The sequence below is a fragment of the Canis lupus genome, chromosome 24 (genome assembly GCF_011100685.1).
Source record: "Canis lupus familiaris isolate Mischka breed German Shepherd chromosome 24, alternate assembly UU_Cfam_GSD_1.0, whole genome shotgun sequence".
NCBI lineage: Eukaryota > Metazoa > Chordata > Mammalia > Carnivora > Canidae > Canis > Canis lupus.
The window spans coordinates 36,379,168-36,435,982 of record NC_049245.1 but is presented as its reverse complement, the minus strand read 5'-3'; the positions used below and the strand labels follow the sequence as shown (position 1 = coordinate 36,435,982).

Sequence of the window (56,815 nt, the reverse complement as noted above, 5' to 3'; positions counted from 1 at the left end):
GGTGACAAACTCTTTGGCTATTTTGGAAGGATGTCCTTGGATGTTCTTAGGTTGTAAGCTCTCACCCCCTGCCGCCGTCTTCTGCTGCAGAGGGCTCCTCGGCAGGCTTGGACAGAGCTGCCCGGGAAGGGAGTCTGCACTCCCTTCTCTGCCCATTTGTGCTCTCAGACTTACAAGAACCTTAGAGCCAAAACAAGGTGCTTCTGCCCCAGGGACAGTACGTGGCAGTCCTGGTTTCCAGACTGCAGGCAGGAAAGGAGACAGGGAGGTGCCTAAGAGGCAGGTCTAAAGTAATCAGAGGTACTAGAGGTCAGGCCACAAGACTACTGTGGGTCTTAGGATTTGTGGATCCTCAGAGGGGAGAGGCTCTCGTGGTCCTTGGGACAGACAGGGTTGGGCCCCGATCACCCACAGGGAGTGCGCAGGTGTTATAGCAGGACTGTAAAGTTCTTCTTCTCCTTGGGGGATTTTAATGAGTAAAGACAATTTCCCCAGAGCTGGCTGTTTTATTGGTTTTAAAAGGCCTTCTTGGGCCACAGGAATGTGACCTACAGCTCTTAGAAAAAAGGTCACTTCTGACACTAGGTTTCCTTTCCCTGTTCACCGACCAGACAGGCGTAGCTTTGCGGGGTGAATGCCCAGTGACAGCCGCCTTGGCCTGGATCCCAGGGTCTGTTAGGGGGACTGGCACGGCCACTACCATCTCTGGTTTAAGGTGTGTGCCCTTAAAAAGAGACAAAAATTTACTTGAAATTTCCAAATCCATAAATAGATTTTCTAAGTACTTGAGCATTGCTGGATTGGTGGGGAGAAATTAGCCCAATTTTCTTCAATAGGTTTTTAAAAGAAATGTGGAGGCTTCTAAGAGGCAATGGCTAACTCGAGAGATGAGGGCAAAGGTTTCGATGCATAAAAGCAGCACCAGTGTTTTCTTGGAATTTCTTGTCCCTACACTTGCACTGCTGTATTTGATGGATACAGTGTATACGTAGAATATACACCTGAAAGTGAACGTGAGGGCATCTGGGTGGCTTGGTTGGGTGTCTGCCTTCGGCTGAGGTGGTGATCCTGGGATCAAGCCCCATGTGTCAGGCTCCCTGTTCCATGGGGGGGCCTGCTTCTCCCTCTCCCTGCTGTTCTCCCTGCTTTGGGCGCATGCGCTGTGTCAATTAAATCTTTTTTTAAAAAAACCATTAAATGGGGCAGCCCGGGTGGCTCAGTGTTTTGGCACCTGCCTTCGGCCCAGGGCGTGATCCTGGAGACCCGGGATCGGGATCGAGTTCTGCGTCGGGCTTCCTGCATGGAGCCTGCTTCTCCCTCTGCTTGTGTCTCTGTCTCTCTATTTCTGTGTCTCTCATGAATAAATAAAATCTTAAAAAATAAAAATAAAAACCCATAAATGTGAAAGCACCTTATTCTAATTATAATTAGACTTCTTTGTAATTTAAATAGAATCCATGTTTTATTAGCAAAATTATATACAATTTAGGAAATTTGTACTGCTTTGCTTAGTATGTGCTTAATAGCCCAAGTGTAATTTTTTTAAGATTTATTTTAGAGTGCACACACGCAGAGACATAGGGAGAGAATCTTCAAGCAGACTTCCCGCTGAGCACAGAGCCCAACACGGAGCTTGATCTCACAACACTGAGATCGTGACCTGAGCCGAAATCAAGAGTTGGCCACTTAACCCACTGGGCCACCCATGTGTCCCCCAAGTTTAGTTTTTAAAATAGATTTCCTTTGCGGGTACCTGGCTGGCTCAGTCAGCAGAGATTGTGACTCTTGATCTCAGATTTGAGTTCAAGTGCCATGTTGGGTGTAGAGATTACTTAAAAATCTTTCAAATAGGGATCCCTGGGTGGCTCAGCAGTTTGGCGCTTGCCTTTGGCCCAGGGCGTGGTCCTGGAGTCCCGGGATCAAGTCCCGCGTCGGGCTCCCGACATGGAGCCTGCTTCTCCCTCTGCCTGTGTCTCTGCCAGTCCCTCTCTCTCTCTCATGAATAAGTAAATAAAATCTTTTTTTAAAAAGATCTTTCAAATAAAAAAGGATATTATTTCCTTTGTAGTGTTCCCAAAAATAATTCAAAACCTACTTTGACGGACAAACCCTCTAGGCCTACAATGACAATGTAGTCTTTAGTGGTTTTTTTGATGATTTTAAATTTAAAAGTAAATTAGAAAATTTGAAAGTTCCCCCAAAACCCTCCATCTTATTTTTTCTATCCCCTTTCACACATGGTTCTTTTCACGATACGTGTGCAGTGCACATGAAATGGTGCGGTTACATAGTTGAGCAGGGCCAGAAGCCGGCAGCGTCTGATAGGCCAGTGCCCGCCCCGCCGTATCCTGAGGGCTCTGGTCGCTTCAGCTCATCAGGACATCCTTCCTTCTTAGGTGGCAGCAGAAGCAGCAGTGAATCGGTCTCTGACCTCTAATGGTGCTGAGCGTGGATAGATTAGTGAGCAGACCTAATTAGAGGACCTATCCAAATCCGGTCATTGAGACCGTGTTCGGTATCTGCCTTTTTAATCATGTATTTTCCTCTGGCTGCCAAAAAGGCTGCCCCAAGAAATGGCTGGCGATTTTCTAGGGTTTGGAAGCAAGCCTCGTAGGCCTTTGCTCTTCTGCACAAATACCCGCTGGAGAACTGTGGCTGGTGTGTCCTGTATGCCAAGCCTGTGCCCACTGGTTTGGGAGGACGTGCCTGAAAGTTCTCTGGGCCCTAATGTGACATCCGTGTTTGCTTGGCTTGTTGGACCCAAGGACAAGAACAGTGTCAATACAGTTGAAGGGTGAGTCAGACCCCACCTAAGGAAACCAGAAAGGTGCAGACCTCCCCTAACGTGGGCGGGGGGGGGGGGGGGGGGGGGGGGAGCGGGACATGCTAGCTTGTGGCTGAGTCTGAGGAGTTAGGGCCTGGAGATTTTGGCGACAGTCCATCCCCTTAAAGCCCCAAAGTCTGAGTGGCTCTAGACCCGGCCCAACTCTTTCTGAGATGGTTTGACAACTTTTGTCATTGCTTGTCTTGGCCAGGTAACATTTTCCCAATGGCCTGCATGAGGGAGCAGCATGGCAAAGGGCAGACGTCCAAGTAGACGAGGCTTCTGTGCTGTGAAGCGCTCACCCCATGAAGAACCAGGGTGCCTAGTGTAGGTGGACAGACATTTGCATGTGGCAGAGGAACTGGGCAGGGGCCTTCTCAGAGGGCAGGGCTGTGTGCTGAACTAGACAGCTGCTGGCCAGTGCATCCACCCTGGCCCTCTTTGCTGAGACTTCCAATTATTTCACCTCTGTGCCTGTTTCTCGATTTGTAAATTAGAAAATCACTTCTCTCACAGTTAAGACCATACATGGCAATAGCTTCTCTGAGCATCTGGTTCTAGTAGTTTTTTTTTTTTAAGATTTTATTTATTTTATTCATTGAGACACACACACACACACACACACACACACAGAGAGGCAGAGACACAGGCAGTGGGAGAAGCAGGCTCCATGCAGAGAGCCTGACGTGGGACTCGATCCGGGGTCTTCAGGATCACGCCCTAGGCTGCAGGCGGCGCTAAACCACTGCGCCACCAGGACTGCCCGGTTCTAGAAGTTATTTGTAAATACCTTCTGTGGTTCTTATTACTGCCAGACACTAGCTGGCCGCTCCTGGTCTACCACCCAGGGTAGCTGATGCAGAGAAATTTGCCAGATTCAATGCTAGAAATAGTCCTAATCTTGCTCATTCTGTCCTATCTTCCCACGGGGATGTAGGCAAGGCCCCAGCCCCCTAGAAGTCTCCCAAGAAAATGTATAGTGACAGATTCCATGAGAGCAAGAATTTGCATCTGTCTCAACTGGAATTGTAGGGAATGGATGAGTTTTGTAAGAGGTCCACTGAGGCCCGCAGCTCCCAGTAGGACCTACCTTTCTTTCTCCCTTTGTGCAAAACCAGAGTGGTTAATTTCACATCTTTAAATATGTTATTTTTGAGGCCATGAAGCTTCAGACCCTTTCCAGCAGGGTGCACAGCTTTTACCATGTCCATGTGTCTTTTTGATTGATTCGCTTTTACTTGGCTTTATCCTAAGTCCCTGAGCATCAGGTGGAGGGCTAGTAAAAGGCTGCTGGGTCCCATTCCAGAATTTCTAGTGTAGGAGGTCTGGGACTCAGAAAAAGAATGTCAATTTCTAACGAGGTCCTAGGTGATGCTGTGGTACCCGGAGAATCACTGTTCTATGCAATGACATTGGTAGTGGTTTTTTCCTAACACAAAATAGCTGTAAATGGCAGCCGTTCTTCCTATAGCCCCCGTTCTTCCTATAGCACCACAAAAGCTGCTTTTGAACAGGACACGCCCTGCCCCGGCTCTGGAGACTTGCTAGTGCTAGTGGGTCTAGCCTTGGTTCTGAAGGGCATGTCCTACACAGCCTGTTTAGGACACTGGCGGCGGGGGGGGGGGGGAAGGGGGGGCGGCCAAGTGTCTTGTGGCAGAGTCAGGGCCCAGGGCGAGGTGTTCACGTGGCTGGGGCAACCCGTGGCATTCAGCTCGTTCACTGCCCCCACCCTCCTTGGATGCCCCTCGTTCACTGCCCCTCCTTGGGAGGGTCTTGCAGCCTCTCTGATCAGGATGCTCAGCAGGCCACAGTAGCGACTTCCTCCCTCCACTTGGGTCCATAATGGTAGGGGGCTGTCCCGCCTTCCCAGGACACTAAGCCTGCTCTGTGAGTGGCAGGACCTGGTGGGTGCTGGGCTCTACTTCTTCCCTTTGCCGTGTGGACTCGCCTGGGAGACAGATCAGGAGGTCTTCCTCTGCTGATGTTTGCTGCAGAAACCCAGGTACCTGGGAGCAGTAATCATCTCCCCACTAGGCTCAGAAAGGGGGACCCTAACTTAATGGTTCACAGTAAATACGCTGCTTTTCTCCTAATTGTTCCCACTTCCCATTAAATGGTCTCCCTTCAGCACTGGTCTGCCTATTGCGGCTCTTTGTTCACATGGGCAACGCTTCCCTGTTGCTACGTTTTTCTCGCACATCGTCTGAGAAGGGAGGAAACCCAGAAATACGTAACTCCGTAGAATTTATGACTGCATTTTCCAGCCACATGTGAGCGTTTCAAAAACAGCCTTTAACACATACCACGCAGAAGGGTGGGTGGATAAGGGGAGCTGTCCATGGGCAGTGGGCTGTAACCAGGACTTCTTAGCTCTTCTAGGGAATCCACCAGAAATTACCATTACCGTAAGTCATTTTCAATGGCCCATGAAGCTCCTTTGCCCTACAAAAGAGCAGTCCCTAGGAATAGCCCAGGGTGGCCCCAAGGGCAAGTCTGGCCTTGCAGTCACACATCTGGGCCACCCGGTTTCTCCAAGGAACAAAAGGTCACGTTGAACAGAATACCTCACCATCATCCCCTTATTAATTACTTGTTTCTAACTTTCGGGAAGCCCTGTGCTCAGGAGGCTATGCTGCCTGGGGGTGAATCACAGTTCCATCCAGCTGTGTGACCTGGGAACGTCCTGTGCCTCCCATGATTCAGGATTGTGGACCTGTCAGATTCTCAACCAAAAGCTCATGTCCCGTTCTGTTTCCAAGGAACAGGAACACTGGAAGTGGCAGGTTTGCCAGGGAGCTCTAGCAATCTGGGAAGTTACCCTGGCCCCCAAGAGCAGTGTGCGGTAAAAAGAGAACCTCAGAGAAGAGCTTGAAGGGATACCATGCGACCCTCAGGATGAAAAAGCAAACTAGCAACTCCAGGAAAAAAAGCACAAGCCAGGATCCAATTACAATACAAGGTAAAATAAGATGTGGCTTTTAGCCACCGAGAGGAGCATGATAAAAAGCAGCAGCAAGTCCATTTGATCTTGACTCTGAGAACATTCTCTTTTGAGGAATGCAGAAGTCCAGACACTGGACCCAGGAAAGAAGAAATGGAACCTTTATGCACTGCCAAGCCCAGCACTCAGCCCTACTTCTGCCGTCGTTAACTCAAGTATGGTTTCTCACTTTTCTCCCTTTAAAAGAGACCTACAGATAAAGCCCAGGGGACAAAGGACTACACACAACGAGGCATCCTCTCGTGTGACAGCGTGACAGTGAAGGGAGAGCAAGCACATCGGAGCAACCTTATCATCAATATGGAGTCCTCAAGAGACAGTGGCCAGTTGAAGATAAAAGAATCAAAAAAATGTTACTTGAAAACAACCTTAAAAGAAAAAAAAAACTAAACAAAAAAAAACCCCGCTTAGGAGGCTACAAGGATTCTTAATTTTCATAGCAGGGAGGGGGTGATCCATCAATCAAGGAGATGAGGAAGAAAAAAGGCCCCAGCACTGCAAGCTGTTGCCTCTAAGAGCGGAAGGTGGAAGCCTGGCGCTCAGTTACCACGGTGTGCAACAGCTGGATCAAAGCCAAATTGGTTAGGGCGCACACAAGACAAAACGCACAGTGTGGGGCAGGCTGTGCTGCAGGAACTAGCATGAACCTTTCCACAGGATAACTGCTAATTCCATAATCAGGAAACATACAAAGACTGACACATAAGGAAGGAGTTTATAATTTCCAACAGTGATAAATGATATTTACCAAGTAATTATTATTAAATATTTAAGCTTTTCAAAAAGTATGTAAAATTATAAATGATCTCCACTTTGGTATGGGGTAGAGGAAGAAAACCAAAATATTTGAAGGTAGGAATACAAATGATTTTTAAATATTTTTCTGTATTTACCAAGTTTCCAACAAAATACATTTATAATCAGAAATGTATTTTTTAAAAATCAGTCTGCTAAAAAGGGAGATAATGCTCAAACAGCAGAAATAATCCATGGGCCCAGGAGGAGGCCCTCAGGAGGAACTTTGCAGTTTAGATACATTTCCCCCTAAAACTACCCTGGAAGTCAGGTGCCTTACCTGGGCCAGGACTCCTCTGGAAAGCCTTTCCAACACCGCCTCCCACCACCACCCTGGCTCCCCCACCCCAGCTTCTACACTACTGGTAAGATAGAGCAGTGTTTTGCACTGCTAACAAACACTTCTACCCAGCCAAAACCCCTGCGTGCCCCCAAGCCCACCCTAAACAATCAAATAGCTTTTGTATATGTTGTTTAAAGTATGACATTTTACATCTTAGCTGTCCTGAAGGTGACTGATTTCTTCTGAAAAATGAGAATAATAAAGTGAAGAAGCTGAGTCATTTACTCAAGGTCACACATATCAGTCACAGAGTAATTCAAACCCAGGTTAGCCCGATCTCAAAGTATGACCCCAACTCTCTATACCGACAAAGAAATGGTAATCACATCATCACTGAGGAAGTCACTAAGACCTGTCAAAAACTTACTATATACCATCTCTTAAAACCTTTAAAAGCTGGGACACCTGGGTGGCTCAGAGGTTGAGAATCTGCCTTTGGTCCAGGGCGGGGTCCCAGAGTCCCAGGATTGAGTCCCAGGTCGGGCTCCCTGCATGGAGCCTGCTTCTCCCTCTGCCTCTCTCTGTGTGTCTCTCATGAATAAATAACTAAAATCTTTTTTTTAAATCATTTTTAAACAGAATTACTGACTTGTGCCAGAGTTAAGATACCAGTTTTTCTGTTCAGAAAAGGCACATTTACAAAACAAACCATCTTCTCAGTCATCTGAAGAAAAAAATTCACAACCTGCTCAGTCCTCCAAGTTAAGATACTGAAGCAAGGGTTCTGTGAAACAGGATGTGCTGTACATTTACTTAACTGTTCACCAAGAGCTTGACCCAAATGGGTGCTCTCAGAGCTTATATAGGCAACAAATATAAGCCATCCCCACCAGCTGTTTTCCATTCCAGACTTTTTACCTGTATGAAATTGTTTCTACTTCAAAAGTAGATTCCAGTACTGTCTCAATATTCTTCTGCCACTGACCACGTAAATAGTAAATATATGACTTAATACTTCCATTACTATCTCAAGACAAAAACGAGTAGATTGGTACAAGAACACTTAAGATTAAGCCGGACAGTTTCTCAAGCAACACTACAAAAAACATGTGAAGGGTACCTGGGTGGCTCAGTTAACCAATTCGGTGTCTGCCTTCAGCTCATGTCATGATCACAGGGTCTGGGGATAGCCCCATGTCATGCTCAGTACAGAGTGTGTTTTTCACTCTCTTGCCCCTCCCCTGCTCATGCTCACTCACTCGCGCTCTCAAAATCTTTTAAAAAAACAAACAGAAACAACATGTGTAGAAAAAAGCATTTAAGGTGCCCTAATTTTAAAAGAAATCACTGATGTGTACAGAATGAGATTCTAGTTTAATCTCCATTGAACAGATAATTCCAGAAGTAATTTAGCACCTATCAATTAAGATGGTCTAAACCTCAGTGGTTTAGCACCTGCCTTTGGCCCAGGGCAGGATCCTGGAGTCCCGGGATTCAGTCCCACATTGGGCTCCCTGCATGGAGCCTGCTTCTCTCCCTCTGCCTCTGTGTGTGCGTGTCTCTCTCTCATAAGTAAATAAAATCTTTAAAAAAAAAAAAAAAAAGGGACTGTCCCAGAACCTACCCAGGGCAGCCTTGTTGGCTAGTGTATACCCACTTCTGTGGCTCATCCAGACCTCAGGTTCTAAGATGCTATACTTTGAAAAGTTCCAAGTAACCACCAATCTGCAAATAAGACAGACACTCAAAAAAGGGTAAATGTCTATGCTGTCTAAAGTACTCTACAGCTTTGTGAAGCCAGGCAGGGCATTTCTCTTCGATCCATAGAAGGAACCATCTGGCCCAGAGTTCATGCTGCCGCCTAGAAATGGGTCCCGGAAAGTTCTGATAGACCCAAGCCAAAATGTTCCCTTTTCCCTGGTAAGGAAAGACTAAGTTTGAATTTCAATTTTTTAAAAGAAGTCATTCATTGTAACAGTATTAGCACCAAAAACTTATCCTTAAGATGTTCTTAGATACATATTTGAGGGCTCTTTTTTTTTATTGCTGATTAGATTTAAAACTATGAAATATGCATTTCTTGGCAACAGCAGTGATGCTTTACTTATTCACATTTCCAATAAAAGCTTAAGGAAACAAAAATACAAAGGATGAGAGAAACACAAATGGTGATGCCTCAAAACAAAAGATTTTAGTAACAAAAGTTTCCACACTCTGCGTCCGTCAAAATTTCAAAGTTATCCAAACAGTGCAGATGCTCAACTCATGATCATGTACTGAACTTGCTCAACTCATGATCATATACTGGGCTACTAATACTTGTCCCTTGAAGCTGCACACTGGAAAGTCACCCACTTCTATTTATGATCACACAAACCACCTAATTTGCTCAAGGTTCAGCTTAAAGCAACATTTAATATTCTTTACAAGATGGAATTTGTGACAAGTTCAAAAGGAAAACTTGCTTTAATGCAGCTGTGCTCAGATATCTATGTGATTTCCTCAGAAACCATCGTGGGCTTAGCCAATCTGGAAAGTGCTGTTCAAAGCAGTGTCACACTGGCTGCCTGAAGGTATCCTTGGAGATACTGGAGCGCTTCTGCATTGAGGCTGGTGCTCACCATTGATGGAACCTACGAGAGATGGGAAACATGCTGGTTGTTCAAGAGCCTAACAAACCAGGACCCCCACATTCTCTAGCAGAATTGCCACAGCATGGGAAGGGCAGTCTGTCACCAATGACTCTTCCAGGGATCCCAAGGATCTCAACTGCTTTATGCCTTCAGAACTGAATAGGTCTAAAAAGCAAATCTGCAAGGAATTACTGCTGTTCAGTGGGGTAGTGGCATTGGAGGGATTTGCCAAAAATAAAACAAAAAAAAAAAAAATCCTATTGGTTAGTGATGCGTAATTAAGTGCATATGGGTGAAATGACATGATGTCCAAGAAGAAACAAATATAACAAGATTGGTAGGATACTGGTAATTTGTGAAGTTCACTATAGTGTTTCTATGTGTTTGATGTTTTCTATAATAAAACATTGAAAATGGGGCGCCTGGGCAGCCCGAGTGGCTCAGTGGTTTAGCGCTGCCTTCAGCCCAGGGTGTGATCCTGGAGACCCAGGATCGAGTCCCACGTTGGGCTCCTTGCATGGAGCCTGCTTCTCCCTCTGCCTATGTCTCCGCCTCTCTTTCTGTGTCTCTCATGAATAAGTAAAATCAAGAAAAGAAAAGAAAGAAAAGAAAAGAGAAAAAAGAAAAGAAAAATAAAGTAAAATAATAAAAAAGTAAAATAAAATAAAATAAAGTAAAATAAAAAATAAAATAAAGTAAAATAAAAAATAAAATAAAATAAAGTAAAATAAAAAATAAAGTAAAATAAAAAATAAAATAAAATAAAGTAAAATAAAAAATAAAATAAAATAAAAAAAATAAAATAAAGTAAAATAAAAAATAAAGTAAAATAAAAAATAAAATAAAATAAAATAAAATAAAATAAGGTGCCTGGGTGGTTTAGTTGGTTAAGCGTCTGCCTCTGGCTTAGGTCATGATTCCGGGGTTCTGGAATCAGGCCCTAAGCTGGGCTCCCTGCTCAGCGGGGAGTCTACTTCTTCCTCTCCCTCTGTCTCTTACCCAACTTGTGCACACACCCTTGCTCTAATAAATAAAATCTCTTTAAAAAACTGAAAACTCTAGAAGATCTTATAAAAATTGCTGGGTAATCCAACTTCACAGCCGTTATTAGGATTACTCTATGATCCATTATTTGCATATGTTGCAGTCAAAAAAAAAAAAAAAAAAAGCTTAGAAATAAATACATTTCTATTCAAAAGGTTTTAGAGTACCTAGCTGGCTCAGTCAGAAAAGCATGAGACTCTTGCTCTTGGGAGTCATGAGTTCAAGCTTCAACTTAAAGGGGGGGGGGGGGGGGGACACGGGGGATGTTGAGGGGATTTATCTTCAGCTTTGTCTTTATTCCAGAAACCGTATGCTTTAAAAAAAAAAAAATCTATTTATAGCATATCATTCTAACTAAAGAAAATTAAAGCCTAACTGTAATTCAGTGGGATGTTTGATCATGCTGACCAATGAAATAGGCACCAGAATAACTACTATCTTCTTGCCTTCCCAGAAAGGTGTCCATTAATCAGAGTGATTTGACAATACAGTCACTTACCCTTCCTGGACAGGCAGTAGATAGTTTGTGAAGTGACTGCGCCAGGTGAATTTTGGGGTTGTTCACCATTTGACCCACAGGATCATGCTCTTTTTTCCCAGCAAATGCCAATTGTGAGAAGGCAGTCTGATACCCTGGTGTATCTTCTATGTCAATAAAATGTTCTTCATCAGGAATGGTATCATCTTCAGGTAACTCAAAAAGGCCAATCAAAGACTGTAATAAAGGAGTCCTGGATTTGAAGGAAACAAGGAGACAAAAGTTTAAGTGAATACTTCTGAAGATCTAAACAAAAAGCAATTCTTCAGGGACACAAATTATAGAGGCAGTCTCAAGAGCTACAAGGGACCTTTGAAATAGAAGATAGACATCAGATCTTGCACCTATCCTCTGAAACCATTCTTCACCTCTTTTGGCCACAACAGCCCAATTTCCTTTATGGAAACTACACCATTCCCAGAGCTGTCCAGCTGGCTGTGACTGAAGCCTTCTTCACTGCTGCTAGAAGTTAGTTAGAAGATAGGCCTTGAATCGTCAGATCACTTTCTGGAAGAGAGTGCCTGAGTAAACCCAAAATGAGAAAAGGTTCTCACAAGAGGTGGAGAAAAGCCAGGAATACCAGTCTGAGCACAAGCACATAAGATACTCTTTAGTCTATTCAGTTTCTCCTCTTAAAGATTTAAGCGAATTTAGTTGGGTATCTGTCATAAACATTCCTAGAGATCACGGAGACCAGAAGCTTTCACCAGATTCTCAGAGGGGCACATGAACCCCCTCCGATAAAGTTAAGAATCAGGAAACAAGATCTTTCTAGGCCCAGAAGGACCCGTATTGTCCTGTCTTGGTTGATGGTTGCTAGTGGAGAACCTAAGATGAAAACCCAATTCTCAGCCCTCAAGAGTATAAGCTTAATTCTGCAGCCATAAGGGAAGAAAATTGTAATTTCCAAAAGGTCTGGAGTACTTACCACAGCTTGGTATACTCTGTGTCCATCATTGGAGGACATTCTGTTAGTAATTTGGTTATGCCAACCGCACAAATCTTTTTCTCTACATTTCCAGATACTTTCTGAATTTCAGGAATAATGATTTTTTCCAAAACCATTCCAAACATTCTATTAAAGTAAAGTATTAGACCATCACTATAATTGAACTGAGAAATGTTTAGATGTTATTTATACTGACTCCTTAGGAATATAATAAAATCCAAAAAAACTAGGCTATTATTTTAGGTCAACTGAATGGCATAGACATAGAGATGACAAGACAGTGAAACCTCAAACCCAGTGGCCAAGTGCTACCAACAACTTCTGTGAAATATCATTGTCTATGCTCAAGTGGAATCTTCACAGCTACTTTTCTGTCTCCTGTGTTTTTCTTACTCAAAAAATCTCTGAAAAATCAGGCAAGAGAAAAAAAATAAAGAACTGCCCATCACCCACCATCCAGCAGTAACTAATTTTAACATTACTAGATCATGAACTTTTCAACTCCCTATGCTTACATACCTGTACAGATGTAAATGTTAATGGCTATATTAAAAAAGTTATTTGGCCAACAATTCCAATGTTATTGGAAACATCCTAAGAGCAAAGTTTTTCATGACACTTAATGATGTAACATCCTCAGTATTCTACTTCACTAAAATTACCAGAAGTGGAAATAGTGGGTATCAAAGATACTGGACATTTTAATACTCTAAGTAAAAAGTGCCTCCTTTTTGCTCCACAGAAAGATTACTCACTATAAGTGCACGAAACTGATTTCCCCACAAATCTCTACAGGTGGAAAGCATATTTTCTGGTACTACTTTTCAGACGAATTCATTTTTTACATTCCAGTCAATTTGGAATTTTTTTGACATAATACCAAAATGGAGGTCTTACAAGTTCTTTTCTCTAAATTGTTCTCTATCATTTCCTTCTATCCTTCCTTTCCCCATGAAATAGGAAATACTACCTAACTATATTCTTTATATATATACTAAGTGAAAAGCAAAGACCTTTATCTGAAAAATCACACTACTAGCCATAACAAAGGCAGCCTCCTGGAGAGAATCCCAACCATCCAGAATCACACAGAACACAGATGGTGTCGAGGCAGGGCTGGGAGTTAGAAAAATGTTTGCAGAGATTTTCTCCTTTGCAACTCAACAGTTCTAAGAATATTTTGAAAACCACAAAGATGGGCAGCCCAGATAGCTCAGCGGTTTAGCGCCACTGCCTTCAGCCCAGGGTGTGATCCTGGAGTCCCGGGATCGAGTCCCACATTGGGCTCCCTGCATGGAGCCTGCTTCTCCCTCTGCCTATGTCTCTGCCTCTCTCTCTCTCTCTCTCTCTCACTCTGTCTCTCATGAATAAATAAAATCTTAAAAAAAAAAAAAAAAAAAACACGAAGATAATAGAGATACTGGTTTCTGCTAAAAGAGGTCAATTTTTTGCTTTAAAAAATACAGTAAATAATAAAAACAAAACTTACTTTGGTTGTATACCATCAAATATTTCTTGCAGTGCCAGTGCCCCATATTTTATGCAATACAAATTAATAAAGACTAAGAAGCCTGTTGAAAGGAGATGCAGAGTATCAGTACACAGGCCTCACTGCTGAACAAGCATTTCAGCACAAGTCTCCCAGTGAAATACTTATAATCATTAAAATGGCTAACTCTGACATCAATATTTGCCTTTATTAAAAAAAAATTTGCCTTTAATTATACAATTAACATACAGTATAAACAAAAAAATGTTTTGATATCTAAACTTAGAAACTAACCTTTGGAATACAATATATTTAAAAGTTACAATATTTGGAGAATACAGAAATAGCTTATAACTGATAAATCATTTATATGTAATTATAAAGGCTAAGGGTTTTAGCTACTTTCCCTCATCATTTCTGTAAAAATAGCCAAATGATTTTACTTACTCTTGATAAACTTTGTTGTTTTGGAATTCTGAAGTCTTTGGAATAGTAGAATGAAGATTTGCTTCCTGTACTGATCAACTGACTCACTAAAGAATTGAATAAAAGCAACAGTGTATTAAGTCAGCATATTCTAAGTACCTCATAGTCCTTGAGTAATCATACAATGAGGGTTATATTCATACTCACGGAGGCATGTGCTCTATTATACTGTTTAGAAGATAAAAACCTTGGTGGTCATTGGCTTTGGATGCAATTAGCTTCTGGAAGACACCTAATAACCCAGGCTACAACAAATTAGATCAAATAATACTCAGTTAAAGAGGCAAGGATTAACTGTTCCAAAAGTTAGACCTTAAGCAGGTGATATCTTGGAAAAGGGTGCATACTCTAATAGTTAAGCGTTTTTGCTTTTGTTCTCACTTTGAAGTGTAGATAGAAAATATCCTATCATAATAAGCCTTAAAGTCAAGTTCTTGAAATTAACCTACTTGGCTCTATTTTTTAATTTTCTACCATGGAGATAATTAAAGGCTACCTAATTGTGGGCAGCCCGGGTGGCTCAGCGGTTTAGCGCCACCTTCAGCCCAGGGCATGATCCTGGAGACCCGGGATCGAGTCCCACATCAGACTGCTTGCAGGGAGCCTGCTTCTCCCTCTGCCTGTGTCTCTGCTGCGTGCGCGCTAGCTCGCTCTCTAATAAAATAAATAAAATGTTAAAACAAAAAAAAGAAAGTAAAGGCTACCTAATTATAATAAAATACACAATATTTTCTACTACTTCCCTGTTACATTTATTTTAAATGAAGTATTTTTATAAATTTGCCATCCTCAGTTTCTTTCAGCTACCTTATAAAATGAGTTACATCACAATAAATCTCACTCACAATTTTGTCAGCTGCAGCACTTGCTATTGTGTTTGAACCACGTTCTAAGAATGCTTGGAGAAGCCTCACTAGAGCAGGGATGTTTCCTGTTCTTTCCCAAAGCACTGGCTGAAGGAGATGAGGAAATAAGGCCATATAAGACGACGGGATATCATTTTTGTGTGTTTCCAGAAGCAAAGACATCACTTGAAAGACGTATGGAATAAATTCTGTTGATAAAAGTAAAAACAGAGATGTCAGTTTCATAACTAATGGCTCCCACAACAAGGCACGTACCTCTCAGGCAGGCTCCATTTTATTAGCCACTATAATAGTTTTATTAAGAAAGAAAGAAAATAACTTCATTTAACTTACCTTGTACATCATTTTGTAAAATTTCAGTAAACACCAGAAACAAAGCCTCCTCAAAATTTACAACAGCAGCAGGGTTAGCTTTGCAAGTTATTCTTATGGACAAACATATTGCTTCAAACATGTAGTGATTAAAGTGAGGTTTGCTTGGGTTCTGAAATTAAAAACAGAAAACTTACCATTTTCCAATAATCCAAGTGACTATGTTAAATACCTAAAATAAAATACCTACCCTTGCTAAAATACATTAAGAGAGACTATCTTTTTAAAAAATCAGTATTAAAGACACATCAATTACACTTGCCTATATATATGTTAAAGTCTTATATGGACATTAAAATTCAGAAAACAATACTCACTAATGCCTGCTTCTTTGGGGATTTAATGGGCTAAAGTCCACTATGAAAAATAACTCAGGAGTCATAGGGAGACAACTCCACAAGCTTCAGCTCCCAGTGCTATAAGGAACTTGTCTTAAACCCATGTGCTCTCCTAGACCCGTCACTGTAAACAGTTGTGGAAGAAACGAGCAGGGACATGTAAGTCCTGGCTCTGTCCCTAGCCTTGTATGGGACCTTGGGTAAGCCTTAACCTCTACGGGTCTTAATGTATCTGCAGAGTGACAATCTTTTCTATCAGTGGTTTTCAAACTTTTAAAGCAACATAACCCTATTTTCCTTCAAATGGAATCCCTGGAAGGCTACCATATGAAGTTGATGAACTCAAAAGATGGTGGGGGAAGGGGGGCAGGGGAGAACCTGACATCTCTCTCAATTCCTCAAGGACCAAAAGCAGTTCAACACCCTTACTCAGAACTCAGTGGGAAAATGATCACTGTCCTCCAAAGTCCCTGTCATACTTCTATAAATTTATGTCCTTTCCACAGACTAATTAGGAATAGGCATCTCAATTTTGACAGCATTAAGCTTTTATTTTCTAAATCTTAGAATTAATAAGAATCAAAATATCTGTAACATTTTTTTTTAAAGATTTTATTTATTTATTCACGAGAGACACAGAGAGAGGCAGAGACACAGGCAGAGGGAGAGGCAGGCTCCATGCAGGGAGCCCGACATGGGACTCGACCCTGGGTCTCCAGGATCACACCCTGGGCTGAAGGCGGTGCCAAACCGCTGAGCCACCCTATCTGTAACATTTCTGTTCAAAAGGAATGGACTTTACTTGGGGGAAATAAGAGCAAAGGAGACCAGACACAAAGGACTGCACCATATTATAAAAATCTGAGTAGCATTTTTTGTGTCCACTTGTACAAAGCCTGCTTTCTTCTTTCCGCCACTTAAAATCACTTCGGATCAATTTTTGATTCAATGAAACATGTTACTTTTTAAAATGAGAATAATTCAAATGAAACATTTTCAATTTCTGGGCCTGCACTTATAAAGGTAACTGCTGCCAAGTCTCCAATCTAAGACCTCCCCATACTTTTTAAAAGCCACTTAACTACTGGTCAGGAGGAATCCAGAGTTTTCCGATGCCTGAACCACTGCCAGAGAGTTCTGAGGCTCACACAATTTGGAGTGTAAGTTAAACAGCAACTATACTTTAGAACTGGTCTTGTTACCTTACTAACAGCTAATAGCTTCTGTGTAAGCTGAGAGATGAGTGTGGGGATGTAAGGGATTATGGCTTCTTGTAGGAGGGAAAAGCTTCTCATAATAGCTGTAAAATATAAAAACAGCAAGAACAAATAGTTAAACTTCTGAACAAAGTAGTGATTAGGGAAAGAATAAAAAAACAGTCCACTGATTCATCACCAAAATTTTAAGACCCTTAAACAACCCCCAGATAGCTCTATTTAAAAACAATCCTTTCCTTTCAATATTACACCAAGGCCTGAAAACAGTTTGGCTACTTTCAGAAGGCCTAAGGCTTAAAAGAAAAGGGGGACAATTAGAAATAATAAGTGAAGAAGCAGACACGAAGCAGGAGGAAGTGGTAAAATGACGGGGGGTGGGGGTGGGTGGGAGAGGTGGCTGTTCAGCCGTTGGAAGAGCAGTTTCCAGTCTCTCTCACTTAGAAATCAGGGGCAGTTTAGCCCTAGCCTAACGGACACATTGCAGTCTACCAAAAACAGAGAGAAACCACCTGCACATCTCCCTCCAAAGAGAGAGATTAGGAGCCCCCCCCCCCATAAATCTAAAAATACATATAAAGCTGCAGAAGGTCCACACCACAAGAATGCTGCTCATTAACAGATGCCAAAAATCATGTGGCATGGAAGATATATCATTATTAAGCTAAAAATATACATAACTGTTTCTGCACAAGTAGAATAGATGCTTACTAAGTACAGCAGCTACATGTCAGGCACAGATATCCTCTCTTGCCTCCTAAACTTTGTGTCTACCTGAGGCAGATTCACCTTCCATCTAGCTAACCACTACAGACCCCGTACTCTCTAGAGAAAGTGTTTCTTGAGCTGGGTCAAGGGGTTAGAGGAAGGACCAGTGCCCCGCTCTGGGCTGGCGGAGTCTATTCACTCACTCATCCAATAGTACTTATTGAGAAGATATCACATCTATGTGCTCTCGCATATCCCAAAAACACAGTAATGAGACTATACGCCAATTAACCTCACAGGAACGGACATTAAACAATAGTAGTCACGCATCACCGTAGGGAGAAGTATGGTGCTGAAAACACACAAATACACACCTAGATACAGTCTTATCCACACATATGAACACACATACACACACATACACAACATACCCTACCCCAGGGGACCTGACCTGCCATCAGGGACAGTTTATTTGCAAAGCATTTCGTATGAGTGAGACACAGCTAGGCTCTTGGAGTGCAACAGTGACTAACACTGCCCCTCAAGTCGGAACTGTCACCACGACACTCTCCTGATGGAGAGTGGGCAGGAGTGGGCAGGTGCTTACAGCTGCTCATATTCTTGGCAGTAGCTCCATGGAGGCAGGATATGTGTGGAGCCTAGAAAGTGTACCCAGGTTTCACACCAAGACCTAGTCTAACATGCCATCAAGAAATGTCTCAGCTGATCTTTGCCTTCAAGAAATTCAATCCAGGTAAAGAAAAAGGGAGCCTGTTACTTTTTCTTTAACAAGAGTAACTCTACATCAAACTAGGGTTAAATTTTTTCTGAAAACAGTTAGCAGTAAACAAAATGTTTTCCATTTAAAAATATCTAAGCCTACCTAATTCTTAACCAACAGTATCTGGTCCATAGACTATGTAACCTGAAGCACAACTCAGAGCATTCACCCCTGTAAATCAGAGACGGGATTCTTACAGTCTGTATACCAGGGAAACGGCCTACCTTTCATAATATATTCATTTTCTGAAGAGCCAGGAAGTGTGAGAGCTTTGAAAAGGTTTGTTAGCAGAATCTCAACAAACGGTGCGATTTCTGCGGCTGTAAAGCTATAGATGAGAAAACAGCTTCAGTCACTGCCAACGCTTGAGCCGGCCACGCTGGAGCACCCTCAGCAACCACTGAATCACACTTCTTGGCATAATAGCGAGCTGTCTCCCACCACCAAGATCAACAGACAGCTTAAGAAAGTAGCTGTTTACATGTGTTAATGTTAAGTTCCTAAAAAGGCACATGTGGGATCAAACACAAACCAAAAACCAGGCAAACCCGACGTCATCTACAGCTGCACAGGGCACCCTGGCTTCACACCCATCACTATCGAGAACAGAGCTCAGACTCAGAGTCTCAGTCATCTGCTTTTCTGGACGTGGAGCAGCTGCATGAATTCGGCCTGAATTCCAGGCCTGAAGACAGTTACTGATTTGACTCACCTCAAAGGATGTTCTTTCAACCCTTAATTGACCACTGAGAATACCTCAACTTCAAGTTCTTATGAAGAAAAGAACCTAGAATGGTTTTCCATCTCTTACCCAAAGCTCAGTTTCAATAAATAACACTGTTGAAGAATGGCCTGAAAGACATGCAGACCGTCCATTCCTCTACATTTTCTCCTCGGCTCAGGCCAGAAGAGCTACTCTCTGGGACCCTAGAGAATTACTTCTACTCAGTTGTGTCCTATCTTCGCACAGAGTAATCATACAAAAACAGCCAGGGAAAAAAACAACTGTCACATGATGTTGCTAAGACACTCTCTTAATGAAGGCCCATTTCTGAGCTGCCTTCTGAGTAACTGTTTATACTCTCAAGGACACTGAAAACGTTAACTCTCCAGTCGCCCTCTTCCCCTCGGCTGCAAAAAGACAGCACATAAATTTCAGGAGTTTCCTGAACTCCTCTATGGGATCCTTGGACGCACGTTTCTTTTTAGCAATCTCACCCTGTGATTTTGCTTTGCTCCAATTTCCTATTTAACTTTATGTCATATTTATTTTTAGCATATCGCCTCATCCTTTTGGACTGAGACACAGAATAATTAAATGAGAGAAAAGTACACATTGTCAAACTACTGACATTATGAATATAGTCAGAGATCTTTGACCAGCACAGAACAGTTCCCGCCCTAAGCTGAAAAAATTAAAATTGCTTAGAATCAAATACTTACAGAGTGGCGTTGTTAGGCCCTCTCATGGTAAACAGCCTCTCAAGAGCATGTGCTGCGTAAGTATGGACAACAATACTTTCAGCTTGAAGATGATTAATCAACAGAGGAATAGAGACCAAAAGATGTTCTTTTGGTACCTGAAAAACACAGTAATATGCATGCTTTCACTCACTGATGCTGAGAGTAAAAGACAACTGGAAGAGAAGGGATTGCAGATTCTGGAGAATGTGGTTTTTAACTGTTACAATGGAAGATGACACGGCTAAGAAATCAAAACTTATACCTCCACGTGCCAGCTCAAAAATTCACATTCACTTTTCCAATTCTTTCTCTGAGCATTAAACTATGGTTAGAGGAAAATCTTGTAGGTAAAAGAACACACCATAAAATAATAATATTATGGACAAGCAAACTAAGATTTCATTGTTATTAAGAACTATATACTTTTCACTAGCAGGTAGTTCTTAGAAAAGTCATTCAAACTCTCTGTACCTCATTTTCTCTTCTAAAAAAAAGAGGTGGGAGCAAAAATAAGAATACTAATCTTCATTAGAAACCCCTAGGGGCATCCAGGTGACTTAGTTGCTTGAGCGCGCAACTCATCATCTCTGCTCAGGTCTGGTTCCCTGGGTCCTGAGGTTCTAGCCCCGTGTTAGGCTCCATGCTGGGTACTGGGAGGGGAGAAAGTAAGGGAAATAGGAAGGAATGGTGGGAGGAAGGAAGAGAGGGAGGAACGGAGGAACCTCTAAAAATTTAGAATAGCAGTTCATTATTCTTTAAAATAGAACTGCTTCAGGGTGCCTGGGTTGAGTATCTGACTCTTGATTTCAGCTCAAGTGGTGATCTCAGGGTTATAAAAATCAAGCCCCATTTTGGGCTCTGCATTTGGTACAAAGTCTGCTTGAGACTCTCTTACCCTATCCCTCCCCAATGCCACCATGTGCTCTATCTCGAAAATAAATCCTTTAAAAATAAAATAAAATAGAACAGCTTTAGAAGGTTGCATGTAACCCTGGTAAACTTGCCAAAGATATGAAAATCATAAATCAAGAAATTATACAATCATCCACAGAAAATAAACTGTGGGGATGCCTGGGTGGCTCAGTGGTTGAGCATCTGCCTTTGGCTCAGGTAGTGATCCCAGGATCCTGGGGTCAAGTCCCACATTGGGCTCCCCATAGGGAGCCTGCTTCTCCCTCTGCCTATGACTCTGTCTTTCTGTGTTTCTCATGAATGAATGAATAAAATATAAAAAAAAAAAAAAAAAAAAAAAAAAAGGATGGGACACCAGGGTGAATCAGAGGTTGAGCACCTTCCCTGCATGGAGCCTGCTTCTCCCTCTGCCTATGTCTCTGCCTCTCTCTGTCTAATGAATACATAAAATCTTTAAAAAAATAAAAATTTAAAAAAAAGGACATAAGCAGCTAAAAGTGAAACATGAGAAACTCTACAACATAAATGAGTGCTTTCTCCAACAAATAACAGGCATAAGAAAGGGGAAGGAGGACCTCTTTGTCATAATATAAGAGACAAGACACAGGGGTGCCTGAGTGGCTTGGTAGGTTAAGCATCTGCCTTTAAGCTCAGGTCATGATCCCAGGGTCCTGGGATCAAGCCCCACATCAGTTTCCCACTTAGAAGGGAGGGATTCTGCTTCTCTCTCTGCCCCTACCCTCTACTTGTGTGAGCTCACGCATGTTGTCTCAAAATCTTAAAAGAAAAAAGGGAGACAAGACACATAATCAACCATAAGCAATGTGAGTCCCTTGTTTGGATCCCAATTTTTATAAAAATCACTGTATAAAGATATGTTTGAAACAAAGGAAAAAATTAAGCATGGTCTGGAATCCTAAATTTTTAAGAAGTTATTATTAATTGTTAGGTATGGATTTCAAGCAGGATTGCACAGAAGGGAAGAGAAGCTGTTATACAATAAAATTCTTAAGAGATTAAGTGGCATATGATATATAAATCAAAAGCTACTTACTTGATTCCTAAAAATCATAATGTATTTGATACCATCAGCTTTAAGGACAGGGAATTCATTCACTATTAAAAAAAATAAAACCATAGTTATTTAAGTGCTAAGGACTATTACTACCAGATTGGTGATTTTATCAGATTTTTGAAACGTAGTCAAGTAATTGGAGCTTAATTAATTATTTAAATATCTACTATGTTGCTATTAGTTCTGGTAAGATTATGAATAATTTTATTTTTTCTCCTTGTTTCACTACAAATGAACATGCATTACTTATATTAACTGAATAAATATGATTTAGATCATAAACTAATGACCATATAATCATCTTTTTCCTAGAAGTGAAGCTATATTGAAACAGGAGCATGTCTCTCTGGCTGAGATTTGCTTTAATATATATGCTGCCAAAGTGAGCAATGGCTAGGATTTCCTTTAAACTGTTTTAATGGGAAATTAATGAAAAAGAGAATATTGGTCAGTTATTTTAAATTATTAAAGCTAGATGACAGTAAAACACGATTGTTCATTACAATAGTCTCCCTTTTAGTGTACTTAAAATTTCCACACAGAAAGCTTCCTTTTTGTGTTTTTAGGATAGGCCCCACACCCAAGCATGGAGCCTAACTTGGGGCTTGAACTCACAAACCTAAGATCAAGACCTGAGCTGAGATCAAGAACTGGACACTTTACTGACTGAGCCACCCAGGTGCCTCACATACAAAAAGTTTTTTAAAAGGGAATATATAATGTATCTTGATCAATATACTTTCATAATCATAGGAAATTATCCTTAATTATCAGTTTGAAGTACTTTAAATTTATTTCAACTTTTAATATTTCATTTTTCAAATGAGAAGGGCAAGAAAACAAGTATAATTCCTAGATTATGCGTCAGCGTAACAAAGCTGAGCTACAGTTCCATCTTAGTTGTTTCTATTTTCCTTCTACACAAGCAATATCATTAGAGAAAGTTGATTTCAACTAGGCAAGATCTGGGGAAAGCATCTGAGATTTTATTCAATAAAAGAAATAACTGCAACAAGGGTAGAGGCCAATTTTCTGAGTATCCTGATGATGTACAGTCCCCATTATGACTTTTGCCATAATGTTACTTATTTTGTAGTCTAAAATAACAGTGCAGGGGCACCTGGCTGGCTCAGTCAGTAGAGTATGTGAATCTTGATGTTCAGGGTTGTGAGTCTGAGCCCCACGTTGGGTGCAAAAATTACTTAAAAACAAAAACCCTCAAGTAAAAATTGTTGTACATAGCATAAAAATTTTTTCACAAACTTACCATTAGCAGATTTTAAATCAGGAAGAATATGATTCACAAAGAACTCAGTCAGGTTTACAAGTTCATTTGCTTGTGTAATTCCATGCTGAAAAACAAATTTTTAATAGGGTAAGATAACATGAATACCTGTACACATCTATCACATAAGAAATTTAGGCAATTTTTAAAAAATAGGTTACAGAGGTGCCTGGGTGGCTCAGTCAGTTCAGTGTCTGACTCTTGATTTCACCTCAAGGTATGGTCTTGGGAAGGTGAGGTCTGGAGCCTGCTTAAGTGTCTCTCCATCCCTCTCCCCCATCCCCAAAACAAACAGGTTATAAACGGAGATGAACACTTCAAATCACAAACTGCTTAAAAAAAAGACTATTTTAATAAAAAATAAATACACCTCCCTAAATTAAAGAACAACTATATTTAAATTTTGCACATTTTATACACCGGGTCTCAGCTAAGAGAACAAGTGTAGTATCCATCAGTTTTCTGTCCATGAGAAAATTAAGTACTTACTATAGCAACGTAAAGTCATCTTGGTAGACTATCAGAACTAAATAGGTTATCTAGGAGAGTGAGCTGTATCATTAGAAACGTATAATTCTTTCCGATTTCTGTGTTTACCACCCCAAGTCTATTTTAGAAACAAAACTATATTTAAAAGATTCACCTTCTGTGTTTGGGCTTTTGATGCTAAAGATGTCACTAGGTAAATGGCTGCATCTTTGTGTTTCCAGTTGACAGATGGGTTTTTTGCATATTCCTGCAGCATGGAATTAACATAACCAGAGAAGATTCCCGTCACAGGTCCCTCAAAAAACTTGCACAATCCTCGAACTAGATCACAAGCAGCCCTGCGTCTAGTATCAATATCTATAAAATCAAAGGGAAAGACATCATAGGAGAAAGAAACCACCAACCAACTGATCGAGATTATAAGACAACAAATTGTCATCTGATTGCTCTTAAATTAACATCAATAATAAGAACATTCTTTTGTTCATAAGAAAAATGAAATGCGAACGTAACTAAAGAGATTATAGTAATAAACACTAAGCACATAAAAAAGAGAAAGGCAGATGATCCAATGTTGGATACTATACCCAGGCTCAGACAGGAGCCTGCTCTTTACTGTGTACAAGTCAGAGCAGGAAAGGTGGTTGAGACAATAAACATGCCCTCTCATTCCTCCTGACCAGAAAGAGCCACTTCAACAGTGCCTTGCCATCAGACGAAGTTAAAAACCAAAATACATACCAGATCCTTCCAAATCTCTTCTTATGTACTCCTCAGAATTGTCTTCAAAGGCTTCTTCATCAGCAGCTACAAAGAGAGACGGCACTTCAACTAACTCCTCAAAAGACACGACAAGTCATTATACTTTCACAGTTGAGTATGCAGAAGACAAGTAGGACTGCCATGTTTTCCAACAAAGTGTTCATTTCCAAGACTACCTCATATATTCTTCATCATTATTTAAGAGTAGCAAACGCCACCTTCAAAGGTTAATAATAGATAATTCACACAGCTGACTTCTAATGTGATAGTGTCCCCACAATTGGACTTTACCAACTTCAAAAAGTTGAATGTTGGGGCCCAACACCAATTTTTTATTCTCCTAGATAAGGACATTACAAAAAAACAAACCTTAACAACTATAATCACCATTAAGTCATATGAGTCATTTCAACACCAAAATAAAGAGCTGTCCTTTAGTTTTATAAAAACACAAAAGGAAATAAAACCTCACATTACACTGTCCCTTATTCCTCTTTTGATTCCCGATAATGTAAGAATCGCTGATCTAATGATTATTTTGACATAAAACACAATTCCTTCCACATTTACTACCTGCTCTTCCCAGCTGTAAGAAGGAAAGACAGCTTGTATACTAATATAGAGTCTTAGGACTCTCTTAACCTTAATCAGAAACTAAGTGGGCTTCAGGTCTGCATTTAAAGGCTATTAATCACTTCCACGCTCAACTGTGAAAACAGCTATTTGCCTTGTTGAAACACTAAATAAAACAAAATCAAATTCCTTCCTAAGCTGAGATCCTGGATGGTTTACTTTCTTCTCAATAGGAACTTTTTTAGTTTTTTTCAATATTTCTGTGAAAGACTCTCTACATTATAAAACAAAGCTCATCACAGCAATGCTCACAAACGTTTTTTACACCACACTCTTTTTTCCCTTCTCTTGGTCTTAAAAATAGACAATAAGCAACTTATAGGAGTTTTAATTAGCAATAAAAAATTAGACAAATATATTTTAAGAAAGCAACAGGGAGCAGACTTAACAATAATTTCATACTAACATATTTTTCCCCCCAACATATGTTTTAAAAAAAACCAAGCTTGGGCAGCCCGGGTGGCTCAGCAGTTTAGTACCGCCTTCAGCCCAGGGCCTGTTCCTGGAGACCTGGGACTGAGTTCCACATCGGGCTCCCTGCATGGAGCCTGCTTCTCCTTCTGCCTGTGTCTCTGCCTCTCTGTGTATCTCTCATGAATAAATAAATAAAATCTTAAAAAAAACAAAAACAAAAACAACCAAGCCTTCAATCTCCTGAAAAGGTTTTATTTAGACTTGGCCATAATTACCTCTAAATTCCATGTTAGGCACAATAACCTTCTCACAGATACTTGTCAGAGTGTTCTGGTCCTCAAACAGATTCTTATAGTGAGGTCTCTCACAAACTGAAGCCAGAAACTGAATTGCGTTACTTACTAACTGGAATAAAACACAAAAATAGGCATATTTTTATTAAGGGTAAAATAGAATCAATTATTTCACGGGGGAGTAAGGAAGGAATGTCTTACTTGTCTCTACCATCATCTTACCAAGTCATATTTAACCTCTTGACCAGTTGTAACTAGTAAATTCCAGATGGCTGTGACAAAACGAGGCAGGTACAGTTGAAATTCTTCATCATACTTCTGTGCATAGAGTGCAGCATTATCACAAATCTGGGATTTTAAGAGCTCCAATAAGCCTGCTTCCTCTTCATCCTCACGTAAGAAAAAAAAACAGAAAACTCAAATATAAAACTTTAACATTACCATAAATACAGAGAATAGCTGTAATTCCTGGAACTAAAAATTTAACCTAGTATTGTAACCTACATCTGTGCCACTGTCAATGTATTCAATCTTTCGAATAAATAACAAATGAAATCACAGAGAGGAGCTCTTAAAGTTGTTTTTTTTTTTTTCTCTTAAAGTTTTCAAGTTAAATAGTCTTTTCTTCTGGTTGAATTATGAAATATTTACATATTCAATTGAAAGTAATATATTCCTAGAGAAACCTGAATGATAAAGGCCATATATCACACTTTCCTTTGCAACATGGTCAGCTATATGGTCTTGCTATTCCCCCCCAAAAGGTTCTCATTTTAAATATATTAAGATAAAGTAATATTACTATACGATTCTCACCAACAATATTCTGGTTATAAAATATTGAACAATCTAATTTAGGGGTCAAACTTGTGGTCTGCAAGCCTGCTACCTATTTTTTTAAGTAACGTTTTATTAAAACAGAGCCATACTCATTCCTTTTTTACATTTATACACTTTGCAGTATTGCCTAAGGCTGCTTTCATTCAACTACAACGGCAGAGCTGACTTAGCTGGAATAGAGACTGTAGAGCCCACAAAACCAGAAATATTTACCACCTAAACATTTAGAGGAAAAGTTTTCCAACCTCAATCTAAACCATGGGAGTTGGGCAGCCCCGGTGGTGCAGCGGTTTAGCGCTGCCTGCAGCCCAGGGTGTGATCCTGGAAGTTGCGGGATCGAGTCCCACATCGGGCTTCTTGCATGGAGCCTGCTTCTTCCTCTGCCTGTGTCTCTCTCAGGAATAAATAAACAAAATCTTTAAAAAAAAATAAAAATAAAAAATAAAAAATAACCATGGGAGTCATTTATATAATGATTTCTACTGGGATCCCTGGGTGGCACAGCAGTTTAGCGCCTGCCTTTGGCCCAGGGCGCGATCCTGGAGACCCGGGATCGAATCCCACATCGGGCTCCCGGTGCATGGAGCCTGCTTCTCCCTCTGCCTATGTCTCTGCCTCTCTCTCTCTCTCTCTCTCTGTGTGTGTGACTATCATAAATAAATAAAAATTTTAAAAAATTATTTCTACTGTAACGGTAATCCATAAACACATTTTGAGCTGTACTATGTGTCAAAGAACTCAAATTTAAAAGAGTAATAGATGGCTGGCTCCTCGAGGCATAAATGTAAGGGATGCTATACAGGGAGAGAACGTAAAGTTGTATGCACCCAGTTAAATGGGCAAACAGCTCCGTGTAGGAATCCCAGGTGAAAAATTTCCTTTAGATGTTAAATGTGAAGACAAGCTCTGTTTTCTGAGGGCGTCATTTTTTTCCTACTGGCCTGAAAGAATTATTACATGGGAGCCATATCTTTTTTTGTTGTTCTTGCTTTTTAGTGAGTACATCTCCCAGAGATTTGCTGTACACACACAGAAATGATTCTCTCTGCACCCTACCCCCAAAACTGATTTGAATCACCTATTCCTATTGAAACTGAAGCTTACTATTTTGCTTTGAATGGTTTTTGTTTCTTATAAAAGATAGATCATAAACCTATTAATAATTAATATTAAGCAAATGATAACACAAAGTGCTATGTTGAAAAGTACATATTGTTACAAAACCCAGACCAGAAACTTTAACACATTACAAACCTTCATAATATCCCCACGTTCCCATGCTGCACTGACTTTTGTAAAAGAGGCTATTGTTACAAAGGTTTAAGTTTTCTTAATATCTTCAATGATAGCTTTCTATTTCATAAAATGTTCACAGTGTGAATGTTCTGAGGCTTTACTTTTCATCATGTAATGAAATAGCCTTCTCTATAAATTGTGAATTTACCCATGCCAGACCCACAATAAGAATTAATTCTGTGTGCTAAAAATAACAAATATAGAACATTCCCACATAATCAAATATTACTTGTATTCATACATTCTACCTATTAACAGCGCAAGAATAAAAAAAAATTTTAGGAACTAAAATTTAAATGTTCAGTAGTACATACAACTCTTGATCTCTGGGTCCCGAGTTTGAGCTCCATGTTGGGCATAGAGTTTACTTAAAAAATAAATAAATAGGGCAGCCCAGATGGCTCAGCAGTTTAGCGCTGCCTTCAGCCCAGGGCCTGATCCTGGAGACCCAGGATAGAGTCCCATGTCAAGCTCCCTGCATGGAGCCTGCTTCTCCCTCTGCCTGTGTCTCGGCCTCTGTGTGTGTCATGAATAAATAAATAAAGTCTTTTAAAAAAACAAAAAGCAGTGGGTCATTTTGGGCAGCCCTGGTAGCTCCGCGGTTTAGCGCCACCTTCAGTCCAGGGCCTGATCCTGGAGACCAGGGATCGAATCCCCCATCAGGCTCCCTGCATGGAGCCTGCTTCTCCCTCTGCCTGTGTCTCTGCCAATCTCTCTCTCTCTCTGTGTTTCTCATGAATAAATAAATAAAATCTTAAAAAATAATAGATAGATAAATAAATAAATAAATAAATAAATAAATAAATAAATAAAGTGCATGCTCTCAAATAACTATTTCATTTTCTGAAGTCTATATTCTAAGGTTTTCAGAGGGTACTCTTAACTTTACGCTTTTAAAAACTGAGATATAATCAAAATCTAATATACTTCAAATAATTCGTAAAAAATTGCTACTTGTGAAACATTTTTAAATACTTACATCAGTTTGTAGAAGCTTATTATCTAATGTCAAGAGGGTATGAAAATTGTTCATCCAAGTTTCCATATTATCTTCAAAAAATTCAGGGAGGTCCTAAAGAATAAACATTGACTTGAAACTTCTGATTAAAATCAGTGTTATTTTAGTAAGTTGTGCCCCCATCCCAATAGTCTCAAGTCCATACTCTTCAGCCTGAGCTACGCCTTAACTATTTAGGTAAGAATTCTCTATTCCAGCTGTGTCTGGCGCTGAATAAACCATTGTGTCTTTGGTTTATACACTTTCAACTACAAGTGATGCCACCCATTTCCTGTTCCAATCTAAATTCACTTTTTCTTTCAAGGTCCAGCTAAGACTATATGAAGCCCTTCCTTACAAAAACTCAAGTGCTTACAAGTACCTTCCTTTTCCTTTCTGAACTATAACATTTACTGTAAGATGATCATCAATTCAAACTTATGGTCTTATAAAGCTACTGGTTTCCCGTGATGGAATCCTGCCTTTTTAATGAGGGATATGTCCCCCAAGAGTAAAGATTATGCCTACTTTCTTTGGTTTCTTGGACTATGCCTAGTAAATTATTAAGAGCCTCATTTTACCTGATTTCTAGGAAGTAGAATTCAAATGAAAGTGTAAACAAAAACAGTGGTATCCTTTAAGTAAAAATTTCTCAAACTGGTATCCAGCTGACCACTGATACCAATTTGGCCTGTTCATCTCCTATTTTATCTATTTCTATTGGAGGATACTCTTCCTACTACTGTGAATGCTGTCATGTTATGAAGCAGAAGTCCAGGTAGTTGGGCCCGGCTACGGGCAATGAAAGACCAGACTGTGCATCTCAGTAATTTGCACCATTAAGACCTCTCCTCATTCCCAAAGCCCTGAATCTTAAAGTAATGTTTCAAGAACAAAAAGAATGCCACTATCTCAGTAGCAAGACAGCGACAAGGCATTTTCTACTAGAAGTGTATGGCTGTTTCCTCTGAAATGCCACTGGTTCTTATACCTTCCAAAACCTGGTTCTTCAGCATTCTGTCTCCCATGCCTCCAACAAAAGCCTTTTTGTATAAGTTAGCCAGAGATCTCTAACCAAAACACAACTCTCAGGCAGCCCCAGTGGCTCAGCAGTTTGGTGTCGTCTTCAGCCCAGGGTGTAATCCTGGAGATCCAGGATTGAGTCCCACATCGGGCTCCCTGCATGGAACCTGCTTCTCCCTCTGCCTTTTCTCTCTGTGTCTCTCGTGAATAAATAAAATCTTAAAAAAAACAACAACAACAACAACACTGTTCTCTCGGTGTTAACACCCACTTAAATGAACAAAAGAGAAAGGTCTGGGATCCCTGGGTGGCGCAGCGGTTTGGCACCTGCCTTTGGCCCAGGGCGCAATCCTGGAGACCTGGGATCGAATCCCACATCAGGCTCCCAGTACATGGAGCCTGCTTCTCCCTCTGCCTATGTCTCTGCCTCTCGCTCTCTGTGTGTGTGTGTGTGTGTGTGTGTGTGTGTGTGTGTGTGACTATCATAAATAAATAAAAATTAAAAACAAAATTCAAAAGAGAAAGGTCTGACACTAGGATCTCTCAGTGTCTTCAATAATATAGTGTACAGGGGCAGCCCGGGTGGCTCAGCGGTTGAGCGCCGCCTTCAGCCCAGGACGTGATCCTGGAGACCCAGGATCGAGTCCCATGTCAGGCTCCCTGCAGGGAGCCTGCTTCTACCTCTGCCTGCGTCTCTGCCTCTCTCTCTCTCTCTCTCTCTCTCTCTCTCTCTCTCTCCTTCTTGTGTATTCTCATGAATAAATAGATAAAATCTTTAAAAACTAATTAATATAGTGTACGGGGTGACTCTCCAATTCAGTAATTTAGGAAGCAGAGTCCTCTAAGTTATCAGACTTTAAGAAATTGCTACCTTTCCCCATGAAATATTCTAGACATATCTCCAGGAACAACTATAAAGTAGAACATTACTTGTAGACCAAAAATGTGGGGGTGGGGTGAGGAAACAGATAAAAACGAATTTCTTCACAAAAACTAATTTCTTTCAGAAAAATCAATGCTGGCAAAGAAGTCTTTATTAATTGAAAACCTGTATATCTGACATCAAAGAATCAAAAGCAAGGAATATAACAAAACTTACCTGAAAGTTTAAACTGTAGAACAATTTTGAGATAAGGATCAGGGAAGAAAAAAGGATCCTCAGGGCAGAGGCGTCATTTGCATGGGTACTGCAGAGTTCAATGGTGGCCTTGGAAAGGAATTTAGGGACATGGTTTTAGTATACTGTAAACTTTAGTGAAATCGGCTGGGAATACTTACATCCTCTCCAAAATCTTACTTTTATTTAAGAGATTCTGAAAAATATGTCACAACAGTATATATTTTTTATTTATCCATTAATAGTACTACTAATAGTCCAATGTTAGTATCTGGACTAGATTCTTTTACTCTTTGTGTGTATAAGTATGTTACAAAACTGTCTTTACATGCTCTGATTAATTCCCCTGGCATCTAAGTTGTTTCCAATCATCTGTCATTCTAACTGCAATAAACAGGCTTATCTATAAAACTATGCACTTCTAATTTTCACACTGTGAGTTTCTACAAGTGTATTACAAAAGCAGATTGGCATGCTATGAGCACTGAATTTGCAAACCAGATAGACCTAGATATAATCCAGACTCTGCTGCTCATAAATTACTTTAAGCAAGTTATTTTACTGAGCCCCAATTTCCTCATGTATAATCTGAAAATAATGTCTGCCTCAAAAAATGAGCATGAAGAAATACACATGAAAGGTCCAGTACTTTGTGCACTATGTAAAAAGACATTTAACTAATGTACTTTCTATATCCTAAAATTAAGAAATAGGAATATTAAGGTTTACTTAATGAAATGTCAAACTCCAGACAGTACCATTTTTTTTTTTTTCCAGACAGTACCATTTATAATCTAATGGACAGGATACCATAGTGTTCATTTCATTGCACTCTGGGTAACACTTTTAACATCAGTAAAAAACATTAAAAATCTTTACTAACCCAATAGGTGGAAAATATTGATTACATTTTGTCCAATTTTATTTTGGATAAAAATGTACCATCAGTAAGATATCTTAACCATGAAAAATCTTGTGCATACTCTACAGCTTATAAAGTTGTGAATATCACACAATTTTCCTTTTTGAAAATAGGAAATGAGCAGCTTTTCCAGAGTTAGCAAAACTAGGTTTGAAGCTTGGCTCCCTTCTTTTATTAGATATGTGATATTCAACCTTCCTTATCTGGAAAAAAGAGGTTAAGAATCTCTCTCTTTGGGACACCTGTGTGGCTCAGCGGTTGAGCCCCACATTGGGTGCAGAGATCACTTAAAAAAAAAAACTTCCAAAAAAGAATGGGGGATAGGGAGGTGGCACCTGGCTGGTTCTGTCAGTGGAGCATATGACTCTTAATCTCAGGGTTATAAATTCAAACCCTATGGATGGTAGAGATTAAGTTTAAAAAAAAAAGAAAACAACAACTATTTCTTTCAATCTTATAGAATTCTCACAGAGATGAAGAACAATGTTTAGAAAAGTAGCCTACGCCCTACAAGAGGATATACAAATATATAATTAAACTACATAGTCAAATCAAAATGGGGAGTGAAATATTATATTATAATGCCTGGGATTTGCTTCCTAAACACTGCTACAAAATGAGGGGAAGGGAAGAAGTCAGTAATACCATTAAACTTATGTAATAGATACATAGGGGTTCACTAGATCATCTTGTCTATTTTTTGTGTAGCTTTGGAATTTTTCAAAAGCAACATTGCTTCTAAATATTACCTATCAAATAGACTTTCAAAGCATTCTCTTAAAATTTATACAAATAATTAAGCATTTAAAATACAAACTTAAAAATATCACCAAGGTATTATTCCATTACCTTAAATAGATTAGTCAAAGGCAAAGCAAAGGCATCCAGAACAAGTTTAATTTCAGTCCACAACTCGTTTGACTTAAATTCATGGCGATACCTAAAAAATTAGGGTAAAATAGGTAAATTTACAAGCCTCTGTTTACTAACTTTAGGTTTTCAAGGAAAGGTAAGAGAAAACCCATGGCTAGACAGCATCCTGAAATTTAAAGGGAATTCTTCGTTTTCTTTTTAAAGCAATCAAGCAATTTATTAAGACTAGTTACTTCACAGATAATAGGGCTGCATGAAATAAACATCCCACTTAAACATAATGTACTGAGAACCTTATCTCCTACTCTAAAATTACCAAATTCAGAGATTCCTGGGTGGCTCAGCAGTTTTAGCACCAGCCTTCGGCCTAAGGCATGATCCTGACATCCCGGGATCGAGTCCCACATCAGGCTCCCTGCATGGAGCCTGCTTCTCCCTCTGCCTGTGTCTCTGCCTCTCTCTCTCTCTCTCTCTGTGTCTCTCATGAATAAATAAAATATTTTTTAAAAGATAAATAAAAATAAAATAAAATTACCAAATTCAAAGGAATGACAGTAGTCACAAAAATACAACTGTTTATATAAGCAAAAGCATTTGAAAAAAAGAATTTTGGGGTTCCTGGGTGGCTCAGTTGGTTAAGCATCTGCCTTTAACTCAGGTCATGACCCTAGAGTCCTAGGATGGAGCCCCAAGGTGGGGGGTGGGAGGGTGTTCCTGAGCGGGATGTCTGCTTCTGCTTCTCCTTCTCCCTCTGCCCCTCTCTGCTTGTGTTATAATAAATAAAATCTTAAAAAAAAAAAAAAGAAGAAAAGAAAAGAAAAAAGTATTTTAACAATATGAATTTATCAGGATACATGGCAGGCTTGGTCTATGGAACATGTGCCACTTGGATCTTAGGGTCATAAGTGAAACCCCAGGTTGGGTGTAGAGATTACTTAAAAATAAAATCTCTAAGGGGCACCTGGGTGGCTCAGTTAGTTAAGCATCTGACTCTTGATTTTGGCTCAGGTCAAGGTCTCAGGACCATGAGATGGAGCCAGTGTCAGACTCCCCACTCAGCTGGGAGTCAGCTTGAGATCCTCTCTTCTGGCTCCTTCTGCCCCTCCCCCAAACATGCACGCTCTAAATGAAATCTTTAAAAAAATAAAGTTGAGGCGCCTAGGTGACTCAATGGCTGAGCATCTACCTTTGGCTCAGGTCATTACCCAGGGTTCTGGGTTCAACTTCCACAGCAGGCTCCCTACAGGTAGCCTCCTTCTCCCTATGCCTATGTCTCTGCCTCTGTGCCGCTCATGAATTAATAGATTAAAAAAAAAAAGTACAGATTTATTGATACCTTTTAAATAAAGAATGTGCTGTACGAAGGACTCCATTAATAACATGGAAATCTCCACTCTGAAAACGATTCACCATTTCTGTCAACAAGTCAGGCCATTTCTGAGGGAAATCTTCTCTGCCAATAATGCTAATAGCATCACTTAACTGGGGGGAGGAAAAAGATTAATTACATGGAAGTTCCACAAATAAGCCTCCTCCTTCAACAGTAGAGCCTTCCATTACCTGCTTCTGAATTTGCTCTGGGCTGCTAAGCATCAAGTGCACTATGTTGGCTTTAATGGCTACTCGGTCAGCTTCACAAATTTTGTTTGGTTCGTCTTCAACCTAAAAGCAAAACATTAAGAGCAAATAACAAAGTCCGTATCCATGACCACATGGGTTTATAGAAAAAAGAGAACCATTTTCTTTTCTATTTTTTTTTTTAAGATTTTATTTATTTATTCATGAGAGACACAGAGAGAAAGAGAGAGAGAGAGAGAGAGAGAGAGAGAGAGAGAGAGGCAGAGACACAGGCAGAGGGAGAAGCAGGCTCCATGCAGAGAGGCTGATGCGGGACTCGATCCCAAGTCTCCAGGACCATGCCCTGGGCCGAAGGCGGCACTAAACCACTGAGCCACCCAGGCTGCCCCTTTTCTGGTTTTCTAAGAAAAACATAGAAGAAGGCAGCTCCTTCCCTCTATTTGAATGGGCCACAGATTCCTTAATAATCTAATGAAAGCATAAACCCTTCTGCGGAAAAATATGCATTCCCTGATGACAATTAAGAACCTCAGTTCTATGATGGCTCAGCAGCTGAGTATCTGCCTTTGGCTCAGGGTGTGATGTGGATGGGTCCTCGGATCAAGTTCCACATTGGGTTCCCCAAAGGGAGGCTACTTCTCCCTCTGCCTATGTCTCTACTGCTCTCTGTCCCACATAAATGGATAAATAAAAATCTTTAACAACAGTAATAATAAAAAACCTCACTTCTAAAGGCAAATTTATCAGAACACGTGGTGAAAATATTTACAGATCCATGCTGCCTAGCCCACATTCAGATGCTTCAATCTGATTCTCACCCTAGGTCAGAGGTCTTTTCAATGAAAACTTCTTGACTATTACCAATTTAAATGAATCCAGGACTACATCACTCAAAGAGGTCCTGGAAATCACACTAGTTTTACAAATCAAGACAGAGGAAGAGGGCTAGCATGTCTGCAAGTAGAGCAATGGATATTTTCAACATTCTATAATTTACCAGTTGTTTCTTCACTACATGAGTTAACACTTGACTACACAAGCTTAAAAACAGTATTTATGGGACTCAGTGGTTGAGTGTCTGCCTTTGGCTCAGGCTGTGATCCCGGGGTTCTGGGATTGAGTCTCGCATCAGGCTCCCTGCAGAGAGCCTGCTTCTCCCTCTACCTATGTCTCTGCCTGTGTGTCTCTCATAAATAAAAAAACAAAACAAACAAAAAACAGTATTTACTACTTCTTAAACTCTTTCACAAAATGAAGACAAAATTCTAAATAAATATTTAAGCAGACTCAAAGTTGACATTTTAGAAAAACTAACCATTTTGTCAATCTTAATGCTTTCTAAATTTCATTATTACTATCACTTCAGAAAAATTCTTTTTTTTTTTTCTTTATCTTAAACCAGGGTTTCTTCAACCTCAGCATTATTGGCATTCTGGGCCAGATATATCTTTGTTATGAGAATGGTTTTGTACACTGCAGGATGATCAGCTGCATCCCTGGTTTCTACCCACTAGTTAGCAGTAACACTCCCTGCCCCCAACCCACCTCCAGCTGTGACAATCAAAATGGCTCCAAAAATCTCTGCAGTCAAAATTACCCCCCAGTGAGAACCACTGTCCTAGAGTAAGGAAAAATACTTTAATTTCTTAATTTTATACCAGTCATTAAACTTGCAGTACAATGGAATTCATCTTAATATTAGATTATATTTCTATATCTCTTATCAAAAACTCCAAATCCTAATTATTTTGGATTCTACAGAATTTTTATTTATTTATTTTTTTAAATGAGTCACAGATCTAAATTTTTATTTATTTATGATAGTCACACAGAGAGAGAGAGAGGCAGAGACATAGGCAGAGGGAGAAGCAGGCTCCATGCACCGGGAGCCCGACGTGGGATTCGATCCCGCGTCTCCAGGATCGCGCCCTGGGCCAAAGGCAGGCGCCAAACCGCTGCGCCACCCAGGGATCCCATATTCTACAGAATTTTTATATGTGGTTTTTCTACTGTGTTTAATTTTTTTCCCCATCCACAAAAGAAATTGCTTCAATTATTCAGTAGAGGGATCCCTGGGTGACGCAGCGGTTTAGTGCCTGCCTTTCGCCAGGGCGTGATCCTGGAGACCTGGGATCGAATCCCACGTCGGGCTCCCGGTGCATGGAGCCTGCTTCTCCCTCTGCCTGTGTCTCTGCCTCTCTCTCTCTGTGTGTGACTATCATAAATAAATAAAAATTTAAAAAAAATTTATTCAGTAGAACTGTGTCTTTCCACACAATGCCTCTTCAGTTGACAATGAACTAACATTTAGATTCAACCATAATGGAGGTCAAAAACCAAGCATCACACTCAAGCAATCTGAGTTAGGAAGTTCGAGCAGTCTATATGAACTCAAATGAAACAAGAACTCTGGGAAAGCATCTTTATTAATTTTTGTCAAGTCTTTCAGAATTTCTATGTCATCTGTGAACAAAGATAGTTTTAGGTCTTCCTTCATGTCTGTATACCTTTTTGTTTTTAAAAAAGACTTTATTTATTTATTCATGAGAGACACAGAGAGAGGCAGAGACATAGATAGAGGGAGAAGCAGGCTCCCTGCAAGGAGCCTGACATGGGAGGATGTAGGACTTGATCCTGGGATGGGGATCACGCCTGGAGGCAAGGCAGATAGATGCTCAACCGCTGAACCACCCAGGCATCCCAGTCTGTATACCTTTTACTTCCTCTTATTCCATCAGCAAGGACTTCCTATACAATGCTGAGAAAGAGTGATGGAGGGGACATTCTTGCTTTGTACCTGATCTTAGTGGAAAAGCTTCAGGTTTCTCACCATTAGGCAGGATATTAGCTAGGTTTTTGAAAATAGTCTTTATTAAGCCAAGAAAGTTCTCTCCCGGGACACCTGGGTGGCTCAGCGGTTGAGCATCTATCTGCCTTTGGCTCAGGGCATGATCCCAGAGTTCTGGGATCAAGTCCCACATTGGGCTGCCTGCAGGGAACCCGCTTCTCCCTCTTGCCTGGGTCTCTGCCATTCTCTCTCTCTCATATGAATAAACAAATAAATCTTTTTGTAAAAAAAAAAAAAAAGTTCTCTCCTATTTCCAGTTTACTGAGTTTTACCATGGATGGATGCAGGATCTTGTTAAATGCCTTTTCTCCCTCTAATATGATCATGTGATTTTTCTTTTGTCAGTTTATTAATAGGATTACATTAACTGATTATTGAATGTTAAACCAGCCCTGCATCCCTGGGATAAATCCCACTTCATCATGGTAATTCTTTTTATATGTTTTTGGATCTCATCTACTGATATTTTGAGGAGGGTTCTATTTAATTTTATCTTTAGGGACACCTAGGTGGCTTAGCGGATGGGCGTCTGCCTCTGGCCCAGAGTGTGATCCTAGAGACCTAGGATTGAATCTCGCATCAGGCTCTCTGCATACAGACTGCTTCTCTCTCTATGTCTCTTCCTCTCTGTCTCTCATGAATAAATAAGTATTTTTTTTAAATTTATCTTTAATCTGTACCTGAATCTTTTCAGGAGCATTGCATATATAAATATTATAAACGTACAGGTTACTATAGACCATATGTTCACAAAATACTTACAATTCTCCAGTTTCTCTTAATATAGTTCTTGAATGTTACTGAGGCACACACTTTGATAACATTATCCTGGGACTTTTCCAGCAATGTTAAAAGCAATAGTGGGTAATTCTGATTTCCTTCTACTGATTCAAGAAACTTCTCAGCTGTAAGAGAATTTCCATGTTAGAGAATTTGTTATTATAACCAAATCTTTCTATTTTATATATAAATGAGCTATGTAGATCTGTGATTAAAAGCACCAAAAAATTGAAAGATTAGGATATTTTCCCTTAAGGAACCTATCATGGGTCTACTGGCCCTTACTTTTCTTATCTGTTAAATGGGACTATAAATGAAACCAGAAAAGCTGTATGGGTAAAGAATAGTTGTTAATATATTGGTTGTTTATCCTTATGATCACATGACTGGGAGCTGTGGCTTGCTGCTGCTGCCCAGCATCATGAGACAGCATTGTACTAGCTTATCACTAGCCCAGGAAAAAGATCAAAACTCAAAATTCGAAGTATGGTTTCTACTGAAAGTGTGTTGCTTTCACAGTAACAAAGTCAAAACTTCAAACCACTGTGAAGTTGAAGACTGTACTCTATCATATTCCACAAAGATTCTTAGTAATGCCAGTAATATTTTTATAGTACTGTGATGCAAATTAAACGAGTTAAGTCATACTAATATATATTTTTATAAACCATATGTGTCTGGTTCTTTATTCACATATAGTATTTCATTAAGTTGTCACACTACTACCATTAAGTATATTATTATATTTTAAAACAAGGCCCGAGTTAGATAACTTGTCTAAGATCACACAACTAGATTTCATCACCGAACAAGTTTTACTCCAGTCCTTAATTCTATCATACTAGCCCTCAGTTTTCTTCTTGAACTAAGCATCTATATGAGCAAAAAATTATTCAAAGATTTTACATATTTTCAACTTCTACCATACTTAGTGATAAGAAATCTTCTAGGTTTTGGGGTGCCTGGATGGCTCAGTCAGTTAAGTGACCAACTCTTGATTTTGGCTCAGGCCATGATCTCAAGTTGTGAGATAGAACCCTGTGTCAGACTCCATGCTCACCAGGAAGTCAGCTTGAGATTCTCCGCCCTTCCTCCCTCTCCCTGGAGGCACTATTTCTAAAATAAATAAATAAATCTTACAAAAGAAATCTCCAGGGTTTACTGATCACACAGTGAAGATTTACAGCATTTCTTTTTCATAAGCTTCATTGAAAAAGTTTGCCATTAGCATCTATTATTTTCTACATTATGATTTAATATCTCTTCGTTCTGAACTGAGTCCCAAGAGTTTGAAGTAGATCCTCAAACCTTCCCTGCTTTGTTTCCATCGTATCTTTCTTAAAAGTTAAGAAGCGCTAAACTGAAAACTGTTTTTCAGGAGGGGACATACTATGGTTTTGTAGTAGTCTGGAAGGCTTTGTTTCCTCAGTGGTTAGCACTGTACACACAGCAATACACTAGATCCATGATCTGGAGGAAAGCCCATATACATCACCAGGTTTCAGGGATCCCTGGGTGGCTCAGCGGTTTAGCGCCTGCCTTTGGCCCAGGGCGCGATCCTGGAGTCCCGGGATCAAGTCCCGCGTTGGGCTCCAGGCATGGAGCCTGCTTCTCTCTCCTCCCGTGTCTCTGCCCCCCCCCCCCGCCCTCTATGTCTATCGTGAATGAATGAATAAATAAATAAATAAATAAATAAATAAATCTTTAGGGGGAAAAAAAAAGATCACCAGGTTTCTTTTTTAAATTGTGATCAGAAAAAAAAAATAATAATAAATTGTGATCAGTATCCTGAAAGAAATTAGATGAATTTAAGTCTTTATTTCTTTCTGTGTTCATTTCCTTCAACTTGCTCACAGAATATTCACATGGACATGTTTCTACACACTCAAGGAGTCTCAAAATGTCTTCCAGTTCATCTGGACCAGTCTCATCTCAATAACTAAGGGAGCATAGTGCTATCTGTAAGCTGGATCAACTACACATTTCAACCTCCAGATCATTTGCTCGAACATGGAATCAGCCTAATATCAATCCCTGAAAAATACTATGTTCATAACTCATTCCAGAAGCATCAATTTATTCCTACAGTGTCCTGAATTAATAAACCAGTAACATCCTTGCCTTACAAAGACACAATTATTAAAAATAATTTTTAATAGACAAGGTTTGCAGAGGCTTTCTGGGAAAGTCTAAGAAGATTAGATCCATTAATTTCACTTCCTCTAAGAACATGTTACTTTTTTAAGCACTAATGGGGGAAAAAACCCCACAATTTTCCAGAAATCACAAACACTATTCTAGAATAGAATGGATACATTAACATGTTTATAAGTCTATTTCTTGTATATAACCTATAACTACAACAAACACACAGTGACTTGTGTCTTTGTGGGGGCATTCCAAAATCCTCTTTCTCAGCATGCATATTAATGATTTTAAGGAAGCAGGTTGATAACTGATTAATATGGCTTAAATCGAGAATCATCAATTGATTATCCACCCATAAGATACATATGGTCCTCAGAAAGTTTGGTTGGTTTGCACAGTATCTCATGTTTTTTGAAGTCAGATGCTATCATTTAAAAATGAGGACACTTTATAGAAATGTCTTTTATTTTTCGAGCAAAGCTGGAAATATCTTCCAAAAGTGGTTTGAATCCCCCAAAGTTAGTTTGTTACAAATGCCCGCAGCCAAGGCATATAAATCACATGAAATTACCAATCCTTACTTCACTTGCCTCCCTCATTTACCTTTACATTGGAGTCCTGCGGCCATCTGAGTTTACAATTCTAAGCTATCACTAAGTTTCTAACAGAAACTGGTCAAATACTGGAGGGAGGAACCCTAGGTCTTAAAATACATTAATTAAATCAAACCCAACATGTGGATTAAGAAACAGCATCTCATTACCTGGTTTAATTCATTTAATCATTTTTTAGGCAATTAACTCTCATCTCTGTGCCCTAATTATTATATGTCTAAAACAGGCAGGTGTGGGGACTTTTAGAAAGGTGAAGGGACAAAGCTTCTAGACATATTAGTACTTTTTAATCCTAGAATAGGCCAAATAAAAGCAACTTTACTCAAAAAAAAACAAAAACACCCGACCACCCGACATCATCGTATGTTATGCATAAGCAGCCAACCAAACACTTTATAGGTAGAGAATGAAAAAGAAACTATGCCCAAGGGTCACCTTGGTGACTCAGTCGGTTGAGCATCTGCCTTGGGCACAGGTCATGATCCCAGGGTCCTAGGATTGAGCCCCATGTCGGGCTCCCTGCTCAGTGGGGAGCCTGCTTCTCTCCATCCATCCCTCTGCCGTCCACCCCCCCCCCCCGCCCCCGCTTGTGCTCTCTCTTGTCAAACAAATAAAATCTTAAAAAAAAAGAGGGGATCCCTGGGTGGCGCAGCGGTTTAGCGCCTGCCTTTGGCCCAGGGCGCGATCCTGGAGACCCGGGATCGAGTCCCACATCAGGCTCCCGGTGCATGGAGCCTGCTTCTCCCTCTCCCTATGTCTCTGCCTCTCTCTCTCTCTCTGTGACTATCATAAATAAATAAAAATTAAAAAAAAAGAAAGAAAGAAAGAAAGAAAGAAAGAAAGAAAGAAAGAAAGAAAGAAAGAAAGAAAGAAAATATTCCCAAAAATAAAGTGTTAAATCTTTCTTTATTTTTTTTCTTTTTTTTAATTTACACATACAGGTAGATGATGCAAAGGTTTTCATCACTTGTCCTTAAAGAATAAATCAAACCACAAAAAAAATTCTCTTTACCTGGACGTCTGATGGCAGGATCAGGATCAAGAGTTTTCTTTAAGTATTCTGTTAGCGTTTGCAAATTTGCATCACTGAGCTCCATTGCCATAGAACCTAACGGAAAAAATAACGTTTGGTAAATTGGTCACATTGGTACACAATTATTTACATGAAAGAATACTTTTATACTATGGGTCAAAACTCTCTCTGAAAGTCATCCATTTGTTATGTCTTAAGGTATGTCCTATAAGTCTGACTCAGCTGAAGCAAGGTTCCAGAAAATAAGATAGGCTTTTCTGAAACAAGGGTGAGCTAATTTTGAGAAGAAAAAAGAACAAAAACAAAACATACCACAAAGTCAGTAAAAGGCACAGAAAAACAAAGGTGAAGAATTTATCAAGATTACCATAAAGTTTATCAGATGTAATGCTATAAAAAAGGGCAAACAAGGGGTTAAAAAAAAAAAAAAAACCTCACTAGGAACTTTTTTTTTTTATAAGGCCCACCATGAGAAATTACAATTTTAAGCAGTAGATAAGGATCCCATAAAGAGTTCTGAGATTAAAGAAACTGAAATAAATCTGTGTACAACATGCAATCAAGGACTGACAACAAACCAGATGCTGGGAATTAGTACCTGAGGAGAGAATTTTGGAACTCAGAAGACGACAGCTGTGATTATGATTAAAAAGCAACAGCAACTTTTGACACCAAAACCAAAGATAAGTGAGTGTGACTACATCAAAATAAAAGGATCTGGGGATGCCTGTGTGGCTCAGTGGTTGAGCCTCTGCCTTCGGCTCAGGGAATGATTCCAGAGGCTCAGGGAGTGATCCCAGAGTTCGGGGATCAAGTCCCACATCAGGCTCCCTGCAGGGAGCCTGGTTCTCCCTCTGCCTATGTCTCTGCCTTCTCTCTGTGTCTCTCATTAATAAATAAATAAAATCTTTAAAAATGAATGAATGGATGGATGGATGGATGGATGGATTCACACAAAGGCGCCTGGGTAGCTCAGTTGGTTGGGTGTCTGCCTTTAGCTCAGGTCATGATCCTAGGGTCCTAGGATCCAGTGGGAAGCCTGCTTCTCTCCCTCTCCCTCTGCCACTCCCCCTGCTTGTGCTCTAATAAAATCTTAAAAAAAAAAAAAAAAAAAAAAAGGTTTCCAAAATGAAAAATGTGGCTTACCAAGCGGGAACAATTATTTGCAGATTATCTATCTGATAAGAGGTTAATATCCAAAATATATTTAGAACCCATAACTCAAAAGCATAAAAATAAAAAATACATATGCAAAAAATTTTAAAATGACCAGAGGATTTGAAGAGACATTTTTTCAGGATATACAGATGGCCGGGGCACCTGGGTGGCTCAGTAGCTGAGCATCTGCCTTTTGGCTCAGGTCATGATCCCAAGTTCCTGGGATTGAGTCCTGCATCAGGCTCCACAGGGAGCTGCTTCTCCCTCTGGCCGTGTCTCTGCCTCTCTCTCATATAAATAAAAATAAAATGACATAAAGATGGCCAACGGGTACATGAAAAGGTTCTCAATATCACTAACCATCAGGGAAATGCAAATCAAAACCACAATGAGACTTCACCTCATTCCTGTTAGAATGGCTGTCATCAAAAATAACAAACGTTGGCAAGAACGCACAGAAAAGGCAACGCCTGTGCACTGCTGGTGGGAATGTAAATTGGTGCAGCCACTGTGGAAAACTGTGTGAAGGTTCCTCAAAAAAATTAAAATAGAACTACACTACATGATCCAGAAATTCCACTTCTGAGAGTGCCTGAGTGGCTCAGTGATTGAGCACCAGACTCTTAGTTTTGGCTCAGGTCAAGACCTCAGGGTCATGGGATCCAGCCCCACCTCCAGCTCTGTGCTCAGCTTGGCGCGTGCTTGTTCCTCTCCCTCCACCTCTGCCCCCCCCCAATCCCCTGTCATTGCAACATGCACACACACTCCCAAATAAATAAATAAAATCCTTTTTTAAAAAATTCTTTTCTGGGTATTTACCCAAAGGAAATGAAAGCACTAACTCAAAAAGGTATTTGCACCATGTTCACTGCAACGTTACTCACAAAAGCCCAGACATGGAAATAACCTAAGTGTTCACCAATAGATGAATGGATAAAAGAAAATGTGGTATGTGTATACAATGCAGTATTATTCAGCCATAAAAAAGGGAAAGCCTGCCAACCGTGACAAAATGGACTTTTTTTTTTTTTTTTTTTTTTTAAAGTAGCCTCCAGGGGATCCCTGGGTGGCTCAGCGGTTTAGTGCCTGCCTTTGGCCCAGGGCCTGATCCTGGAGTCCTGGGATCGAGTCCCACATCGGGCTCCCTGCATGGCGCCTGCTTCTCCCTCTGCCTGTGTCTCTGCCTCTGTGTGTGTGTGTGTGTCTCATGAATAAATAAATAAAATCTTTAAAAAAAAATTTAAAATAAAAAAAGTAGGCTCCGTGCCTAATATGGAGCTTGAACTCATAACCCCCACATCAAGACTCACATGCTCTACTGAGCCAGCAATGTGCCCCTGGATGGACCTTGAGAGCCTTATGCTAAGTGAGCACCATAGGAGTTCATACTTATATGCAGAATTTAAAATAAAAACAAAAACAAAAAAATACATCAGAGTTCATAGATACAGAGAACCAATTGGCAGTTACCAAAGGTGGGGGATTAGAGATTCACAGAATGGGTGAAAGGAGTCAAAAGGTAGAAAATTCTAGTTATAAAATAAGTAAGCCACGAGGATACAATGTACAGCACAGTGACTCTAGTTAGTATAGGGGACACCTGGCTGGCTCAGTCAGGGGAGCAAGCAACTCTTGATCTTGGGACTTGTGAGTTTGAGCCACACTTTGGGCACAGAGATTACTAAAAAAAAAAAAAAAAATAAGTAAGTAAATAAACTAGTAATACTTTATTACGGGGCACCTGGCTGACTGTCATTAAGCAACTCTGGATCTCAAGGTCATGAGTTCAAGCCCCATGTTGGGTGTGCACCCTCCTTAAAAAAAAAAGTTCTGATGACAAAAAGAATCTCTAATTATGTGTAGTGATGGATGTTAACTAGACTTACTCTGATCATTTCACAATAAGTATATATTGTAAAGTACAGATGTTATTATTATTCATATATATTATTCATCATGTTACATATCCAAACCTAATGGTAATATGTGAACGTTCACCAAAAAGTACACTTAAAATGAGTTCACAGTAAGTTATACCTTACATGCTCCATGCCCAGCATCGAGCTGAAAACAAGCCTTGACCTCACGACCCTGAGATCACGACCTAAAACAAAATCAAGAGTTGGGAGGCTTAACCAAGTGAGCCACCAAGGCACACTAAAACTGCACTTCTGCTTAGATCCCAGGAGGTAGCTTTTAGGGACAAAGCCACACTAGTCCCAGGGAACCTAGGAAAATGTAGCCTTCTCAGGGCAACCATGCACAAAACTTAATTTGGGGCTTCTATGACAAAGAAGAAAAAATATAATAATTCTTGTAAAATGTGAAAAAGCTAAGTGGGAAAAAGTCAAATACATCACAATTCAAATTATGTGAAAAAATTTAGGGGCACCAGGCTGGTTCAGTCGGTAGAGAATGCAACTCTTGATCTCAGGAGTTGTAAACTCAAGCCCAACACTGGGTACAGAGATTACTTTAAAAGAAAATCTTAAAGCACCTGGGTAGCTCAGTTAGGCATCTGCCTTCAGCTCAAAAATCATGATCTCAGGGTCCTGGAATCAAGCCCGGCATGGGCCTCTCTGCCCAGCAGGGGAGTTTGCTTCTCCCTCTCTTCTCTATTACACACACACACACACACACTCTCTCTCTCTCTCTCATGCTCTCTCCCAAATAAACAAAATCTTAAAAATAAAACAAAATTGGGACACCTGAATGGCTCAGCAGTTGAGTGCCTGCCTTTGGCCCAGGGCGTGATCCTGGAGTCCCAGGATCAAGTCCCACATCAGGCTCCCTGCATTGAGCCTGCTTCTCTGCCTATGTCTCTGCCTATCACACTGTTTTTCATAAATAAAATCTTTTAAAAAATAAAATAAACGGCAACCCAGGTGGCTCAGCGGTTTAAGGCCACCTTTAGCCCAGGGTACGATCCCAGAGACCTGGGATCGAGTCCCATGTCAGGCTCCCTGCATGGAGCCTGCTTCTCCCTCTGCCTGTGTCTCTGCCTCTCTCTCTCTCTCATGAATAAATAAATAAAATATAAAAAAATAATAAAATAAAATATTTAAAAAAATTATAAAGGGATCCCTGGGTGGCACAGCAGTTAAGCGCCTGCCTTTGGCTCAGGGCGCGATCCTGGAGACCCGGGATCGAATCCCACGTCAGGCTCCCGGTGCACGAAGCCTGCTTCTCCCTCTGCCTATGTCTCTGCCTCTCTCTCTAGCTCTGTGTGACTATCGTAAATAAATAAAAATTAAAAAAAAAAAATTATACATACCCTAATATGTAGAAAAAATAAAAAATACACTCCAAAATGTAAACAGTGGTAATTCTGTGATGAACATTCGGACATTTTTGTTCTCCTCATATTCTAGGATTTTTTTTTCTAGGATTTTCCTGATATCCTATAGCTATCTATATATGTAACACATTTCCAATCACAAAGCTATTAAAATTTTATCATATTTTTAAGTGACTGTCAAAGGTAATTAAAGCTAGGCTCTCAAAGGAGCTTACATATTAGATGGAAGGTAAGACACAACTACGATGCAAACTATGACCTATAATCCCTTTGCTGCAGTTCTGAAATCCAAAAGTCTATAACCTGGAGTCCATGCTGGAGCCCAACTCGGGGCTTGAACCCAGGACCCTGAGCTGAGATCAAGTGTCAGATGCTTAATCTACTGAACCACCCAAGCACCCCTGAAAGTTGTTTTAAGTTTGTGTCAAACTCATTTGGCATCAAAACCTGGCCCAAACTGCCTGAGGCTATAGTGTCTCACTTAATATATAAACTTGTTTTACTTAAATACTAATGTGGGCAGCCCAGGTGGCTCAGCGGTTTAGGGCCGCCTACACCCCAGGGCGTGATCCTGGAGACCCGGGATCGAGTCCTATGTCAGGCTCCCTGCATGGAGCCTGCTTCTCCCTCTGCCTGTGTCTCCGCCTCTATCTCTGTCTCTGTCTCTCTCGATTAAATAACTAAAACCTTAAAAAAAAAAAAAAAAAAAAAAGAAATACTACTGTGTTTGCAGAGTAATACTCCACAACCCACAGGGAATGCTGCATAATCCACAGTATGTGCACTCAAAAAGAAACCCTGAAACACATTTGTCCCCTGGAGTTGAGGTGCCAAATAAATGACCGTAACTTAACTGCTAGGAAGTTAACAAGAGAGTTACTTGACCTACATTTGCATGTGGGCCAAAATTTCCAAAAGGCTCTCTTTAGCTGAACTTGAAGAATACACAGAATTGGAAAGGCAAAGTAGAATGACACCCATCTTATATAAGAATTAGTGTGAGCAAAATAACAGGAAAAGTACATTAGCTCCTTTGGCGAACAGAGGTATTGGAGGCTGAGATCAGATCCTACAGGTTCCTCAATACTTCGGTGAAGGGTTTCATGATTTAATGTACAATAGGAAGTCATTGAAGTTTTTTGAAATGGATCAAAACTTAAAGTGGAGCATATGAACTTTGGGCTGGTAATGGTTTCCAGAGTGGAGGCGAGAAGAACAAGTATCTGGACACTTTTTTTTCAATGAGGGGAAGGGCATAATGCCAGATGTTTTGTATGTATATCATTGCAAATAGTAATCATTTTACATACAAGGAAACTCAGATTAACTTGCCCCAAGTAACATAATTAATAAAAATCATATCTGGGCGCTTGGGTGGCTCAGTGGTTGAGCATCTGCCTTTGGCTCAGGACATGATCCTGGGGTCCTGGGATCAAGTCCCGCATAGGGCTCCTCACAGGGAGCCTGCTTTTCCCTCTGCCTAGGTCTCTGCCTCTTTCTGTGTCTCTGATGAATAAATAAATATTAAAAAAAAAAAAAAACAAAACAGAAAACAAAGCAATTTGACTTTATAGGTCTACTCTCCTACTAATCAAGGCTATCTCTCAGGGGGAAATAATAATGACAAGGACTTTACTAGAGTGGCAATACCAGGGACAGTAATAGAAAGGACACCTTGCCAAGGAAGGAGGAAAGGAGGAAGACAGATACGGGCTATAGCTAATGCTGTGCTTGTGCAGCATAGCCCTCCACAACCAGAAACTACAAGCTTCTAAGGAGACTATTTGTTTGAAACTATCCATATTCTCCTTACTAGTCTTTTCCCTTTAATTGGAAAACACTTTTACCATAACGAAAGCCATATTCTGATTTACTAGACTCTTCCACCTATCTATTCACTTCCTCTGACCCAGCACAAACCACCCTATGACATGAATATCAAGTCCCACTCAACCATAGACACAATTTATTAGGAGGCTACCCTTTCTGGGTTTTATATTAAAAGTTTGGGAAATGCAAGGATGCCTGGTTGGCTCAGTAGGTTGATCTTGGGGTTTATCATGGGTTCTACACCCATGCCAGATGTAGAAATTTTTTTAAATCTTTTTAAGATTTTATTTTTATAGGCAGTCGGTTGGACATCTGCCTTTGGCTTGGGTCATGATTCCAGAGTCCTGGGATAGAGCCCCACAATGGGCTCTCTACTCAGCGGGGAGATTGCTTCTCCCTCTTCCTCCTCTTGCTCATGCTATCTCAAAATTTTTTCAAAATACAATTTTATTTTTACATAATCTCCACACTCAACGTGGTGCTCAAACTCAACACCGAGATCAAGAGTTGGATGCTCCTCTGATTGAACCATAGTCTTTTAAAAAAGTCTGGAAAATGCTACACATTATATCCCCCCACACACACTTTTGGAGTCTTCAGGAACTCAAACAGTTAAGTTTTCAGATTAATGTTGTTTAAATCCAGAGTTACCCCCCCATTGCTTGGCCACAGAACTACTTTATTATATAAAACTTTGGAAAGCTGTGATTTAATCAGTGCATTTTCTCTTCTTTCTGTGTTGAAATGCTCAATCTGACAAAATTTGCTGTTGTCAAGCATAATCATTTACATCAGTGTATATGAGCTATTAAAAACAACAACAACCCAGGGCACCCCGGGTGGCTCAGCAGTTTAGAGGCTTCCTTCGGGCCAGGGCATGATCCTGGAAACCTGGGATCGAGTCCCACATCGGGGTCCCTGCATGGAGCCTGCTTCTCCCTCTGCCTGTATCTCTGTCTTCGTCTCTCTCTGTCTCACAAATAAATAAATAAAATCTTAAAAAATAATAATAACCTTGTCTTTCTTTGCCACACAAATTTGTTCTACCTTTTGAGATTTATGCAAGGCAGGATGTTAGAAACTGTGTACGTATGTGTTGGGAGCATTATAGAGATTAACTGCATCTATTCTGTTGAATTTTTTTTTTTAAATAATATCCTGGGATCCCTGGGTGGCGCAGCGGTTTGGCGCCTGCCTTTGGCCCAGGGCGCGATCTTGGAGACCCGGGGTCGAGTCCCACGTCGGGCTCTCAGTGCATGGAGCCTGCTTCTCCCTCTGCCTATGTCTCTGCCTCTCTCTCTCTCTCTCTCTCTCTCTCTCTGTGTGACTATCATAAATAAATTAAAAAAAAAATTAAAAATAAATAAATAAATAAATAAATAAATAAATAAATAAATAATATCCTTTATTTTTTTTTTAAGTAGGCTCCATCCCCAGCTTGGAGCCAAAGCAGGGCTTTGATTTCAAAACCGTGAGTGAGATCAAGACCTGAGCCAAGGGATCCCTGGGTGGCGCAGTGGTTTAGTGCCTGCCCTTGACCCAGGGTGTGATCCTGGAGACCCGGGATCGAATCCCACGTTGGGCTCCCGGTGCATGGAGCCTGCTTCTCCCTCTGCCTATGTCTCTGCCTCTCTCTCTCTCTCTCTCTCTCTCTCTGTGTGACTATCATTTAAAAAAAAAAAAAAAGACCTGAGCCAAGATCAGGAGTCCCACACTTAACCTACTGAGCCACCCAGGAGCCTACTGTTGAGTTTAATACACTCCTCAGTAATTCTCTATTTCACTAACTTTTTTTTTTTTTTTAAAGGGAGAAGCAGGCTCCATGCAGGGAGCTCAACGTGGGACTTGATCCCAGGTCTCCGGGATCACACCCTGGACTGCAGGCGGCGCTAAACCGCTGAGCCACCAGGGCTGCCCCATTTTTTTTTTTTTTTTAAGATTTTATTTATTTATTCATTAGAGACACACAGAGAGAGGCAGAGACACAGGGAGGGAGAAGCAGACTCCATGCAGGGAGCCCAACGTGGGACTTGATCCCAGGACTCCAGGATCATGTCCTAAGCTGAAGGCAGAGGCTTACCCACTTAGAAACCCAGGTGTCCCCCCCGCTCTTTTTTTAAGATTTATTTTAGGGTGAGAGTACACATGTGTGCAAGTAGGGGATAGGGCAAAGAGAAAGGGAAAGTGAGAATTCTCAAGCAGATTCCTTACTGAGCTTGGAGCCCCACACATGGCTTACCCCAGGACCCTGAGATCATTAGGAGCAGAAATCAAGAGCCAACCACTCAACTGAGCCATCCAGGCAACCCCCACTAACTTTCTTCATTATGTTCTTAAAGCACTATACATACCTCTGCCAAAATCTCCTATAGTCCTCATAATTATTTCTATTACAAAACCAAACTCCTGGGGCACCTGGGTGGCTCAGCTGGTTCAGCAACCAACTTGTGATTTGGGCCCAAGTCATGATCTCATGGGTTGTAAGAGTAAGCCCCAAATCAGGTTCCACAGAGGAGAGTCTGCTTAAGATTCTCTCCCTCTGTCCCCTACCCCCCACATGTGTAAGCTCGTGAGCCCACACACGTTCTAAAATAAATCATAAAAAAAAAAAAATTTCCAAACTCTACCATGGCAGAGTCCTATGCAACTGGGCACCTGTCAACATCATTTATCTTCTTTTGGCTTCTTTTTGGCTGTAAGTTCAAGCCACAAAACCCTTCCCTCTGTTGTGTGAACCAACCAAGACAGTATCCATGGCTGTAATAATGCTCTTCCTTCTAATTTGATATTGGGTATCATTCAGCTGTTAGCCCACTGTGAACTCAAAAAGGCCTTCCACCACTCTCATTTATTCTCATTACACTATTAATAGCAGTAACTAGCATGTGAAATATCTTTGATATACTTGTTATCCTTATTGTAAGCTCCTTAGGGCAAGGACTTTGTATGTCTTATCTCTGTAAGCCAAGGATTTTATCATTGCCTGGCACACGTAGATACTCAGCAAGCATTTGTTGAATGAACTAAGGGATAAGTCAATATATGTCAGTCAACTAGCTAAAACAGGAGTTCCCAGGGTGTATTAGAGACTATTCTCTGAGGATCAGTTATGAGGAGCCCTAACTTAAGATGGGAACTCAGTTACATCTGTAAGATAAACAAATAACAACTTACCCACCATAATTAACTTCTGTTCATTCAAGTGTTTCAAGAAAGAACTGAATTTGAAATTTATCCTGTTACTGTTCGTATATGCCAGTGCTTATACTTTCTGCTTATACTTTCGTTTCAGTGCTTTGCACTTACTGTCCCACCTGCCTGAACAGCTCTGCCTCCTCAGAGCTGAATGGCTCACTGCCCATTTCATTCAGGTCTCTTTCCAAGGTCATCTCTTTTCAGAGATCCCTTCCTGAACCATCCTATCTAAAGAGAACCCACCTCAGTCACTTTTCATTCCCTTACTCTATTTTTCCAAGTTCCAAAATTTATAAGGCATATTACTTTCCATTCTTGTTTACTGTGCTTTTCTTGCCACTAGACTCGTAAGTTCTAGAGTAGGGGCTTTGTGTTTCGCTCACTTCAATCTCCTTAGACCTTTACAATAGAGATAGGTACCTACTACTTATTTCTTGTACTACTTTCAAATGCTGCACTCCCTTTATTGATTTTTTCCATCAAAAACATTTTTATCATTCTACACATTTGCTCTGTGACAAACAGGAAGTGGAGACAACGGATTCTAAGACCACATGATAGAATGACCCTAAAATGACAAAGTTGAGGTACTAATGTAGGACTATTTTTAAGTTAAAAAAGAAAAAGGAGGGGCAGCCTGGGCGGCTCAGCGGTTTTGCACCACCTTTCGCCCAGGGCGTGATCCTGGAGACCTAGGATCGAGTTCCGCGTCAGCCTCCTTGCATGGAAGCCTGCTTCTCCCTCTGCGTGTCTCTCATGAACAAATCAATAAAATATTAAAAAAAAAAAAAAAAAAAAAAAAAAAGAAAAAAGGGGCAGCCTGGGTGGCTCAGCGGTTTCGCCACCTTTAGCCCAGGGCCTGATCCTAGAGACCAGGGATGGGAGTCCCACGTTGGGTTCCCTGCATGGAGCCGGCTTCTCCCTCTGCCTCTCTCTCTCTCATGAATAATTAAATAAAATCTTAAAAAAGAAAAAAGGGGGGGGGGCGCACCGAGGTGGACCAGCTGGTTAAGCATCTGCCTTTAGTTCAGGATATCTCAGAGTCCGGGGACGCAGCCCCTCCTCAGGCTCCCTGGGTCAGGAGGGAATCTGCTTCTTCCTTTCCCCCTCCCCCAACTCGTGTTTATGCACTTTCTTTCTTAAAAAATAAAATCTAAAAAAATATATATATATATCTGTAAGCTTAGCCTTGACTTGGGAAAGCATGACAAATTAGGTAACCGCAGAGAAACTCCACAGGTTTTCACAATATATGGGCAAAACCAAGATCTAATTAACTAATTTGGGGCAGCCCAGGTGGCCCAGTGGTTTAGGGCCGCCTTCAGCCCAGACTGTGATCCTGGAGACCCGGGATCCAGTCCCGCATCGGGCTCCCTGCATGGAGCCTGCTTCTCCCTCTGCCTGTGTCTCTGCCTCTCTCTGTCTGTGTCTCTATGAATAAATAAAATCTTTAAAAAAATAATAATAATTAAGCTAATTTGGCCACTGGTGAAAGTACTAGGACTCTTTAAAATTTAGCAATATGTAAATGTAGAAAGTGTTATTCATTTTAAAATAAAGATTCAAACTAGAAATGGGAAATTCATTCTTTTGCATTTATAGGAGGGGTGATACTCTACTTTTTCCACAGATCTTTGGAAATCTCTACCAATTCAGTTAAAAAAAGAAAACAAATGTACCACAATAAATCACTGATGAGAGACTTATCTAAATTCCAAGTTCTTCTTGTTGAATGAATGGCTGGACCTAAGTCTAGCCTCTTCCCATAGGCCCTCAGTTATGGATGAAGACTTTTGGAATAAAAGCTCTGCTTTCCAAGGCCATCTCATAGACATCTGTGACATAAGCTGATCCAAGATTTGTGCCTTTTCCTTAGATATTTCCTCCACATTAGAGAACCATTCCTGAGTCCTTACATCTGGGGAAAGGGAAAGAGATCCAATGAATGAAAACTATCTGGCACACACATATCAAAAACATACCCAACACCTCCACCCTTTCTTGCCCGCCCCCCCCCCCCCCCGCTGCTTTCTAATCACAGGAACAGACCACTTAGAATCAAATCCCAACTGAATATTGTCTACAAACCCCTGTATGATCTGGCCCCTCCATACCTTTCCTTTCTTCATGTGCTACTGTAGCAAACTGGATTTTCCTCCAGGATTCTAAGTTTGTTCCTGTCCTCAAGCTTTTGTATTTTCTATTCCCTCTGCCTGGAATGCTGTCCCCTCACCTTTCCATGGCTAATCTCAGCTCAAATGACATCTCTCCAGAGAAGCCGCCTTTTTCTTTTAAGAGATGGGGGAGGGAGGGAAGATGAGGAGGGGCAGAGAATCCTAAGCAAACTCTGCAACCAACATAGAGTCCAACACAGGGGCTCACAACCCTGAGATAATGACCTGAGCCAAAATCAAGAGTTGAACCCTTAACTGACTGAGCCACCCAGGTGCCGCCCCCAGAGAAGCCCTTTTCATCTCTCACATCACTCTTTCACTTGTCAGTCACCATCTGAAATTATCTAATTCATTTATTCGTATCCCTGTTTCTTTCTCCCACTAGCATTTAAGCTCCCCAAGAGAAAGGACCTTGTCCATTTTTATTTCTTCCCTGTATTCCCAGAGATTAAGTGGATGCTCTATAATTATAAAGTGAATGAAGGAACAAATTAATTCCAAAGCTAGAGCACTGTTCTCAAACCCATATGATCCTGTATAGGAAACCCTCTGTGCCAACCCCCAAAACAGCAGAAATCAAAGTAACCAGATGGGAAGAGAAAACGCCCTTGCATTGATAGAAGTCAAAGTGTCTTGGGGGGAACAAGGTAAATCAAGAGTCCCAGAAATTATGCAGAAAGTGGAGAGACACAGGCAGGTAAAAAAAAAAAAAAAAAAAAAATTCCAGCGATGGGGAGGGGAGTCAGGGGAGGAGAAAAGAACACAGGTGGGATCCAAGAGTAAAAAGTTCTCCTTCTGCGCCTCCAAGGAGTAACAGCACTTGTGCAACTACCACGTGTAAGCACTCATCACGGGAATACAGCAGTAAACAAGACAGGCCAGGTCCTTGCTCTAGCAGTTTACAACCCAGCGGCCGAGGAAGACCACTCCAACTCCAGTGAGCGATAAATGCAATTAAGTAAAAAGCTGAAACAAAAAAGTTCCTCAGAGAAGTTGGTCAAAGAAGGTTTAAGGGGCGTGACACCTAAAGGACGGGGAGCCAGCCTCGCAAAGCTCTGATGCTGGTAATTTCCAAGCAAACGAAAGGTATGTCCAAACGCTCCATGGTGGGCAAGGGCTTGGAACATCTAAGAAAACAGAGAGTCAGCAGTATGGTTACAGGAGAAGAGGCGGGCACTATGTAAACCACGGTCGCGACCCCGTGGACCCTCACGGCCAGCCGCGAGGCACTGTTTTCAACCCCACTCTGCGCGTAAGGAAAAGGGGAGACCCCGAGGGATGCACCGACTGGCCCTAAACTGCACTCCTAGGGAGAGGCCAACCCTGGAGCGACCCCAGGCCTTCTAATTCCAAAGCTCACGCTCCGCACTACCACGCTCCCGCGTCTCCCCCGAGAGCGAGACCCTCCATTCCCGGGCAGGTGCATGGATCAGAACGCAGTCCTCAGACGGCTCAGCAGGGTGAGATCACGATGCCCATTTACAGCCGCGGAGACCGGAGCACACGGAGGTTAAAGCTCGCCCTTCTCAACCAGAACGCGAGGCCGGGGGCCGGGGACGAGGCCGTCTGGGCGGCGGCCGGCCGGGGTTCCGCAGCCGGGCCGGACAGGCCTCGCCGCCGCACTCCGCTCACGTTGCGGGCGGCCGGGCGCGACCAGGACGGACGCGAGGGCGCGACCAATGAGAGGCGGCCTTCCCGAGCGGCCCGGCGGCGGCGCGGCCAATCAGCACGGCGCTCGAGGGGAAGGGGCGGGCGCTCGGGCGGCTCGCGTTAGGCCGCACCTCAGGGGGCCCTCGCCCCTCACAGGCCCGGGTGCCGTCGGGGCTGGGGGCGAGCCCTGAGACGCCGCGAGGGGAGGCGAGACCCGCCCACGCAGGCAAAGACCTCGCCCAGGGCGCCGCCCGAAGCACCGGCCCACATTCCGCTCCGGCCCAGAGGCGCGGTCCTCGCTTCCCAGAGCTCGGAAGTGTCACAAGCGCCGCATCCCTCCCCCGGCGGGGTCCCCAGAGGCCACCCTGCCAGGCCGTGCACGCCCCCGCGCCTCACCTCTTGAGGATACGGGAACGGAGAAGGGAATCTCAGCCGCGAACTGTAACCGGCACTACCCACCCCTGCCGCCGCTCCGCCTCACATTCAAACCCCGGCAAAATGGCGCGGCGGCGAGGCTGCGGCCCCGGCGCATGCGTGAGCGGGGCGGAGGCGGGGGGCGGGGCCGGGAGCGCTCAGGCCCCGCCCACGCTCGACTGGCCAATCGCGACCGGCTCTGTGTTGGCGCTGTCGTCACGAGCGACGACGCGCCTCGGCTCAGTCTGCCGCCGGGCACGACACCGTCCCGGTTTCCTGGGAGCAGAAGTGGGTTCAGCGCGTGGCCGCCGGACTGCGACCTAGTCTGCTGTCAGGCCCCGGGGACGGACGTAGCGGGTCCTTCTAGAACTGCGGGACGAGCTGCTCAAAGTCAGGTCCACAGCCCTGCGGACCGAGGAGAACCCTCTGCCCCTCGCGGGGCGCAGGCTTTAGAGGCGGAGGCGGAATGAACGAAATCCTTTCCGATCTTGATTAGCGCTACGTCCAGAAAATTTAAGACGGGATGATACGGCAGGCAGCGACTTGGAAGGTCCTTGGTTGGCCAGAGAAGACCTCTGAAAAGTGACACTTGACCGGAATTTCAACAAGGAGACAGCTGTGTCCAGATCCCCCTGAAAAGCATTGCAAGACGAGGCTCTAGGCGGGAGCGAGCTGGGCGGGGGCTCGATGCGGTGCAGAGACGCAGATGAGGTTAGCCCAGGGCGGGCTAGATGATGCAGGCCTCCCAAGCCCTGGTCACACAGTCTCATTGCATCCATTACAGGATGGTCACCAAATCTACATTAAAAAAAAAAAAAAGATTGTATTTATTTATTCATGAGAGAGAGAGAGGCAGAGACACAGGTAGAGGGAGAAGCAGGCATCCCAGGCGGGGAGCCCGATGCGGGACTCAATCCTGGGTCTCCAGGATCACACCCTGGGCCGAAGGCAGGCGCCAAACTGCTGAGCCACCCAGGGATCCCCTGACTGGTCATTTTAAAGGAGAATGAGACAGGTAGGGAGTGAGTGATGGCCAGGTGAAAACTTAAAAGCATTGATCAGTGTAAATGTTATCAGGCTAGCTATGTCTGCTAGCTGGGAATTATCAAGGTTAGGCTCCCATCCTCCCACAGAGGGGCACTGAGAAATAGGCCTCACCTTCCTGATGATTTTATATATAAATATATATATTTAATATATATATTTTTTAAAGATTTTTTTTATTTGAGAGAGCAAGAGTGAGCACAAAAGGAGAGGCAGAGGAAGAAGCAGACTCCCTGCTGAGCGTGGGGGGGGGGTGGCTTGATCCCAAGACCCAGAGATAATGACCCAAGAGGGAAAAAAGGCCGACTTGAATGCAGACTAAGCCACCCTGGTGC

General features: G+C 41.5%; 1 protein-coding gene across 3 annotated transcripts; it reads right to left on the bottom strand.

Moving 5' to 3' along the window:
* Positions 1 to 8,914: 8,914 nt before the first annotated feature.
* Positions 8,915 to 55,570, bottom strand: CSE1L (chromosome segregation 1 like). 3 transcript variants are annotated; one of them, XM_038572548.1, is made up of 26 exons: positions 55,419 to 55,570; positions 52,878 to 53,116; positions 41,697 to 41,792; positions 37,905 to 38,047; positions 34,277 to 34,378; positions 34,053 to 34,198; positions 32,693 to 32,783; positions 30,904 to 31,011; positions 28,764 to 28,856; positions 25,871 to 26,038; positions 25,631 to 25,760; positions 24,288 to 24,353; positions 23,701 to 23,903; positions 23,040 to 23,124; positions 21,752 to 21,813; positions 19,765 to 19,901; positions 18,546 to 18,649; positions 16,821 to 16,918; positions 15,242 to 15,392; positions 14,888 to 15,096; positions 14,190 to 14,287; positions 14,004 to 14,089; positions 13,557 to 13,638; positions 12,047 to 12,193; positions 11,080 to 11,311; positions 8,915 to 9,536 (listed from the first exon to the last, which is right to left on the bottom strand). In XM_038572548.1, the coding sequence occupies exons 3-26, from the start codon at positions 41,785 to 41,787 to the stop codon at positions 9,447 to 9,449; spliced, it is 2,922 nt and encodes a 973-aa protein (XP_038428476.1). In that variant the 5' UTR covers positions 41,788 to 41,792; positions 52,878 to 53,116; positions 55,419 to 55,570; the 3' UTR covers positions 8,915 to 9,446. The 3 variants fall into 3 exon arrangements, with proteins under 3 accessions (XP_038428476.1, XP_038428478.1, XP_038428477.1); XM_038572550.1 differs by having other exon boundaries at positions 8,980 to 9,536; positions 52,906 to 53,116; XM_038572549.1 differs by lacking the exon at positions 52,878 to 53,116 and having other exon boundaries at positions 8,980 to 9,536.
* Positions 55,571 to 56,815: the final 1,245 nt, after the last annotated feature.

What these genes read in the sequence shown, in the direction of transcription:
- CSE1L (XM_038572548.1), bottom strand. Translation starts at nt 41,787, where the DNA reads ATGGCAATGGAGCTCAGTGATGCAAATTTGCAAACGCTAACAGAATAC. An exon ending in GCCTAACATGGAATTTAGAG is followed by an intron (nt 24,354 to 25,630) that starts GTAATTATGGCC and finishes CTCTCTTTGTAG; the next exon opens with CTGCTGATGAAGAAGCCTTT. An exon ending in GTGCTGCAGCTGACAAAATT is followed by an intron (nt 14,288 to 14,887) that starts GTGAGTGAGATT and finishes AATTTGTTGTAG; the next exon opens with CCTGGGTTATTAGGTGTCTT.